Source organism: Cannabis sativa, chromosome 6 (assembly GCF_029168945.1).
Source record: "Cannabis sativa cultivar Pink pepper isolate KNU-18-1 chromosome 6, ASM2916894v1, whole genome shotgun sequence".
NCBI lineage: Eukaryota > Viridiplantae > Streptophyta > Magnoliopsida > Rosales > Cannabaceae > Cannabis > Cannabis sativa.
Window position 1 is genome coordinate 30446759 of NC_083606.1, and position 72089 is coordinate 30518847.

Genomic DNA, 72089 nt, shown 5'->3' on the forward strand with positions numbered 1-72089 from the left:
CATAACTTTTGCATAGAAAAGCTATAGCATGCTCAACCTAATAATCATGCATCAAAACAACTTAAATAACCCTAATCTAACAAGTTTAAACTCAGAAACAACAACAAGATTTCAGCAGCAACAATAACAAATAATCAAGCATGCATTTCATCAATTTTCATAAAATCTCAAGAAAACAAAGTAGAGAAAACTAGACAAGAATTACCTTAATTAAAAACACTCTAACTTGCTGAAAATTGCTTGAAAAAGAAGAGGAAAACCCAAGCTTCTTGCTGCCCCAAATGGCCGAAAATGAGAGGAAAAGAGAGAGAGCTTTTTGGAAAAATTCTATTTTCTACACTTAGTAATTTTTTGTAAAAGGAATAAGTGAAATCAAAGCCACCTCTAATAAATCATTTCAGCCATTAATTAAATAAATAAACATTTCTTTTTCAATAATAATTCCACTAGAAGACAAAACACTAAGGGGGCAAAAAGACCATTTTGCCCCTCCACCATAAAATCACATAAATCATACTAAAGGGGTATTTTTGGGAAATTCTAAATTCCCGGCCATTCCCGACATTCCCAATGTCTAAAAACCCGTCCCAAACTAAAACATGCTAAGTTGTGATTTCTACTGAGCCAAACGCCGAGTTCCAAAATACCGGGCACCGGAAATGCAAAATGTGAAAACTACTGAATAACATAACCATGCATTTCTGAATTCCATAAATAACAGTAATAAATTATTTAAATAGCTATAAATAATGTCATAATTAATCATAATTAACTGATAATTTCCAAATTAACTAAGCGGGCTTTACACACGTATACTAAATTTATGCTAGTTTTTTTCTATATTATTTGAAAGTGATACAATTAAAAATTAAAGAAAAAATATTATTAATTATTAGGTGAGATTATTATTATGTGTATCTAAATATTATATTTTATAATGTTGTCAATTAAAAGTGAATACTGAATGCAATACATTAGTGTTTAAGAAAGTTTGATGATTTAAATATGTTCTTAAGTTAATCTAAAAATAAATTAAAAATTGATGTTCCAATACTTAAAGAAACATTACTTAAATGGGTATAAGATAAAAAGAAAATTAAAAATCAATCTCTAAATTATTGATAAATGAAGATAACATTTGTCTAAAAATTGTAGATAAGAAAACTAATGATAGTCAGGTGGATTTCAATCTTCATTTGCTTCGATAGAGACAATAGTGTAATTTTTGTATTTTGCACTTTTCATTCTAGCCGGGTCCGCATATATCTGGATTGTCCATTTTTTCGTTGATAAATTGAATATGGTAGTATCGACAAAAAGTGAAAACCATGTTTAACAAAAAGTGATAGTATTCTATAACAAAACACTATTAAATTATTTTAAAATACTATATTTTATTAAAATAAAACTCTATGCGATTAAAATTTCATATTTATCTTTACTCAAAAAGATAAAAAAAAAAATAGATAAAAAAAAGAAAAAAAATGAAAAGTTTCTATTATTATCTCCACTGCCTTTCTAGATGTGAATAATGGTCTCTTCTTTCTTCCATATTCTTCTTTATTTTTTGTATATTGTATTTGCAACATATATGTAAATTATTACGTAACTTTAAAAAACTTTGCTCCTGGAAACTAATGCATATGCCGAGCACTTAGAATCATTTATTAGCTGTAAACTTTGTTGGGTTTCTTTCGCCATTGATGCTTGATTTTGTGAACTTTGATAAAAGTCACGCTTCTTTTTTATTATTATTACTTATATATTTTGTTATTAAGCTGTGAAGAAGAAAAAAGAGAAGTGCGGATTGAAATATTATGTGTGATCCCATGTGAATGTCCAAATTGTAATAGGAAAAGGAATACAATAAATAATTAAAGAAAACCTAATCGTAGATGTACAACAGCAAAAACCCAATCGTATTTTTTTTTTTTTTGGATTTAATATGATTTATTTTATTTATTTTATTATATATAAATGAAAAGTGACCCATGAATTTCTCATAAACCATTTTATTTTTAATAATAAACCATTTTATTTTTAATATAAATAAAAAGTAAATATCGAATGCAGTATATTAGTGTTTAAAAAAGCTTGATAATTTAAATATGTTCTTAAGTTAATCCAAAAATAAACTAAAAATTGATGTTCAAATACTTAAGGAAACACAATGTGTGTAAGATAAAAAGAAAAAATTGAAAATTAATCTTTAAATTGTTGATAATTGAAGATAACATTTGCTTCGACAGAGACAATAGTATAATTTTTTATTTTACACTTTTCATTCTAACCGAGTCTACATATAACTGGATTGTCCATTTTTTTGTGTATAAATCGAATATGATAGTGTCGACAAAGCGACGGTGTTCCTGCAAATAGTTATTTATTTTCATTTAAGATGATTAGATATGGTGTGCATAATTAATTTACTTAAAAAAATTTACTTATGAAAGACAAGTAAAGTTATTTTATTTCCTTAAAACTACACCTCTGCAGTATAATCCATTAATTAGGCACCAGTACACGAAAATATTTTTTCCTGTGAAAAAAAAAATAATTAGAAAATTAATTTTCTTTTTTCTTAAGATAAAACGAAATTAGGGTAAGTAATTTTTTTTGTTTTGATATTATTTTTATAATATTTTTTAAGATCATCAAAATTTTTTTTTAAAAATATCAGTGTATATTTTTGTAAAGGATAATTTTATGATTTTTTTGACTCATGTGGACCCAACGCGCATGGATAATTCAATTTTTTTTTGTTATTTCATATTAGAGAGTGAAAAAAAAGCTATATATTATTTTTTTTTTTTTAAAAAAAGCTATATATTATATTTATTAACTATCCTTTCGAAGATAGAAAAGAAAAAGAAGGACTGTATATGAATATACTGCATAGTAAAACACATTAAGCTAATTAACGTATTCTTCATAAGATCAAATTTTTAACATAATCCAAATATAGAATATAACAACATGTTTTTTGATGTGAAGGTTAAACATAACAAATGGCATAATTTAGTCACCGTATAACACAACAACGATGTGAGCTCATTAATTTTGATAGAAACAATGCAGATTTGAAAAGATTCAATAAGGATACAAAAATCCCAAAATGTTAGAAAATGAAAAATTAATCTTAAAAATTGGGGGATGATTTACGAATGAAAAGAAGACCCAATTGGATCAGAACCTGAAATTGGGGGACGATTATTTTGAATTTCTCACAGCGAATTTGCCTCAGATCCTCCATTTTTCGCAGATTCACTCATCCATTTAGACGACAATAAGAATTTGCTTGCTCTGTTCATTGAATAGTGGGAGTGGACTGCGATTGAAAAAAAATATATAAATGAAGATAAATAGAGGAAACCTAAACGATTTGGTAAAAAAAAAAAATTCCATATATAATTCGTTCTTTTCCTGATCTATCAACAAACTAATTGTATATGCGGTTTAAGGTTCAATTTATTTTATATATTATTTTAATTTCTAGAGTTATAGTTGTGACTATATATAGAGTTGAAATATGCTAAATATCAGTTCAAATATTAATAGGATTTATTTTATTATTATTTTATTATATATAAATAATATTTTATTATTTTATTAAATAAAAATAAAAAGTCACACCCATGAATTTCTTATAAACCAAGAATTTCAGTTATATAGGCACACTTTATATAGAATAGATGTGTGAATATTTTTAATTTGCAGAATATAAGAAAAGTGTTTTTTATAGACAAAATTTATTATGAATTGAAAAAAAAAAGCAGATGTGAGATTATGTAGAATCTATCTATATATCTATCTATCTATATATACTAGGTGATTGTTACGTGCCAAGCCACGTAGTGTTAGTTTTATTTAATATTTTAGTTTTTTATTTTAATTAATAATTAAAATAGTATAATTATTTGAACGATTTGTTTTATAAAAATAAAATATGTGTCAGTATATTTAGTAAGTAAAACATAATTGTGTTATAATAATGTATGTTATTAATAGTAAAATGTACATTAATCTTCTAATTGAAAAAAGTTCTATTATCTCATTTCATATCTAATAATAGCTACACAACTATATATTTATAGACTTTCACATTCTTTGCAAATTACTAATAAGCACCAATAATATTTTCATATTCTAATATTTTTCAACCTTCTCATCTTGGTGGTAAAATTAAAAATAAAACTAAAAATAAGATATGTTAAACCAACACAATCAATCTTCTTTTATATTATCTTTTCTAGACATTTTATCTATATTTTTCTTTTTTAAAAAATAAATAAAAAAATTATTAATATTCTCCCAAGATAGGTTTGTTAGAGAGATATGTGGCTAACATGATTTTTTTAATTTAAAAAGAGATTATTAATATTTAAAAAATTGTTTATTTAAAAGATTGTTTAATTTTTTGGGTTTAATTATTGGGTTTATTTTTTAACGGGAGATCAAACCTAATCGTTAAATTTAACAGAATATTCTTTTATTTTTAAGTATATTCTGTTAAACCAAGAATGTTAAACCAAGAAATGTCGTTAGATAGGCACTTTTAATATATAAAGATATATAAAGGAGAAATATGAGGCGGTAATGTGGCACTCTAAAATTACTTTAAAACTATTGTTCTCTACTCTCCTTCATTCTCTCATTTTTTAAATTTTTTATTAAGTTTATAATTATTAATTAAATAAAATATTCGTATAATATTTGAAAAACCCAAATTACTTTAAAAAAATATGATCATATACATTTAAAAAAATAAAATCACTTTTTTTTAATACCACACGTTTTTACTTTTTTTTTTTTTTTTAAGTTTTATAAATTAAAATTTAAAAAAAAAACCGATTTCTATATCTATACATTTATCCAAAATAAATAAATAAATAAATATACCAAAAAAAAATTAAAAACTTACGAGCAAATCTTAACTATTTATAATTATTAATAATCTTAAAATAAAAATATTAATAATTTCAAACCTATTTTTCCTATTTATCTATTTTCTAATTTTTCTCTAATTATTTAAAACCTAATTATCTATTTTTTTTTTAAAAAAAAAACTTTATAAATATCTAACAAGTAAGTTTCAAAAGAATATTTAATTCTCTATACAATTAAAAATTACTCAACATAGTCTTATCTAATTCTCTCAATTAAAATTAATAAAAAAATATTTACATACAATTTTAAATCAAAAGTTAAAACTAACACTAAATTTAATTGTATCTCAAATCAATTTAAAAAAATTAAAAAAAAAAACTTTAAATATCTATATAAAATCATTCACTTATGTATAATTAAAAAAGTTAGTAGTTAATTAACTCAAGTATATGATTTATTTTATGTATAGAGCAAACTTATTTTGATCAATAGTGATAACTACAAATAAGATATGATAATGATAGCGACTTTGAATGTAGTGGCGACTACGAGGTACGGTGGTAACATCGGCTTTGAATGGCAACAGTTTTAAAATCATATGATGAGTTTTCCATAGATTTATCAATTGATTTTTTTAGATCTCTATTTTGTGTGAGAATTTTCCAACCTCTCTTTTTTTTTATTTTATTTTACTATAACGTATGAAAATATGTCTTTGTTGCTTTATTTTTTAGATAAGAAATTGTATGATTATTTTTTTTTACTATATTAATTTAATTTCTGTATAAAAATTATGAAAAAATTTAGTAGAATAATCAAAATATCAACTTTAATATATTTTTATAATTTAATTATCAATAAATAAAATATAACCGCATGTGAAGCGCGGTTTGTTTCCTAGTATATATATAAAGGAGAAGTATGAGGCGGTAACGTGGCGATCTAAAATCTCTCTAAAACTATTTTTCTTTTTTCTCCTTAATTCTCTCAATTTTTAATATTTTATTAAATCATAAATTTACAAATTAATATTTTACTATTATTTTAATAAACTTTTTATAAAAATATCTATCTTAAATTAATTATTTTTTAAAAAATACATAATAATAAATATAAATTAAATAATTATTTATATATATGTATTCATAACTATATATATGTGTGAACTTTTTTTACTTTGCACAATATAAGAAAAGTGTTTTTTTATAGAAAAAATTTATTATGAGTTGAACAAAAAAAAAAAACAGGTGTGAGATTATGTAGAAGAAGAAACAGGTGAGATTATGAATCAAATTTTTTCATAATGCATTATTTTTATATTCTAATCATATAAAGTTGATGTCATCATTGTAGTTCCTATTGATATCCTCAAATTTCTAAACTTAACACCCAATTTATCGTTCTGTTAGTTGATCAATAAAGTGCCACATGTAAATATAGTATTGGTCAAACTAATAGTTCTTTTAGAAAAAATAATTAAAATAAATTCATATGATTCAAAAAAAAAACATTATATGCATATTAAATGAAATAAAAATTAATTTTTCCATCTTTTTCTAGCCATATTATCTTTACGGATTAACAATAAACTTTTTTTTAGGGAGATTAACAATAATTTTTTTTTCTCCATTCAAATGCTATTTTTCAGTTCTATTTACAAATATTCAAAATTCTCATTGCATAAACTTTCTACTAATTTTTTTTAATCAGTGAAACGAAAAGACAAACTTTAATTCCCGTATGAAAAATCAAACTTTCAATCCTAATAATCAATAGAAACAACATCAAATTTCAAGTTCTCAAAATCTATAAAAATAAATAAATAAATAAATAAAATAAAATCTCATAAACACAAACTCAAACACTAGAACTTCACTAAAACACTAAAACTCAAACATTAAAAAATACACACAATAAAATTCAAACCTAGAACTTAACACACATCAGAATAAAACTTAAACCATAATAAGGATTTATGTTACTATTTTTCAAATTTTGGTATTTATTAGCAACAAATTTATTATTTAAGTATTTATGTCACTAATTTTTTAATAGTAAAGTTAAAATTTTAATATAATTTTTTAAAGTAATTATTATTAATTAAAATACACAATTTATTTTTTATATATAATTTAAAATATTTTATATATTCGCCGCGAAATGCGGGATGTTTAGTAGTTTCCTTATATATAAGGAAAGGGAAATTTCAATTTTTGACCCTAATAATACAACCTATATCAAAATTTATACCCCTTTATAATTTGTACAAATTTAGTCCATTAATTACATGAACTTCCCATTTTACCCTTTTTTTTTTAAAAAAAAAAAAAAAGCTAAAATCTGAAAGTGTATTTCTCTCTCTCTCTCTTCCCTCTTCCCTCTCTCTCTCGTGCACCACTCTCTCTCTCTAGGAAAAAATTGAAAAATTTATGAAAAACCGAAGCTGAAATCCGTCCCACACGTAATTATTTGCTGTTGCATGGTTGTTTTCTCGGTGGGTGTTGGTGGAAAACCGAAGCACAATACAACATCACTCAAGAATCTTACACCATTATAATGGGTAAGTTGCATTTTAAGCATTTTGTTTGACTTTATGTAGTTTAAAATTGTTATACGTGTGTTTATTGTTGGAGCTATTTGTTTTTTGGTCCGAAATTGTTGAGATGCGGCGGATCCGGTTTTCGATTGATTTGCAGGTTTTCCAGTGTTATCGATGATATGTCGATGATATGTCGATGGTTTGTCGATGATTATAAAGGAAAGGTCAGTGACGACCATTATCGACGTTATGTCGACGTTATGTCGACATGTTGTCGACATCATGCAACCAACTTTGGGATTAACTATTTGTCGACATTTTGTCGACATGTTTGTCGACAGAATGTCGACAACAAGCATTTTTGTTGTTTTTGAGAAGTTGTCGACAAAATATCGATGCAATAGAAAAATACCGTGGATAAAACATAAACATAATTGACAGAAAAGAAAGTTCATTAAAAATAACAAAAAAAAAACATAAAAAAAAAACAGAAAATTAAAGTTCATAAAAATTAAAAAAAAAACATTAAATAAAACCCACAAACCATAACATAAGAAATTATTTTTTTTTAAATTCTTTGGCTTGTGGGTGAGCCTTGCAATACTTGCATAATGTTCCAGGCTTCACCGGTTTACCGTTGAAGATGCCCAGTTTGCAACGACGGCATCCTTCGGGGAACCCAGGTGGTGGAGCCGGCCATACACCAGTTTTTGCAAATTCTCTTTCAAGTTGCATGAACCTGAACTCGTTACCGTTTCGCTCTCTTTCGAAAGCTCGAGCGGCGTCCAAAACTTTCTGCATTGCAGGAGTAACTATGCCAACATCAGGCTCCTGCTTCAGCTCCTCAGGAGTTAGGATGGGGAATTTGCCGTTCTTTCTTGGGGCCATATTTCAAACTTAAGAGAATAAGAGAAAATTTTTAAGAGTAAGAGATAGGTAGAATACAAGAGCACTTATGAATAAGATTTCCCTTTGCTTTTATAGAGCAGTAAAAATGTTGGGAATGTATGAAAATTTAATGGTCATTAAATGCGTAACTGTACAGGGAAAAACGCATGAAATGGCGTATTTATCGACAGAATGTCGATACTATGTCGACATCTTATCGACCACATGCCAATTTAGTGTCACTGCTAACACATTTGTCGACGACATGTCGACTTCATGTCGATATGTTGTCGATAGGACACGTGTCTGACATGCAACGTTTCAGTTGGGAAGGGTCGTTGGGAACGTATGTAAAATTTATTAACATTTAATGTGCAACCGTTTTTAATTGTCGATTGAATGTCGATGGTATGTCGATAGTATGTCGATGACGAGCATGGTTGTTGTTGTTGTCGATTGGATGTCGATAATATGTCGACGCAATGTCGACAATCAGTGCCCTAATTTCTGGTGTTGTGCTTCTCGACATTATGTCTATAGATATCGATGGGATGTCGATTTTTATTTTTTTTTGGTGTTTTTTCCTTTACTCACCTTGTTTTTTTGGTTTGCAATTGCAGGAGACAAAGTGTTCCTTGTTGTATCGTACGATGGTGTTTGGTTATGTGAGAATTATAATTGGATCTACAAAGCAAATAGCGGCTTGACGTTGACGATTACAACCGAGACAACCCTACAAGAACTGCGACAAATTTTATATGAAGAGTTGGAAGTTGATCCGGTAGCGTATGATTTAAAGTTGGAGATTTGTTCCTTGTACATGAAGGGAAAAATGGTTGCGCCAGAGGTTATTAAGAGAGAACGCCAGGCGAGAACGTTTTTAGAGATGAGGGCAACAATGTCAAATACGAGTTTATGCCATTATTCGTGACCAAGGTGAGAAAAGTTGGGAATTCGGAGCCTACGCCGCCTACTAATCCTCTCCCTCGGAGTGTGGTAGGGTCTTGCGTTCCCGAAACGAGATGTTGGGATTGGTGTGAATGAGGAGGTTCCGCCAATTTAGAGGTTCCGACCAATTTTGATGTTCCGACCAATGTAGGGCAAGAACAAGAAGCGACGAGGATTTCATCGGTTTGAAGAGTTCGATACACCCTTCTACAATAATGATCCTATTGTAGATTTGAATATGGACGATGACCATGATTTAGCCGTCGATGAACCCGTAGCGGGACCATTGTTGAGGTTAGAGTGTGTACCGAGTAACCAAGGTACACAGCGAGAACGACAACCTCGTAGTGAAAATCGCACTACACCTGGAACTAGCAGTAGTCGACCGGGCGGGCGAAGAACATGCTCGTCATGCAACGTTCTCAACGTTCTCCTCTTTCTAAGTTTGTACCAAGTTCAAAGCTCCCATGTGGACAAAGGAAGATATAATGGAAAATCATGAGCTAACTACTTGTTTACAAAGTAAGGAAGCGGGGGTGATAGAGCTTGGTAATTTTTATGAAAACAAGGAAGAACCGAGACAAGTTGTGGGTAGGTTTGCCCTTAATAACAATTTCGAGTGGATGGTGAAGAAGTCATCCCCGATGTGTTGTACGTTACATGCAAGGCTCGATTGTAAATGGAGATTGAGGGGGAGGAAGAAGATGCATTCGACAACTTTGAGGTCACCGTATTTCACAATGAACACACATGTAACTTGAATGCGAGACGTTCGGATCACCGTCAAGCGGCACCATGGGTAGTTGGCCACCTTATTAAGGGGAAGTACACCCAAGACGGAACTAAGTACAAGGCTAAAGACATACGAGAGGGACATGTTTGACAACTACGGTATCGGTATGAGTTATGTGAAGGCGTGGAGGTGCGGGGAGATGGGACTTACGTATGCTAGGGGTACGCACGAGTTTTCATACATGAAGCTTCCTGGGTACTTGTACATGCGGAACGAAGAATCCGTGTACCATTGCGACTTGTACTTAGAGGATGAGCGGTTCAAGTGCTTGTTTTATATCACTCGGTGCATGTAGAAGGGGCTTTTCTTTTTGTCGTCTGTTTTGAGTATCGATGGCACCTTCTTGAAGACGAAGTACGGCGGTATAATGTTAGTTCTTTGTGGCATACGATGCGAACAACCAATTGTTGCGGTTGCTTATGGTATCGTTGACAGTGAGAATAACGACTCTTGGACGTATTTCTTACAGAAGTTGAGGGTAGCAATTGGCGTGGTTGAGAACTTAGTGTTTGTGTCAGATAGGCATCAAAGCATTGATCATGCTGTTGAACTCGTTTTTCCGAAGCGATCCCTTGTGCATGCTATCACCACATTGTTATGAACGTGAACGCCAAATTCAAGACGATGCTTTTCACAACCAAATATATAATGTTGCTTACGCATGGTCGAAGGCGGAATGCGATAGAGAGTTCGAGAAGCTTAGAAAGATGAATCCCGCCATCGCCGCATATGTGGAGAGTATAGGGTTTTAGAAGTGGGCTCACCCTTATTGTTTGGGTGATATATACAACATCATGACCAGCAACGCTGCCGAAAGCTTCAACAGTGTTACAGAAGAGTTCAAGAAATATCCAATAACTACTTTAGTTGAATTTATCAGGTTCACACTGCAATCGTGGTTCGGCCGATCGCCTCGAAAATGCCTTGACAAATGTGCTACCCCTTTGGCCACGCTCTTCGAAAAAAACTTGGCAAAAATTCATGAAAATGCAAGGTACAGGCGCGTCCAACGAAATGGAGCCAATTTGTATAACGTTGGTAGGGGACCTAACGGTGAAAGAGGTGGTGATGTGAATCTAGTTGAAAAAACATGCACCTGCGGCGTGTTCACGTTATTGAAACTCCCTTGCCTTCATGCATGTGCGCGGCATTGAAAACGAACACAAGTGTGTACACGCTTTGCTCACCTTATTATTCGAAAGAAATGTGGAGGAAGATTTACGATGATACCATCAATCTCGGCCGGTGACGAGGATGATTGGGTTCTCCCAGAACACATCAAGAATATGAAAGTTGGGGTACTGTGGAAAAGAAGCACATGGAGTCGTCCAAGAAAAAGCAACGGCGGAAGAAGACGGGAGAACCGTTTCCGTCCGGTGATAAAAAAGGTTACGTACCACGAAGCTGCGGCCATTGTGGTGCTTCAGGCCACAACAGAGCAACATGCAAAGCCCGCATCTGAGGCGTCTTGTACGTATTCGTTGGGAAATTTGATATATTGTAATGATGCATATTTTGTCATAGTTATTTTTGTTGAGGTTGAATATTTTTCAAATATTTTAATTATTTTTAGGTTTAATAGTTATTTTTGTTGAATAATGTTGATATTTTATATTTGAAACCACGTATAATTATCAAAATTTGAACGAAAAGAAAATCTATATATACATAATCGTAATGTTAATTACACAAAATATACAATGTCCCAATAATTACACATATAATCGGCCGACATTTTGGTAAAATAAATCGACACACCACCGTTGACGAAACATGGCTATCCGTGCGGCGTCACATCGGTCAATCCACGCCGCATCATGAGATGCTCCACATACTCAATGCAATACACGCCACAATCACCACTAAATGCAAAATAAAATGTAAAGTCGGATCTAACGTAAAACATATTTTAATACTATAGTACTTTTTTATCGCTATGTACACAGTTTGCTGACTTCGGAACTAAGTCGTGAGTGGCTCGAGTCGCGTGCATTTTTGGAAGCACCGTGATGTCACCGTTAGCTAACGCCATGATCTGGTTGTTATGTGGAAATTCCCCGGTTGCAAGGATTAGCGAGGGCAGCAGTTCTGACCAAACCTTCAAGATGGGTTCCATGGCGGTCCAATGACGGACGGCGGAATCACGGTCGTAGACATTAATTTTCCACGGCTCTATGTCCACTTCAAGCGTGACCCGGTGTCTTGCCGTGGGAAGGTGCGAACGAAGTAAATAAACTCGTTACCCCTCCATCTCTCAAAGACTTGGGACGTAATTACGAGAGAACAACGAAATAATTAACAAACCATAATAATCTTCCCAAACAATTAACATTTAAAATCTTACTAAAACAATACCTTATGAAACCACGTGCGGTAGTCCGGGATATATTCCTCCCATTTAAAGTTTTTCCTCGGACCCTTGTGGCTCGTCCATGCACCGCCGATCATGGCGGTCACGAATGTGGAGAGAATGATACCCTTACGAGGAAATGTCGGTGGATAGCTCGGTGCGTCGCCTCCTCGGCATATGCATTGCTGCATCTATATGCTGCATATAAACGGAAATGTCAGTTACACAAAAAAATATATTAATTGCACATAAAGTTGTAAAGTGAAGTAATATTATAAAATACTTTACTTACGTCATCTGTAAGCCATTCCTTTGGTGTGAGCATTATCCAAAAGAATCCTGGACCGTAATCACCACTTCTCAAATCCCGAAGTCGGTGGTTCGGAATGAGTCCAACACACCACTTTCGGAAAGTGGTTAACAATTTCTCATCCGGTGGCTCCAGGGGATCAAAAGTCGAAGATGGCCTATGTCTCCTCTTCATCTCCGTATAGTCACCGAACCATACAGGAGGCTTTCTCTTCCTCTTCCGACTCTTAACCACTGCAGGTTGTGCCTCTATGGACAGAATCTCACCCTGCGACTCGGTGTCATGTACATGGATAAGAGGTTGTGCCTCGATCGGAGTCGCTGGAGCTCCCTCATAAGGATCGTAATCGTCGGGGAAGACCTCATCCTCTTCTACTGGGGGTGAAGCGGTGGTGGTGGGGTAGATGGATCTGCTGGGGCCTCCGGTCTTGAAGGCATCGTTGGCGGACGATTCAACATGGCCAATATGTCTACGAGTGCTCCATAATTACGTTCTGACCACCCTTCAGCTCTACATGGCTGGTCTCGTATGCCTTCTTCAGCTCGACATGAGCAGCATACAGACCCTGAGTGTCACCCTCGATCCTATCCAACCGAGCCACTAAATCAGTGTACTCGGCACCCCGAACGCCTGATGCAGATGGTGCACTGGGCTGAGGTTCTGAAGCAGTGGCCTGAAAAAATATATATCAAAAAAATACGGTAAGCATACGATATACCCTCCACTATATAAAAAAAATCAAAAAAAATAAAGACATAAAAAAAAGTTCCAGAAATTGGTACCTGAGTGTCTCTTTCCTGAGTGTCTGGGACCTGAGTCTCTGGTACCTGACTACCTGCCTCAGCCTCTGTGTCATCCACAGCATCATCAACCAGGTTCTCCACACCATCGTAAGATATTGTCCTCACAAATGCCTCCTCCTCTGTCCGTGGAAGTAGCCCCTTCACCACTTCCAGATTCTGTTTATGGTTTAACAAATATCAAAATAAAACCATTTAGCATTTATTACAAGCATTTATGTTAAATAATTATTCAGAACATAAGTGAAAATCATACCCGTCTAGAAAATAATGCGCTGACGTCTTTCTTCCCAATATCGCCTTTGCTCGTCCGGCTAAGCATCTGAACCGAATCCCGTGGTTCGTGCCATACCTCTTGCCAACCTCCAAAATGGCCTCGTACGCCCAATATTGAATTGCGGGTGCGAAGCCATATGCTTGTGTATTTGCACTCGTCTTTGAACATCCGAACTCGGCTTCTTCTCGTAGTTGGCCTTCGTTTCAACATGTCTTTCTGAAGCGAGTGCATGAGTCTGGCGAATGAGTGCTTCCCCCAAGGAATCCGGAAGAAGAACTCGAGGTCTTCCACATATCTAATGATGTGAGGCGTGATCAGCGCGTTGGCCTCGCGGCCCAGAAGCACTGACTCCACAAACAAGCACAAGCCGAGCTTGTACAAGTCTTCGGGTTACGGCGGTTGTGAGCGAAGTTGGAGTGCTTCGTCTTCACACTATCGAATAGGTTGAAATATTTGTTGATCAATCGGTCGACCCGAGCGCGCGACTGCGCGGCCTTCTCCTCTTCGTTGGCCCAGGAGAAGTCCAAACCCGTAATGAGTGCAAACTCCGGCACTCGAATCGGACCTCCTTCCGACCAACATAAAACCTCATCCTCAACTCCTCCTGAGCATCCACTTTCATTTTGTGGAGCATCAGCTGGTGAAATAACACCGAGGAGAATGTCAGTGGTACGGCATTCCAGAAGCTCCCGAAACGGCTTTCCTTCGCCATGTTATTAAGGTTGAACTCCTCAAACCGAGCTTTAATTTTTGCAAAAATTCCAGTGCCCCTATATGTGACGCGGCCAGTGAAATGCTCGGGTCTTTGGAATAATGAGTCTGGGAGCCATCTGAAAAAACAAAAAAACAAATAAATAAAGCTGCTAAAAAAATTTAAAATTGTCGACATAACATCGACATCATGTCGATATTCAGTCGACATTATCTAACAGTAAGCACACAAAAATTTCAACACAAACATGTCGACATTATGTCGACATACCCTCGACATTATGTCGACATTATCAAAAGCAGAGAAAACACTTTCATGTCGACAAAATGTCGACATCCTGTCGACATTCAGTCGACAATTCAAACAAATAACAATTACACAATATATCGACATACTGTCGACATACAGTCGACATTCAGTCGACAATACAACCTAACAATCAACATGTTCATTTAATCGACATACCATCGACATACTGTCGATAAGTAGTCGACAATATAGGGTAGAAATACTCTTAAAATGCCAGTCGACATCCTATCAACATACAAGCGATATCCTATCGACATACAAATTACAGTAACATTCAAACAGACACTCAATCTATCGACATCCTATCGATAACCTATTGACATGTCATCGATAACCCTGTAATTTACACAGATTTCATTCAAACACTACACCTAAAGATCACAAATGCTACACAAAATCCACTAATCTCAACAACATGCAATAATTGGCATCCAAATATATGAAAAATGTATTTTTTTCTCAAAACATAAACATTACCTTTTAATGATCACGGGTGGTGGTGGCGACGGGTACTGCTCGTGCTGCTCGTGGTGGCGAAGGCCTCTGTTCGGTGTCGACGATCACGGGTGGTGGTGGTGGCGACGTTTTGTGGTCCGTGGTGGTTCGTGGTGGTCACTGGGTCGTGGTGGTGGTCCGTGGTGGTTCGTGGTTGGGTCGGGGTCGTGGGTGGATGGCCGGAGTGGGTCGGGGACGTGGGTGGATGGCCGGAGTGGGTCGTGATGTTGGGTCGATGTCGAAGAGGGATAGGGAACGACAGAGAGAGAGATGGAACGACAGAGAGAGAGAGAGAGAGAGAGAGAGAGAGAGAGAGTGAAAGAGAGGGAAAGACGGAAAGAGAGTGTGAATAGGAAAATTAAATTTGAGGGGTATTTTGGGTACAAATGAGTAATAGTGGAATTAATTTGTATAAATTAGTGGAGGGTATATATTTTGAAATGGGGTATTTTATTAGGGTCAAAAATTGAAATTTTCCTAAGGAAATGTGATTAATCTCTAGAAAAATGATGTGATACTTGTGAAAGATGTTTTCTTTATTTATTTAATTTTTTTTTTGAATACTTTGACATATTTTTTGGGTACCCTATTTTTGGTGATGCATTTAATATAATTTAATACAATTAAGATACAAGTATAAAAAATTGATAGTTCGTGTCAGTAGTATCAAAATATTCATAATTAGTATTCACACTTTCTTTGGTAATTTATACTATTCAATATCTTATTTAATAATTTAATATTATATAGTTAAATTATAAGGGAATTATATTATACTTCTATTCGAGTTTGAGGTTATTTTATTTTTTTTTAGAGAGCTTGACTATATTTTGTTGATTTTGGTTTAGTTTTTTTAAGTAAATGATTTCTTATCAAAAAAAAAAAAAAATAAAAATAAAAAATGAAGGAGTTCAATCATTTTTTTTTTTGAAAAATACATTCAACTTATTTCACTTCTTAAATATTTAAATAAAAAAACTAAATAATTAAGTGTAATATTTTTAAATTAAAAGTGTTTAGAGAATATTTAGAGTATTTATTTAAATGTGGTATATTAAAAGAATAGTCTAAATTTTTAAATCTGTTTTAACAAATTTCTCCCATTAAAATCTCCTCCATAATATAAAATAATAATTTCTCTACAAATTGTAATTTAAGGATGCGTTTGGTAACCTTTTTTAATCAATTTTTTTTGTTTTTAAAATTAAAAAAGTGAAATATTTTCCAAAATTATGTTCTATAAAACAGTTTTTACTTTTTGATTTTTTTAATTAAGAATATAATTTTATTTTTTTTAAAAAAATTACTTTTAAATTTTTTTTAAACATTGTTTTTCTTAATCAATATTTTAGACTCCGACCCCAACCTAGATCTTAGGACCCGGACTGCAGCCCTGCCCCAGTCCCATACTCGGACCACGGCCCCAGTCCCACATCCGAATATGGACCTGACTTAAATAAAATTAAAAAATAAAAGATGAAATTAAAAGTTATAAAACACACTTTTATTTTTTATTTTTAAATTAAAATAAAAATAATTATAGATCATATTTTTATTTTTTAAAAATAAATTTTAAAAACACAAATTTATTTTATTTTTATTTTCTGTTTTTAAAATTAAAATACAAAAATCTTATCAGCTATAATTTCCCAATCAGAATTTTCGGAGAAAGCTCACATGTCTGTACGAAAATCCTAACCCTAAAATCAGAATAATCTTGGTTGAAATTTGTAGGGTTTTCATTTAATCTCGTTGTGGCTTTCCTGCACACAAGCTCTCAGACCCAGACCAGACTGTTCTGAAATCGATGGATCTGGAGGTTGTGGGCCGCCACGCCTTGTTCTTCGACGATGATGCGAACGCCGCTTTCGTCAACTCTAGGGATGCTCTTGTCGAGTGGAACTCTCTTTTTATAGATCGATACGACGTCCGCCACTTCCTCTCTGCTCCCCCGCCACCGCGCAACCACCGCCGCCAAGTACTTGAACCGGACCTCGATCACGAACGATACCTTGATTTGCCTTCACTTTCTGATGAACAAGAACAAGGTATTAAATTTTAGTTTATAATACTATAGAGATATTTGATGTGATCATTATGTTTTCGTTTATGATTGAGGAAGAAGAAACGACAAGCAGAGAATGGTTTTTTAGTTGTGATTTGTGTTTGATTTGATTTTTGTGTTTAGTTATCTTAATTTAGATAAAACCGGTTGCTGTATTTAATTCTCCATGGTAGACTATTATTAAGTCTTTCACTATAGTAAAAGGGGTTTAATGGGTACACACTGGTGGTAAATCAATGCTGGTCTGGCCAATTGTGGTTCACTTACTTTCTACATAAAATCAATGGAGTAGGCGTTACTCTTTTCGTATAAGGGGAGTCCTTAAGAAGTTTAGTTTTCTGTTTGTATCATTCTTGGATTTGTCCCAACATCTTTTCAGTTTGCAGGAAGGAATATAAATTTACAGGAATTCATCTGTCAGAGATGCGAGTAAGAATGCTCTTGTTGTTAGCAGATTGATGTTTACGTTTAGTTCCTTCCTTCCCTGTTTTAAGTTAGTCTTTTTTTTTTTCTTCTGTAACTGATATCTGATAGGATTTCCATGAAGAAGTGTTTATGTTAGAGTTATTATTTTAATTTGACTACCTTATGTTCAGGTGTATCTAAAGATGAAGAAGCAGTCGTTGACAGTGGCTATCGTGCTGTTGCCTTCAGTTACGGAAATTTTGATGGAGCAGCTGAGCAGAAAGACACTGAAGTTGAATCTATATTTCACCCACCATTTCCTGTGCCAGAAAGCTTGATTCGAAACCTAGTGAGTCTCAATTTTCACCTCTGTCGTTCATGGAATACAAATGTTCATGTGTGTTTGATACTTCAATGTGGCCTGACAAGATGATAATCCACTAAGATGCATATGTTATTCTAAGGATTACCATGTCTTAAGTTTCAGATGCTCGGAGCAAAGATGGAGTTCTTGTGCCACAAGGGGCTGTGCAGGTGGGATTAGGATGGTAGAAATTCGATGAATCTTATTGATTGTGAGCATATTGGTTGAGACATAACGTCATAGGATACTCTTTCTTGGTTTTTATTGTTATCCAGAATATGGGAGGTTCTATGGGTTTGTGTTAGGATTAAGTATAAAAGTTTATTGATCTTTTTCCTTGCATAAGTGATATTTCTTAGTTTTGAAATAAAAATTTGCTTGCCTGTTTTTTCAGCCTCCATCAGAAAAGGTACATCAAATCATTGCAAGAACTGCTACATTTGTCAGCCAGCATGGTGGGCAATCAGAAATTGTTTTGAGAGTAAAACAAGGAGACAACCCAACATTTGGGTTCTTGATGCCTGATCATTCTCTTCATGCGTACTTTAGATTCCTTGTCGATCATCAAGAACTACTAAAGTCTGATGTTGATGGAAAGCAACTAGAAGAAGAGAAGAAGGGTGATACAAGACGTGATCAGACTGGTGGTGCACTATCTTTGCTTGGTTCAATTTATGGGTCTGGAGAGGAAGAGGATGACACAACTGAGGATGCACCTGAAGCAAATACAAATAGGTCTAATGAAATGGTTGATGGTGTTAGTACTAGTGTTTCACACAGATCGGAACACACTGAATCTACAGTAAATGTAATGGTGAAAAGTGATGTTTCCAACAATAAATCTTCTTTAAAAGAAAAGGTCCATGTAATAAAACGAAATCAAAGCATTAATAATAATGTCAAAAGTCGAACTACGTCATTGCTAAAAAAGGATGGAGTTGGCTTGGGGTCAATTTGTGCTGCTACCAGTAAGTCACAGGCATTTGCAGGGCCTAGCATACCAAAAGTTGAAAGACCTATATTGGAGCCTCCATCTGATTTAAAAAGAACAGTTGACAAGATAGTTGAGTTTATCTTAAAAAATGGCAAGAAATTTGAAGCTATACTTGCTGAACAGGATCAACCATATAGAAGATTCGAATTTCTTCTGCCTACTAATCAGTATCATCCTTACTATTTAAAGGTTCTTCAAAAGAATCAGGAGGTAAATCTTACAAAACATTATTTCATGTTATTTCCACAACATTTATAGTAATAGAGATTTCCTTTTCATTCTTTTGCTGAATATTAAAGACTTGGTGTAGTAGTTATCTATGTATGCCTCTTTGATACAAAACTGATTATTGAACCCCTTTCATGCTCCCTTTTACTAGTTATGATGTCTGAACTTCTCCATTCAATTAGTTCTCATTGCCAGTCAGTTGGGTACCTTGAATTTTCTTTTGACGTTCTGTATATGTGCTTTGTGCTTGCTTTATAGATCTCCCTCCGATATGTTGCATACCAAGCATCGACTAACATATAACCATTCCAATGCTTTGATTTGGGCCTTTTCATATTATACTATTGTGTTTCGGGGTAGTAGTTCACTTGTTTTTTACAAGTAGTATTTTACAAAAGTAGTCACTTATTGATCAGCAAAAAGTAGCAATTATTTCACCCTTATTCTCGTCATTTCTAATAAACGAGGCACATGTCCAGTAACTGGTATCCTCCAATGATCACTTTAAAGTTTATTATTTTGGCGAGACCATTTTACTGTATCTATTGATAAGAATAAATTTATTGTCGTCTCCATTTCTTTGCTACTTTTTAGTTGATAATGCAATTTTCATATTCGAGTTTATTTATTTTTTCTTCCTTGTCACTAATGTGCTTGACTTCCTCAACAGTCTGGCATACCTGGCAAAGGCTGTGTCTCTGAAAAGCATGGATCCATGGCGCATGGAATGGAGAAAAGAAGTGCTAAATGTGGAGAAGGTAATGCAAATTCTTCGGGATTTGCTGATAATGACATACCTTGTGACTACGATAAGGAGAAATTCCGAATGATAATTGGAAAATCCAAGAAGGATGTACTAGATCCACCTCCTAATGTGAACCAGCCCCAAGGTGAAGTCACTATAGATGCAGATGTTACTGCAGCTATACTTAGGGCTGCCACCAGGGGCATCAAGAATCCAAATCTTGAGCTGTTCCCAAAGCTTTCATGGGGCAGTATTGGTGAAGACCCCAGTGATGAGTCTGGACAGTCCTTAAGCTTTGGGAGTCTCCACACATCTCAACCTCAAAGTTCAGTCCAAAAGCAAAATGCAGTTGGGCAGCCTAGCGTTGCTTCCCCTGTAGCAACGGTTAGAGCAGAGACGGCTGCTCGTGCAGCTGCTAGTGAGGCTGATTCCTCTGAAGCATCCTTGACTAAAGAAGAAAAGCTGAAGGCTGAGAGATTGAAACGTGCTAAAACGTTTGCTGCCATGATAAAAAGTGGAGCTGCACCTTTGAAACCGAAGCCATTGCATAGTTCATCATTTGAACCACCTGGTTCTGGGATTTCCTCCTCTGGCAATGAGGTTCCAATTTCATTAGGGAAAGAAAGGGAGGGTAGTTCGGTTCCAATGGATGTTGATGCCTTGGGCTATATTGATAAATCTGAGAAGAAAATTATTGTTGACGAACGCAACGAACAAAGATCAAAGAGGAGCTACCGGTCGAAATCTAAAAGACATGAAGGAGATGAAGAAGAGAGTGTTGAGGAGGAGGAAGAAGATGATAAAATAGATCATAAGCATTCAAGGAAGAAGCACCGTTCTTATAAATCATCACGCCACAGTGAAGACAAGCATAGGCACAGGAAACGACATTCCTCGTCCAAAGACAGAGAATCTCAACACAGTCGTAAGTGTGGCATAGACGATGATCGGTGTTCTCGGTATCGACGAAAACACAATAGCCCCTCAGATAGTGGGGAACATAGATCCTCAAGAAGGCAGCATAAACATCATATCTCATCTGACGATGAACATCGACTTACTAGACACAGACACAAGTGTGGTGGTTCATCTGAAGATGAGTATGAGCAGAGGACTGAACATGGACACAAAAATGGTGGTTCCCCTGACAACAAGGGTCGTCACAGGAGCAAAACCACTAAACATAGGAAACATAGGTCTGAAAGAGAACCCGAGTTGGAAGAAGGGGAGATCTGTGCTAAGTCAGATCAATCAAAAGCAAATGAAAGTGACCGAGTGAGTAGGGAAACTTCTATAGATTTGTTAAAATCATACCAACAAGAGAGTGCCCCATCACAGCCCTCTGAATCCACGGAGGTCTCTGATGAGTTTAGAGCCAAAATCCGTGCCATGTTGATGGCAACCATGTAGTGGGTGGAATTTGTTTTCTATATATTATTGTATTTTAACAAGTTTATAACTGTCATTACTATTCATTTTTATCTTTTTTCTTGTTCTGAAGAAAGATTTATTTCTTTTATTAGTAATGAGCTCAAGTGATGTTTCCTTTTCTGTTCCTACAATGATTTAATTTATCTTTTCTAAGCGCAACATTGATATTATATTTACTATATCTTGGGATCCGGGGGAGAGTGCTTATTAATTGTACATAGGAGCAAAAGATTGCCAAATTTTACTGTACATTTCTAGTGAGCTGATTCATGGATTGGATAAGATTCACGTGTGCTTATATCGAGTTGTTTTTTCCTTTTAATGTGGCAATGAAGTATAATGGGAATTCCGCTTTCTTATTCTAAGGGTGGCTGGGAACATTCTAACAAATCATGGGACTTTTAATAATAAGCTATGCTCAGTAAAAAGATGGATAAATTTTAATGGTATGGCAAACAAATTACAAATCCTAAGGTCATTTCTGTTTAGTTGATTTTGAAGTAATAGTTCTTTTAAGGGAAAAAAAATATAAATATGGAAGTTTTTGTTGCCATTTACTTTTTTATGGAGAAAAAAATAAATGAAAAAGATATGGCAAAAAAAAAAAAAAAAAAAGAAAAATAATCAAATGGAAAAATATGGGAATCCAAAAAACATATAAATATGCTCAAAATGGAAAATCCCATACTTTCCAAAACTGAAAAACATAACAGAATTGCTCAAAACCCAACCACGATTCGATCTCTCTCTCTCTCTCTCCCTACTCTCTCCGATTTTGTCTCCGATCATCACGTTCGGAATCGCACCAGTCACGATCAGACGACTGCAAACCGAACTCAATTGATCACTGCAATTCGATCTGCAAAACCGAACTCAAACGCAAAACCAGCAACGATTGTGTCTCCAAAACCAGCAACGATCGCCGCCTCCGATCGTCTTCTCCAGCTGCGGACAGTTCTTCAACACATTCTACTCATCTCAAACGCAATCAACATGCACAGAAAGTCGATCGTCTGAAGACAGAGCTTCAGCAACGATCATCGACCTCCGATCGTCTTCTACAGCTCCGATCCTCTTCAGGTAATTTCTTCAATTGCTTCTGATCGAATTCTTAACCTTCATAATCTGAAAAATCAATGGTAATTAAAATTGAAAACGAAAAACTGAAAAAAAAAATAAAACAAATTATACAAAGACATTACAAGTATATACGGATTAATAATATATAAACATTAAACGACATTTTAATGAACAAATATAAAAAATAAATAACCGGTTAAAACAATGTACAAAATCAAGATCAACCATATGAAACGCATACATAACACGCAAAACAAATATATACCATAACCAAAATAACCAGTTAAAAACAGTAAAAAAAATAATGACAGTCACATTTAACAAAACATAACAGCAAAAAAAAAAAAAACCGGTTAAAAAAAATAATGTTTAACCAATAGAAACAAAACAACAACACCTAAAACCAAAAAAACAAACAAAAAAAATCGGTTAAAAACCTAACATACACAATAAAACATAAAAATTAAATGAAGCCACTTACATTACATTAAAATAGAATTAACAATGCTAGAGGAAAATAAAATTAAAACAGATACAACAATATATAACATAAAAAAAAACCAGTTAAAACATAAAAACCGGTTAAAAAACTCACCTATAACATTGATTCTTTAAAAACAATTAAAAAATAACCGGTTCCAAATACAAAAATATAACAATATAATATTACTTTTGCATAAAAGAGTTAAAGAAAGTCACAAATAACAAAACATAACAGAAAAAAACTGGTTAAAAAAACAATCAAAAACGTGAAAACTAGTTAAAAATATATAACAACACATACAATAAAAAAAATAGAAAGAAAACCAGTTAAAAAAAATAATTTTAACCAAAACAAACAAAACAACAACACCTAAAACCAGAAAACAAACAAAAAAAACCAGTTAAAAAACTAACTTACACAATAAAACATAAAAATTAAATGAAACCAGTTACATTACATTACATTTAACAATGCTACAAAAAAACAAAATTAAAACAGATACAACAATAAATATAACATAAAAAAAAACCAGTTAAAACTTAAAAACCAGTTAAAAAACTCACCTATATCATTGATTCTCTAAATACAATTTAAAAATAACCGGTTAAAAAATAAAGAAAATTACAAATAACAAAACATAACAAAAAAAAAACCAGTTAAAAAACAATAAAAAACTTGAAAAATATTAAAAAATATAGCAAAACATACAATTAGAAAATTAAAAGAAAAAAAAAACCAGTTAAAAAAAAAATTAAACTTAAATTTTAAAAAGAATTTCCTTTCAAAATGCAAAATAGTTATCAAAAATATAAATGACAAATAAAAACCAAAACCCAGTAAACAAAAATTAGAAAAAAAAAAACCAGTTAAAAACCTAAAACAAAAACAATAACACATATAGTTTTTTAAAAAATAACCGGTTCCAAACAAAACATTACAATAATATTTTGATATTACTTTTTCCCTAAAATTGCAGGTATGGAACAAATCATGTGTGTCATCAAATATGGGAGTCAGTGGAGGGAAAAATACAAATTATGATGACTACACAATGACGGGGATTCTAATTCCAACCAATTCATCACTAGCAAACTTGATGGAGCTGATAAAAACAGAGATCAACTGCACCAGAAGCAACATAGACATATCGTACCAGATATCGCCCGGGACAACACCAATGAAGCTACTGAGTGACAATTCTCTCAAGTTCTACACCGATGCTCCGGTTTCATCTTTAAGTAAACATCCTGAAAAAAAAACCAGTTATAAAATAAGATTTAGCCTGTAACAACAACAACAAAGCACATCATAAATAAAAATAACTGGTTCCATAAACAAAAATTAAATCACATTAAAAATAAAAACTGAACATATATGTAAAATGAAAAACTTAAAGCACTAACCACATCTGAAAAACTAGTGGATTTTATCACGGGCTCTTCAGCTATCGAAGGACTAGGGCCTTTCGATGCAACAGATTTAACACCATAACGTCTTGTACGACGTACCGGAGGATTGGGAAGATCAGAATCACCCGCTGCAGCCTGAAAAAAAACAGGAAAAAAAAAGTTAAAAAAAGAAAAGAAAAACAACATTCACAAACATTAACAAAAAACAATAATGTAAACATATAAAGACATTTTTTTTTCCGGCCACGTGTTTCCCTGATAGAGGGCTGAGCCTCTTTTTCAACTGGAACTTTAGAACTAGTTCCAGATTCAACATGTACGACAAAATCTTGGTCAGAAGGATCAACGTTAACCTTGAAACACAAAACAGAAACCGGTTAAAAAAACATAAAAAAACAACATTTTAAAAAACTCATAAAGAAATTTAGAAACCGGTTATAATAATAAAACAACAAATGAAACACAACAAATGTTGAAAAACAAACAAAAGAAACCGGTTAAAAAAGGGTATAAAAACTCAATTACATAAAATCAACATTTGAAAACCCATTTCTTAAACAAAAAAAAAAAAACCCCGTTATAAATAATATAAGAACTAAATAACATCAATTAAACATTTATAAACACATTTTTCATAGAAAAAAAACCAGTTATAAAAAGTATAAAAACTAAATTACATAAAATTAAACAATTACAAACACAATTCTATACTAAAAAAAACCAGTTAAAATACACCAACAATAACATAACCACTTGAGAAACTCACCTTCTTCTTCTTGGCTCGAGATTTCTTAACCTCGTGTTTCTTTGGGGCATCAACCGGAACTTCAGAGCCAGTTCCAGATGCAGCGCCAACAAACGCCACATTACCAGGCTCAACCTGTTAACAAAATGAAAAATACAATATTAAAACCGGTTATAAACCAGTTATAAAAACAACAAGAATAAAAACAAAAAGAATAAAAAACAGAACAAACAAAAGAAATCAGTTATATACCTGGTCCTTCACATGTTCGGAAATAGCTTCCGATTGATGAGAATCTTTTTGTTGAACTCCATGATCAACATATGGAATAATATCTTGAAAACATTGAGTAACATATAATAAATAACATAAAAACATTAAAACACAATAAAAAATACAGACAAGAACAAACAAAATAAACACATGAAAATTTAAAAACATACCTTAGTTACATCACCCCTTTTTCTTTTCTTAATAATGACTCTTATCCATTGAATAAATCCTAAAACCAAACAAAGAATACAGAGAAAACAAAATAAGTTAATAAGTGCACATTACAAAACCAACACCAAATATATATAACAAATAAATTGTAACTGCCAACCCACATAAAACACACACAAAAAAAAAAAAAAAAAAAACAAAACTGCCACATCGTGGCTAAAAAAGTGGTAAAACAGTTACCACACCCACTAAAATACTCTAACCAATGAAAAAAACTATTAAAAAATCAATTTAAAAAAACAGAACAAAAAATAAGAAAACAAAAATTCAAAATACAAAAAAAAAAAAACATAAAAATTAAAAACAAATAACACTATTAACCTAAAAATTCAAATATGTTGCACAAAAAATAACCGGTTATATTTTATAAGCAACCTCCAATACTAAAATGCATGAAAATGAAAAAATCCAAAACGAACACAAAAAATAACAACAAATACTCTATCTCTAAAACAGATTCAACACAAAAACAAACATAAAAAAACCTTAGAAATTCATGAAGATTTAAGAAAAATTAACAGAGAAATCAACAAAATCAACACAAACTCAAACTTAAAACAAAAATTAACTAAATAGAACAATGATAAAAAACACCAAAACACCAAACACACCCTAAAAACCCAACCGATCATCCCAAAAACAACAATAAACCCGAAAAAATCCAACCGATCATGCAAAATCATCAAGAAAAAAAAAAATAAAATCCACAAACATCTCAATACCGAACTTAATCACTAAAACTAAACATATTACAACAAAATTTATTAAAGAATTTATCACATACCTCACTTAACTTTGAAGATGATCTCGAAAATGACTAAAAACAGAGCACACTTCACTCACGACAACTGAAAATCGAAGCTAAAAACAGAGCACACCAACGACAATGGCTTCGACACCCACTGGAGAAGAAGAAAAAGAAGAAGATGAAGAAAATGCAAACCCTAAAATGCTGCTCAAACTGAATGGAGAAATGAGAATGAGAGAGAAAAAAGCTTGAAAAACAAATGAGTATGATGTAGAAACTGAAATGGCGGTAGTAGTATGCAATGAGTAGTAAGCTACTCCATGCAAAAGGAAGCTATAATAGCTATAGTTTCAAAAAAAAAAAAATATGGGAATTGGGCCTTGAATAACAAATATATGGCTTTTAAAAAACCCATAAAAGGGTAAACAAAACCTAAATCCCATATACACAAAGGTTTATTTAAAAATGCCATAAAAAAAGTAAATGGTAAAAAAAATCCCATAATTTGGGTAATTTTTACTATTTAATTTTTAGTATTTTTTTTTTAATCTCTATCAATAAACTTTGTATTTAGTATTTCAATCATTGAAGTCAACTTTTTTATTTTCATTTTTTTTTACTTAAACTATATTTAATACTATAAAAATACAAATTTGTATCAATTTTTAATATGTTATATCATGTAGAAAAAATGGTAAACCGTCCCTCACTTAAAAAAAAAGTCTGCCCCCGCTCAACTTAAATCCTGGGTCCGCCACATTATCTTTGCCCTCTCTTCCGCTCAGCAACAAAGACACTACAAAAAATCTTACTTTTAGTCACAACAAAATTGGTCACTAAAAATAAAAAATTTGTGACTAACTATAAATTGTCATTCCTATACTAACTGTCTCATAAACAAGTTACAAGAAAAATAAATAAGACCTTTTACAAGAGCCTAAACAGACCATTATAACTCTTGGAGTAGTCAGTTTTGTTTTCATAGGCTTAGATCTTTAAGCTCTTTACATTAAAGAAGTAAATAACAATATTCCAAGACTCTAACAAACTTTCAGCAAAACAAGGAAAATAATCATAACAGTTTTCTAACTGTTTTCTCAGCTAAAAAACACAATAAAATCACAATCAACAACAATATAAATAGAGGAGCAACCTGCCCATTTTTGAAGTGTGTTTTTCGGCTCAGCAAAATGAGAAAATAGCAGCTGCCATTTCTTGGATGAACAACCTCAGAAATAAGAGAGAAAAATAGAGAGAGTTAGAGAGTTCTATTTTAATACAAACCAAAAAAAATAGAGTGAAGAAAAGAGAGAAAACTTGAGATTACCTACTGAACTTTGTGGCTAGGAATCTCCAACTCCTTGTAATCGGTTTTGACATGGATAGTGAAGAATCAAGCGTCTTTGAGGGAAGCTTGACGGAGATGTACCCTTGATTTTGAGGGGAACTCCGAAATCAATTATTGTCTTCTTTTTATTTTTTTGCTGGTTTTTCTTTTAGTCTTTCTCTGGTTTTGGGTTGTTTGTTGTGTGTGTTGCAGGTGCGAAGGAGCTGCTGTAGGCTCGGGTTAGAAAGCTCTCATAGAGCTTGAAGAAGAAGATTAGAAGGGCTGAAGGAGGAAGAAAAATGCAGCAGTGGTTGAGTATTGTTCTGCTGCAAAGTTTTGCACCAAGAAGGAAGGAGAAGAAGAGAAGAGGGCTGATGCTAGGTTCAGATGAAGAGAAGAGGGCTGCTGCTAGGAAGTGGCTGCTAAGGTTAGAGAGGAGAAGAGAAAGACAAGGGCTGCTAGGGTTTGTGGCTGAAAAGAAAGGCTTTATACTGCCATTAAAAGGCTAGGATTTTGAGGGAATATACTCTTGATCCGCACAAGAGGGGGAAGGTCTATTTTGACCTTGGTTTTTTGTACTTTGTGGTGTTGGAGTAGGGGGCAATCTGGGTATTGCTTTATTTCTTACAATATATATAGTATTTTAAAATAAATACTAAAAATAAGGTTTCTATTTTTCTTAACAAAATGTGAGTTAATATTAATGTTAATTAATTTTTGTAGTAAATATTATATGAAATTTTTGTAGAAGACCGTTCTGGTAGATTTTTTATCTGCTTCGGTAACTAGAAAAATATTTTAGTTCAATTTTTTTTCATAATTACATATGTTGTAGCTATATAGGACCATTTGTAAATTTTTTAGAAGATTCTGAATAATTTATTGTGTCAAAAATAAGGTTTAAATAGTTACTTACCACGCGTATAAGAAAAAATAGTCGCGCATGTAAATTTTATTTTCGACATTGTAAGCTACTTGAAACTTTTTGAAAAATTACAAGTGATCCTAAATAACTATAACATACATGATCATAAAAGAAAATTAGATTAAAAAGCTCTTCTGTATGCCGAAACAGATAGAGAGTCTACTAAAACAGTACTCCTTAAGAAAAGTGTACTGTAGTCATGTACTTATTTTATATTGTATATTCATTAAAAAAGAAAATAAATATAATTGTGGGTCTATCATACTAAATAAATAAAATATTTATATTTCACTTTTTCAATTGAAACCCCATTTATTATTTGTTTAAAGGAACAAAATATTTAAGTAAAAATTGGTCTTGTCTTTTGACATGGTGAGAAAGTGAGTTGTGTGTGTGTGATTTGTGTGTTGTGTTCTACGGCAGGTTGGAGATTATGGCTTCGTCGAGTGTGGCCATTCGTGATCTTGAAGACGGTTATGCAGATATCAGTATTGAGGGTGAAGACGATGGGGATTTAGGTGTTGATTTCCTTGTGCCGGATGATCAAGCTGGCCACGATCATCTCTGTATTGTTGGCCGGTTCCTTATTGCTCGGCCGATTGATTTTGAAGCCATGAGACATGTTATGGCGTCTTTATGGCAGCCAGAAAAATGAGTCTACGTCTAATAAATTGATTCTAATCGGTATTTAGTTCAGTTTTATCACGAGATTGATTTGGAAAGGGTCGTTGGGGGTAGCCCGTGGACTTTCAATCGCCAACAGTTTGTTTTTCGAAGGCTACAAAGGGGTGACGATCCTAAGAAGGTGGTTATCAATCATCTTGATATGTGGGTTCAGATTCATGGCCTACAAACCAGTTTTAAATCGGCCTCTGTTGTGGAACGTTTGGGAGGTTTTGTTGGAACGTTTATCAAGTTGGACCCGAAGAATTTTCAGCATGTTTGGCGTGAGTACATGCGTGTCCGAGTTACTATCGACATTACTGTACCATTAAAATGAAGGAAGAAGCTTCGGAGAAGCGTGGATGATCCATGTTTTCGGGCTGAATTTAAATATGAGTTTGTTCCTACTTTTTGTTTTATTTGTGGTGTTATTGAACATTCTGAAAAATTTTTCTCCAAGCTTTTTGATATGCCGATTGAAGAAATTGTAAAACCTTATGGATTTTGGATGAGGGCTTAACCCCGGAGGAGGTATAATTTGGTTGGGTCGCAGTGGTTACGTGATGGTACTGAATCGGACGTGGCGTTTGCTGGCCGGAGTCACAGTCCGACAGCGGCAGTGGGGGCGATTTTTGGCTAGGCCGAATTCTATGGAGTTTGTTGGAGAGGATAGTGGGTTTGGGTGCACGGCTAGGAGGGAATCTGCAGATATTTTTTCAGCTCCTAAAAATAAGGAGCAAACCGTGGGGATTGATGGTAAGGCTGATTTTGTGTTAAATGATGATAATTCAAATATTATGGATGAGTTGGAAGATGGGGTTGATAGTTTCATTGTGTTGGATTCAAAACGACGACGTATGGTGAAAGCCCATGTAGGCCAAACCCAATTGAATGGGTCTAGTATGGGCCGAGCCTAAGTGGATAGGGCCAATGTATTGGCTATTGATAGTGGGATGGAGATTGGTGATGAGGTTGTTGTGAATGATTTTTTGGGCTCAAAAAATGGCCTTTCGGTGGGTCCTGGTTCCCAGGCCCACCGGTCATTATGAGTATCATAAGCTGGAATTGCCGTGGGCTTGGGAACCCGTGGGTTTATCAATTCCTTGTGGACCTTGTGGTCCAAAAGAAATCCAAACTTCTTTTTCTTTGTGAAACTTTTTCGAATAAAGAGAAACTTGAACGACTTCGGGTAATGTTGGGATTTGATGGTTTGTTTTCGGTTGATGCTCGAGGGCATAGTGGGGGTTTGGCTATGCTCTGGCATAATGACATTGAAGCTCAGTTACTTGGCTATTCTTTCAATCATATTGACATAGAAATATCAGACGCTGCTTCTTCTCCCTGGAGGTTGACTGGTCTTTATGGTGAGCCTAATAGAAGTATGCAGTATAAGACTTGGGATTTGTTGCGAGCTCTCAAGTCAGAATCTACTCTCCCGTGGTGTGTTATTGGAGACTTGAATAATGTTACTAGTCATCTTGATAAGAGGGGAGGTAATGATTATCCTCTGTTACGAAAATTGTAAAACCATACGCAAGTGCACACAATCAAGTAGTAAACTCACGCAAGTGAGGTCGAACCACAGGGAATTGGATTAATTACCATTAAATTATACTTATGATTCTATTTTGCAAATCAATACTTTGTACGATTTCAAAAGAATAAAATAATTCAAGAAACTTAAAATAAACAAGTGAATATAAATCAAGATGAGAGAATAGGGAGGAGAATCCTGTTGTTAGTTTACCAAATCGTTAATGTCTAATTGCTATCCTTTTCTTGAAGTGAATGACAGATTATAAATCAACCTAACTCTTTTCAGATCTTTTAGGTTCTAAATCACATGTTCTCTAATTAATCTCTTAATTAAAATAACATGAAATCAACATTAAGCAATAATCTAATTATAACAAAGGCTATGCAAATAATTTTGTTTCACATCAAAACCTAGATTATCCAATTTTAGCATTCTCAATTCTCACTTTTCAGATTTTAAATTGAGATCATAGAACATGTAGAAGGTGATCAAGCTTACACATGAAATTAAACACAAATATAGATAATTTTACAAATCAAGATTGAAGGAATGTCAATTATTCATTAACTAGGCAAAATTTAAAACAACATTCATCATCCTCCCTAAATAGGAGTTTAGTTCATAACATCCATAATCAAAACCATAATTAAAATTGAAACAGAAAATAGCATAGAAAAATTAAAGAGAAGAGAAAGAACTAGTTGAAGCAATTGATCCAGGTCGCCACAAGCCGCTCTTCAAGCCTCCTCCTTTGTTTCTAGGGCTCCAAATCTGAATGAATCTCAATATACACGAACTCCCTCTATTTAAACCAAGTCTCATCTTTAAAATTCGTGAAATTACGAAACTGCCCAAAAATCCCGTCACTGGAGCTCCGTCGCGACGGGATATTTGCTTGTCGCGACGAAGACTTAAGCAAGAATTTTCCAAAACTCTCTGCCAATCCCTGTCGCGACGGGGATATTGTCCCGTCGTGACAGGATTAGGCAGCAAATTTCTTGTTTGATTTTCTTCTCAATTCTTTCACCACTTGTCCTCAATTCTTGTAAATACTTTCTTTAAACACTCGGGGACCTGAAACAAAAGAATCAAGCGTAAAATAGCCCTAAAACTAGAAACAAAGACTGAAAACTAACCAAAAATACGACCCAAAACTTAGACTAATTTTAGCCTAACAAATTCCCCCAAACTAGATTCTTACTCGCCCTCGAGTAAGATAAATACTACTAACTACTAATCTACTAACTACGCTATGAGATAATCACAATACTACTGCCTCATGTTTTGTTTTCTTCCATTACAAAAACTAGAATTTCAATTCCACTAACTCTAACAATTAATTTAGATGCTCAGTTTGTCACATACTGCATAAACCCAAGATGACTTAACAATCGAAACAATGTTATAATGGTTTTACTCTTTCCAACCATTCCACTACCCGATAACTAATATGCTTGCATGCTTACCTCTCTCCACTAATGTTGACAACATCCTTTCGGAATCAATAGGGCTTTTTAAGGTTTAAAAAGTATGGCTTAGATATTTGGAAAATGAAAAACAATTTTTGGCTAAAGATATCATAAGTACAAAAATAACCCATAAGCTTCTTCTAATTTCAAATTTCCCAAAGTGTTCCCACAACTAACCATGATTGAGAAAATTGTTTTCTTTCTTTTCCCAACATCACTGAATTTTTATTATTTTTTTCCTTGAATCATGTTTTTTTTCTCTTTTTTTTTTCCAGTGATATTGATCTTACCAAATATTTCTTTTTTTTCTTTCTCAATCTTGCAAGTTTTCCTTTTTTTTTTCTATCTTCTCTCACACCATGTATTTTGCTCCCCCAAACTAATTGTATAGCTTATGATATCATTGATAAAATGGTGAGGACAAAATTAACAGTGTGGATACATATTTCGGTTGAACAGGTGAAGAACAAAACAAATTTAGGCTCAAGAGGGTTAACTAAGGATAATCATTTCATGGTAGGCTTGAAAGGCTCAAACTATCCAACAAATGCCTAAATCCTATTCCTATTGAATGTTGTCAAGGATTTCGCCTCAAAATAATAAGACATGCAAGTTCTAAGCTATCCAGTCAATCTTACCACAAACCATAGTAAAACAATTGTAAAATATTTCACAGATCATCAAATTGCATTCTTACACATGTTATACAAGCATCCAAACTAATCCAAAGAGTTAACAGAATTAAGCACACAGTTATTTTGCAATTTCAGAGCAGATTACAATAAACAGCAGCACACAATTATCCTTTAGCTTATTGCCAATTCCTAACTAAAAACAGAAAATTAAAACAGAAAATTAAAAGAGCAGAAAATAAAATTTTTTTAAATCCCTCCCCCCAAACTAAAGATTCACATTGTCCCCAATGTGATATAAAATTCAAGGTGAGAAGGACTTACCTGAACCCCCATCAGAAGGGGTTTGGCCTCAATACTGCTTCAAATTGGATCAAGTCCACCTCTTGCATCCAATAGGGTCCTTGTACCAAATGAAGAAAATTGACCTCCAATGTTGCTAATTTTAGAGTTTTGCACAAGAGTAAGTTCACTTTCAGAATTACCACACATCAATCTTTTCCAACGACACTGAATCGTTCGAAGTCGTTCTTTAGGCTTTTCTCTCTTCTTATCAGCTTTAAGAAAAGAAACCTTCACCATCTCAATCTTGCAATAGGTAGGAATGTCGGTTGGGGTAAAAACATTAAAATTGACATCTTCATCTTGCACTCGCAACTTTAACTCCCCCTTTTGAACATCTATTAATGCTCGGCCCGTGGCTAAGAATGGTCTTCCCAAAATAATGGGAATAGTTGAATCTTCCTCCATATCAAGAATTAGGAAATCCGCAGGGAAGATAAACTTACCAACCTTCACCAGTACATCTTCAATTATCCCTGGAGGATGAGTCAAAGAATGATCCGCTAGTTGTAAAGTCACTGTTGTGGGCTTTGCTTTTCCCAATCCTAGCCTTTTGAAGACAGACAATGGCATTAGATTAATGCTTGCTCCTAGATCACATAGAGCTTTAGTTTCCACCGAACCCTCTATAGAGCATGAAATATTGAAACTCCCCAAATCTTTAAGCTTGGGCGGTAGTTTCTTCTGCAAAATTGCACTGCACTCCTCAGTGAGTGCCACTGTCTCGAATTCTTCCAACTTCCTTTTCTTAGCTAAAATTTCTTTCATGAACTTCAGGTAAGTTGGCATTTGCTCCAAGGCCTCCGCAAATGGAATGTTAATGTGCAGCTTCCTAAATATTTCAAGAAATTTTGAAAACTTCTTGTCAAGGTTGTTCTTGCGGAGTCTTTGAGGGTAAGGAATTTTAATATGGTGATCTATGCTGATCGGAGGCGAAGCTTCTTTCGGTGCAAGACCTTCAGTAGTCTTCGTTTCCTTTGGTGCCTGTGTGTGTGCCTGTTGATCCTGAACCCCATCTTCAACTTGTTGCTTGCCACTAGGTCCCTCATAACTCTTTCCACTCCTCAAGGAAATTGCTTGACATTGCTCTTTTTCCTTTGCCTCACTAGTGCTAGGTGAATTTCCTTGAACTTGTTTTGCCACTTGAGGAGCCAATTGTTCCATCTGAGTTTCTAGAGTTTTAATAGAGGCTCTAGTCTCCATCATGAATAGGAGGAATAAGTCAGCTTGGATATTTAAGCCTCCACTAGGATTTTGTTGTTGTGGCTGTTGTTGGTTTTGTTGGGGTTGATTTCTCTGCTGGTAGAACCCCTGTTGCTTGTGCCCATAATTATTATTTTGAGAATAGTTCCCAATGGATTTTGCTTGATCCATTGGCAAACTATTCAAATCCACCAGGCATTGGTCATAGGTGTGAGGACCCCCACAGAGCTCACAAGCAACTTGAGCCTGTTTCACCTGAGCAGTCATCAACTTCGTCAAGGCCTCCACTTGGGCTGTCAACTTGGTGATGGCGTCTACCTCGTGCATACCAGCAACCTTCTTTGTTTGACTTTTTTCAGTTGGCCATTGTTGGTTATTCATAGCCATTTCTTCGAGCAGATCATACGCCTCGTTTGCACTTTTCCTCATAAATGCTCCACCAGCTGCTGCATCTATAAGGGTTCTAGTGTTACCCACCAGCCCGTTGTAAAAATTGTGAACCAGCATCCACTTCTCAATACCATGATGAGGGCACTTTCTGATGAGATCCTTGAACCTCTCCCAAGACTCATGGAGAGATTCATTATCCAGCTGACAAAAATTGTTGATTTTTCCTCGCAGCTTAGCAGACTTTGCTGGAGGAAAGAACTTAGATAGAAATTTTGTTGCCAAGTCAGTCCATGTGGCTATAGAATTGGTGGCAAAGAGATCAACTAACTCTTGGCTCATTTTCTCAGCGAGAATGGAAACAGTCTCAAACGGATGGCATCATCACTAACACCATTGACTTTAAAGTCTCACACAACTCCATAAAGTTTGACAAGTGCAGATTGGGGTCTTCGGAAGGGAGTCCACCAAACTGGACTGAAGATTGCACCATTTGAAGTATGACAGGCTTAATTTCAAAGTTATTAGCATCCACTGCTGGTTGCCTGATGCATGGCTGAACCCCCGTAAGAGTCGGGAGGATATAATCTCTCAAGCTGCTACCATTAGCTTGATCTTCAACGGCACCTCCATTATTACTGTTGTTTCCTCCATTATTCGCAACATTAGCGTTATCAGCCATGATTACTGGTGTTTCAGCAAGTGCTGAAACTCTCTCTTGCCTTTTGTTCTTTTTGTTTCTCCTACAAGTCTTCTCAATTTCAGGATCAACGGGCAATGTTACTGCTTGCCCTTGACGGTGCATACACTCACTATACCTGAAATAGATAAAAGCAGTATTGCAAGAGACAGGTTAGAAATTCAGCAAGAGAAATAAACCAAAGTAGAAGTTAGTATCATTTTGTGTAATATTAATCTTTATACAATTCCCTGGCAATGACACCAAAAACTTGTTACGAAAATTGTAAAACCATACGCAAGTGCACGCAACCAAGTAGTAAACTCAAGCAAGTGAGGTCGAACCACAGGGAATTGGATTAATTACCACTAAATTATACTTATGATTCTATTTTCCAAATCAATACTTTGTACGATTTCAAAAGAATAAAATAATTCAAGAAACTTAAAATAAACAAGTGAATATTAATCAAGATGTGAGAATAGGGAGGAGAATCTTGTTGTTAGTTTACCAAATCGTTAATGTCTAATTGCTATCCTTTTCTTGAAGTGAATGATAGATTATAAATCAACCTAACTCTTTTCAGATCTTTTAGGTTCTAAATCACATGTTCTCTAATTAATCTCTTAATTAAACTAACATGAAATCAGCATTAAGCAATAATCTAATTATCACAAAGGCTATGCAAATACTTTCGTTTCACATCAAAACCTTGATTATCCAATTTTAGCATTCTCAATTCTCACTTTTCAGATTTTGAATTGAGATCATAGAACATGTAGAAGGTGATCAAGCTTACACATGAAATTAAACACAAATATAGATAATTTCACAAATCAAGATTGAAAGAATGACAATTATTCATTAACTAGGCAAAATTTAAAACAACATTCATCATCCTCCCTAAATAGGAGTTTAGTTCATAACATCCATAATCAAATCCGTAATTAAAATTGAAACAGAAAATAGCATAGAAAAATTAAAGAGAAGAGAAAGAACTAGTTGAAGCAATTGATCTGAGTCCCCACAAGCCGCTCTTCAAGCCTCCTCCTTTGTTTCTAGGGCTCCAAATCTAAATGAATCTCAATTTCATGAACTCCCTCTATTTAAACCAAGTCTCATCTTTAAAATTCGTGAAATTACGAAACTGCCCAAAAATCCCGTCACTGGAGCTCCGTCGCGACAGGATATTTGCCCGTCACGACGAAGACTTAAGCAAGAATTTTCCAAAACTCGCTGCCAATCCCCGTCGCGACGGGGATATTGTCCCGTCACGACGGGATTAGGCAGCAAAATTTCTTGTTTGATTTTCTTCTCAATTCTTTCAGCACTTGTCCTCAATTCTTGTAAATACTTTCTTTAAACACCCGGGGACTTGAAACAAAAGAATCAAGCGTAAAATAGCCCTAAAACTAGAAACAAAGAGTGAAAACTAACCGAAAATACGACCCGAAACTTAGACTAATTTTAGCCTAACATCCTCCATGGTTACTGGATGGGTTTAATGATGTTGTAGCTGAGTGTGATCTTATTGATCTTGACTTGTTGGGGTATCCATTTACTTGGGAGCGTGGGAGAGGTACTGATGCTTGGATAGAAGTCCGCCTGGATCGTGCTTTGATAAGTTCTCAATAATATCAACGGTTTAATGTTGCCAAGCTCACTAATCTTAAAATCACAGCTTCAGATCATTGCCCGTTATTACTTGAGCCTATCATGAGCACCTTTGTAGTTCCTTTTCGGTAATTCTGTTTTGATAATGCGTGGTTGCGTGAACCCATCTACTTACAAGCTGTGTCTGATTGTTGGGAGCATTATAGTGGTGAGCCGATTATTGAGAAGTTGAAGTATTGTGGAGAGATGCTTGCTGTTTGGGGCAATGAGTATACGGGTAATTTCAAGCAAAAAATCTCACAGTGCAAAAGAGAGATTCGGCGATGGAAGCAAGGGAGAGACTCTATTTCTATTCAGCGATTTTGTGAGGCTGAACTAAAGCTAAGTGAGACCCTAAACCAGCAAGAGATTTTCTGGCGCCAAAGGTCCAAACAATTATGGCTTTGTGAAGGTGATAGCAATAGCAAGTTCTTCCATGTTAAGGCTACATCTAGGAAAAAGCATAATACGATTTCTCGCCTTCAAGATGATTCGGGTAGTTAGGTAACGTGGGATGATAGGCTTCCTGATGTTATGTTGGGTTATTTCAAGAATTTGTTCACGTCATCAGCTTCACAGTTTTCCCCGGTCATTGATGTTATTCCCAGTACGGTTACTTTGACTCATAATCAGTAACTCCTTGATCTGGTCACCGAGGAGGAAGTGAGGCGTGCTCTATTTCATATGCACCCGGAATAATCACCGGGTCCTGATGGGATGACGCTTGGATTCTTTCAGAAATATTGGAATGTTGTGAAGAACGATGTGGTTATGCAGGTTAGAGCTGTCTTTGATACTGCTATTTTAACTGATGCTCTTAATGATACAAATATTATCCTTATACCGAAGAAAAAATAGCCTGTTTCCATGAGTGATCTGCAGCCTATATCTTTGTGTAATGTCCTTTACAAAATTATTTCTAAGGTGATTGCGAATCGCCTTAAAGTAGTTTTGCCAAATGTAATTTCTCCAACTCAATCTGCATTTATCCATGGACGTTTAATCTCGGATAACATTATGATAGCTTTTGAAGTCATGCATTATCTGAAGAGGAAACATAAGGGTAAGGAGGGATATATGGCTTTGAAACTGGATCTAAGCAAAGCTTATGACAGAGTTGAATGGGGTTTTCTTAGAGCAATGATGGAAAAAATGGCCTTCGCCACTCGTTTTGTGGACCTTGTTTTGGCTACGGTTAACTCAGTGAAGTACAAAATTGTTCATGGTGGTCATGTGTCAGATTCTTTTGTGCCAGGAAGGGGTATTCGTCAAGGGGATCCTTTATCTCCTTATCTTTTTCTCATCTGTGCTGAGGGTTTTACTTCTCTCATCAAGAAGTTTGAAGTTGATGGTCTCTTGAAGGGATGTAAGGTTGCGAATGGAGCACTTGTAATATCACACATGCTATTTGCTGATGATAGCTATGTCTATTGTCGTGCTAATGAGAGGGAAGCTTCTAATGTTCTGCGTCTCCTTCAATTGTTTAAACGGATACTGGGCAGCAGGTGAATTTTACCAAGTCTTCAATCTTCTTCAACTCTAATACTCCTCTTGTTATCCATGAAAGAATGTGCTCGATGATGAGAATGCCCATGGCAGATGAACAAAGTACTTACTTGGGCCTCCCTTGTACTATGGGGAGAAATAAAGATGCAATATTGGGTTTTCTCAAGGATAAGATGCTCAAGCGAATACAGAGTTGGGAGGGTCGTTTGTTATCAAAGGCTGGCCGTGAGGTTTTGCTCAAAACGGTTGCTCAAGCTTTGCCAACCTATGTGATGTTGGTGTTTCTTCTACCGATTAAGACGGTTTCACACCTTGAGAGCTTAATGTCAAAGTATTGGTGGGGGTCCTCTAATAATAGAACAAAAGGTGTCAGTTGGTTTAGTTGGCGGCGGCTTTGTAGAAGCAAGAATTCAGGTGGGCTTGGCTTTCGTAATTTGCGAGATTACAATCTTTCCTTATTAGGAAAGCAGGGGTGGCGTCTTCTTTTGTATGAAGACTCTCTTGTGGGATGCGTTTACAAGGCCCGTTACTTTCCAAATGGTAATTTCCTTACGGCAGAGATAGGTCCTAACCCAAGTTTTATTTGGTGGAGTGTGTTTGAATCCCAACAACTGGTTCGTCAGGGTGCTAGAAGGAGAATCAGGTCTGGTGTGTCTACCCTTGTGCTTAATGACCCTTGGCTGATTTTTGATGTGAATCCTTGTGTCATTTATGATCATCCGGTGTTGACTCATAGCAAGGTTTCGCAGTTGATGCACATCGATTGTAAGCAATGGGATCTTGAGGTCTTACATGATTTGTTTGACGCAAGAGATATTGATTTGATAATGTAGGTTCCTCTAAGTGATAGTGTTACTGTTGATTCTTGGTTTTGGGGTAAAGAGCCGAATGGGTTTTACTCGGTAGAGAGTTCCTACTGCTATCTCCAAGAGTTGAAAGGAGTATGGGGTCTTCAGTTGGAGTCTGAACTGTGGAGGGTTCTCTGGAATGTTAAAGTTCCCCCCAAGGTTCTTCACTTTGCTTGGAAAGCTATCTCGGGGTGTCTCCCAACTCGTACCCAATTACGTACAAAACATGTTCCTGTTGATCCTCGCTGTGTGTTTTGTAATTTTGATGAAGAAACCATTATTCATGTTTTGGTTGGTTTCCATTTTGCGCAATCATGTTGGCATAGGTCGGGTGTGGGGTTGCATTTTTCAACAGAAACTACCTTTGCCGATTGGTTTAAGGCGTTTCTGACAGGGGGTAGAGTGGCTTTGGTGGATGAGCTCTTGATGGTAGCTTGGGGTATTTGGAAAGCTCGAAATGAGCTTCTTTGGTTGGGTCGTTCTTCTCAGGCTGCGGATGTGGTTCGGGTGGCAAGATCGTGTCATTCTAGTTGGCTGTCGGCTCAAGAGAACAGGTTTGAACCGTTGTTGTTTGATGCTACGGTTGTTGGTAGTAGTGTTTGTTGGGTGAAGCCGCTTGCGGGGATGCTGAAAATCAACACTGATGGGGAAATTTTTTAAGCAACAAATCAATATGGTACATGCATGGTCATTAGAGATTGTCATGGGAAGTTAATCGAAGCTAGTTCCTCTTCGCATCCTGGGGTTTGTCGACCGGCTGTTGCTGAAGTTTTGAGCGTCAAGGAGGCCCTTAGTTGGTTGAAGTTGAAGAATTTGTCCAATGTGCTAGTTGAGACGGATTGTATTGCTGCTGTTCAAGCTCTTAGTAGCTCGGTTGCTCTTCCATCGGTCTTTGGTTTGTTTGTTCAGGAGTGTCAATTGGCTCTTTCTTCTTTAAATAATGTTTCTATTTGTCATTTTAAACGATCTGCTAACAAAGTCGCACATTGTGTTGCTCGCGGTGCTTGTTTTTGGTCTGATCGTCTTTTTACTGAGAGCGATGTTCCTTCGGCTCTTCAGTTTATTGTAATAGCGGATATTGCTGTTTAATGAATTACCTCAATATGGAAAACTTTTTTTTTTTTCCTTTTTTAATTTTTGGTACAACAACTCTAATGATTCACACTAATGTGTATTTAGTACATTTTTTTAATCAGTTTTTTTAATCGTTTTTAAATTTAAAAAGTGAAAATATTTTCTAAAATCATGTTCTATAAAACTGTTTTTACTTTTTAATTTTTCAATTAAGAATCTAAAAAAAATTACTTTCAATTTTTTTAATCAATATTTTGGGCTCTAACCCCAACTTAAACCTTAAAAACCAAACCTAGACTCGGTCTCGGACTTGGACCCGCTCCCGATCACGACCTCAAATACAACCTCAGACCTAACTTAATAAAATCAACAAATGAAATGAAAATAAAATTTACAAAATACACTTTTGTTTTTTGTTTTTCAAATTGAAATGCAAAATTAGTTATACAACACATTTTTGTTTTTCAAAAATAAAATTTTATTTTTTTTATTTTTATTTTTGTTATTAAAAAATTTAAAAATAAAAGTGTTACTAAATGCCATAAAATATTCTACAATGTAAATATATTTTACTTAAAAGATCTCGCATTTTATACTATTTACATTAATAATCCAAAATAATTAATTTATTAAATAATTAGTAAGAATTATATCAATTCAAAACTATTAGTAAAAATTTAAAATCTTAAAATAATTTAATAAAATATAACATTTATTAAATCAATTAAACACTATATTTTTATTAAAGAAAACTTTAAAGTTTTATAATGATCCTATTGTATTATATGCGACCATTTTAAAAATAAGCAAAAAATAATTATGTAAAAAAGAATTCTCCAACAATATCAAACATCTCAAGAATGTAAATATTTTCAAAATACTTAAAGTCTATATAGTCAATATTTTAATATTTGTCGTGGTTAAGATTCATCAATAATCAATTTGACTTTAAATTATTAATTTAATTAATATTATTTTTTTTATATCTAATAACATAGGTCTAGTAACCAAGTACACTAGAGCAAAACTCTACCATATTCTATTATGTAATAATATGTATATCTTACTAAAAAACATTTATACTTATCCATTTTTAATCAACCAAACACTTGTAATATTATTTATAATAATATAATATATAGATTAAATATATGTAATAAACTAATAAAATGTAACATATGACAATGTATATTAGTTGTCATTTTTTTATAATATTTGGAGAGTTACTTGTTACTATGAGTAACCTCCACCATTATCACCAACATTAAGAGTGTAAAAAGATGTTACACATCTTACTTTGAAATTCTTAACTCTTTAGTTGTTATGGTGTGCATGAGTTACATATCTTTATTGAGTCCATAACATGTGTATTATATATATGATGGAGATATAATATAATATACATATATATATTGTGAGATTAAATATATAGAAATACTTATTTTCTATGTATTTATATGAGACTAATACATACGTAATATATATTAGTAAGATTAAATATGTAGAAATAATTATTTCTATTTATTTATATGAGACATGTATATATAATATATATATTATAAGTATATAATATATATCATGCATGTATATTAAAGTATATATGTTATATGTATATGATATATACAACATATATATTTATATAATTAATATTCTGTATGTTACACATGAGATATTATTGATAATAACATACATAATATATTAATTAGCATAAAATTATTATTTGGGAGTTATAATTTTATGTATGGGAGTTATATATTAATAGTTATATATTAATTTATATTAATATATGAGTTATATAGCATGATAATAATATTGATAGTAGTATAATATTATTTATTACTATTGATGTGAAGATTATTATTATATATTGTGAATAAAGAGAATTTAGAATATCTTTTCCAATATTGATTTTGAGAAAAGAAATCGTGACTTGTAAGAAGTTACATTCTTTGATAATTGAAAGTGATAATTATCTCATTTTATGAGATTAAAAAAAGAGTGAACTATGAGAGTTACACTTATGAGAATTGTCTTGTCATAGGAAGAACAAATAGATTAAAAGTGAATCCAAACTTGTGAAATGAGCCATAAATTGGAAGAGCAATTTTAGATTCAAAGTAAATGAATCAATATTGATTCAAAAATTGTGAAAGGATAATAAAATTGAAGAAGCAATTTTGAATCTTAAATAATCAAAGTTGTTGAAAAACCGTGTTTTTGCAAATGTCAATTATATATATATGAAAGGGATATTGGCGGCTAAACTACCTGAACTTTACAGTTTGTAACACTTAGCCACAAAAATTGAATTTTTGGCGGCTAAACTACCTAAACCCTGGTTCCGTTTTGCTCTGCACACCTTCGTCCGAAAATCACAGTTAAGTGCCACGGTGGACTGTCACGTGTACACACTTGTACACGTGGCAAATTTTTAGTGGTCCACGTAATATTAAGTTTTAAAAATTAATTATAAATATTTTAAAAAAATTAAAAAATCAGATTAAAAAATTAAATTTTTTTTTTACTTTTTTTTTTCCTTTTTTTTTTCCTTTTTTTTTTTCTCTATTTCTTTCTATTTCTTCTGACAGAACCCCTCTTCCCTTACCTTTCTTCTTCTTCTTCTTCTGCCATTCTTCTTCTTCTTCCTCCGTCTTATTTTCTCCGGCGAGCTGAGATTCAGATTCAGATTTAGGATCAGGATTTTCATGGCCGTGTTTAGGAGGTCCCATTCCCATCTTTTGAATTACTTGTGGATTTTTCCATGATCACGTATGTCTTTTTTTCTTTTCATTGATTAATGAATCTCAACCTCAATCTCAATCTCTTACTGTAATCTTCAAAATAAGGAAAATGAATTTGGATTTTGAGGAAAAGGAACGATGATGGATCGAGAGAACAGTCATGGACCGAAAATGAAGGAGAACTATTCTCCAATTCTTACTAACCTTCAGTTTTTTTTTGTTATAATTTTTTTAAAATTAAAATATTTTTTTGGTACTATAATTTTATATTATTTGATTGGAGGGAGTTTATCCGTGGACCGTTGACCCTTTTGAGAAGGTCCGCCTGGCGTTACTGCGTAGCTCCAACACTTCCTTTGCCGACCAATGGTTCACCACTCGCCTCGCTCCTTGCATCCTCGCCACCTCCGTAGTCGCCATTGTAGTTGGAAACAAATACCTAACCACCACCGATGACGGCGTACGCGATCCAGCCTCCCTCCTCCGTGCGATCAAGAATCTCCACTCCGTTCTCCGTTCTCTGTCGAGAAGAAATAGAGAAAAAAAAAGGAAAAAAAAAGTAATTTTTTTAATCTGGTTTTTTATTTTTTTTAAATATTTATAATTATTTTTAAAATTAATATTACGTGGATCACTAAAAATTTGCCACGTGTACAAGTGTGTACACGTGGACAGTCCACTATGGCACTTAACTGTGATTTTTGGACGGAGGTGTGCAGAGCAAAACGAAACTAGGGTTTAGGTAGTTTAGTCGCCAAAAATTCAGTTTTTGTGGTTAAATGTTACAAACCGTAAAGTTCAGGTAGTTTAGCCGCCAATATCCCTATATGAAAATATAAAACTGTATATGTCTGCAGAAGCAGAAAGTAATTCTGTTACTGCAGAAACCAGTTTTGCAGTGACAAAACAGAACAACAAAATATAAAATATTTGCAGAAAAATAAATAACTTGACACAAGAGATTTATACGTGGTATCAGTGTTCTCCCGAACACTCCTAATCCACGGGGCCACGCCCAGAGAATGAAATCAATTAATAAAGTATCAAAATTACAAAGACAATTGACTTAAACAAGTTTAGACTCCCTCTAAAGTATTGCCACAATCTTTTGTAATCCACTTTATGAATCTGAATTCTGAAACACCTTCAAGCCCGAAATTGCTTCGTCTTTGAAGTGTGAGTGCTTACTTCCTCCCGAAGTAAGGCTTCAACAAGTCTTCTCGCGAAGACCAAAGTGCTTACTTCCTCCCGAAGTAAGGCTTCATCAAGTCTTCTCCCAAAGACCACTATCTTGTTCAATCAAGTTGTTCTTCACAAACTCTAGGACAGAGTAAGAACAGAAATAAACAACTAGAACCTAGATGAACAACTAGGCTCTCACAAAACAAAGAAACTCTCTTCTCTCAAATAAGATAAGTGTAAAAAATGAATATTGGAAGAGCTAATTCGAATGGCTGCTCTCTAGGCTCTATTTATAGAACATAGAAACCTTAGAGACAGTCACAAGATTGAATCTACAGCTGTACAAAAACTTTCCTAAGAAAACACGATCTGCAGCATCAGATTTGGATGCTGACGCAGCAGATCAGACCAGAAACTGGAAACTTGCTATAATCGGGTCCGATCCTCTATTAATACTTGATTCCTGCCAAAAATAGATTAGATATTCTGATTGTATCAAGATACAATTGAAATCAATAAGGAAAAGGCAATAATCAAAGTTTCCTTAAAAAGGACCACTTTCCATAAGAGAATTGATTCTCTTACAAGAAGTTTCCAAACAAAGGAAAGTCCAGCTTAAAAGTGCAACTTTCCTAAGAAAGAAAAGAGCAACTAAAACCGAAAACACAAGGTAAGAAATCGGGTATGTATGCAAAACAATCTTACCATAAATGAAAAAATATTTTGTCAACTAACTTGCCAAAAAAGGACTTTACAATCTCCCCCTTTGGCACTTTAGATGAACAAAATATTTTTTAACACTAAGTACCTGCAAATTAAAGTTACCCATAACAATAACTACTCTCCCTGAGTAACACAATCGAAAACCAAAAATAACAAAATAAACATGCTAACTTTTAAACTAAAAGGTTCACAAGTACCACACACAACTCCCCCTGGAAAAAGGGTCCAGAGTTGGTCCAAACAAACAGTTAAAAATCAAAATACTACTCCCCCTTTTTGTTTATCTAAGGGCCAAAGATAACAAACAAGAAAATATAGTAATATGTCCAACAAAAGCAAAGAAAGAAAAAAAAACTTAGTCTCTGTAAAGCTTGACCAAGGTGGACAGCTGCTTTGACATCTCTTGCTGAACTTCCTCCATGGCACCAAGACGATTGTTCACCAGCTGAACCTCATTCTTGACCTCCTGGATTTCTGCAGAAGCAGAATTCAAGCTTGCAGCAGCAGCAGCACCAGCTTTAGGCCTCTTTTGAAAAACTCCATCAAAATACTCCGAGGGTTGGAATGGTGTTCCAGTCAATGAAGGCTCAAGAGTTTCATGAGATTGGGCCACATTTTTCTAAGAGGACAAAACCTTAAAGATTAAATTTGGAAGCACAAGCTTAAAAGTTGGCTTTTTACCTCTTCGAAATGAGACAATTTGGTTCAAAATGTGGGAGGCCAAGTCAATAGATGCTCCTGAGGTGATACGGTAGAGGAATGAGGCCACATCTTGAGACACCACAGTCTTGTTTGAGTTTGGAACACAATTGCTAAGAGCAAATCGCATGAGAGATGCATGAGCAAATGTGAGATGTGTGATGCGAAGACTCTCCCCAGATTTCCGTTCTGCCCGTGCACCAGTGAGTTCAGTGAGCATCAATTGGCGATCCATAGACATTATGGCATTTGGGACATTCTCTGGCAGTTGCAAGGCTTGAGATATGTCTTTTTTAGAAAAGGAAAACCAATGTCCTCTAACATACACTTTTCGATAAAGTCGAGAATTCTCATCAAGAAAATCATCAGATAAATTAGCATTGAAATCTTTAACAATATTTGCAATGTACCCTTTGAAACCAGATAGAGTGTTCTCCCATTGATGGCATTGAATGAATTTAACAATTCCATACACACTATGAGCATGCAAATCATAATTCCTTTCACTCTCAAACTTTCGAGTTGCATACAAATTCCAATCACGCTCATTATCACGATAATAGAAACGAGGACAATAGGAAAGAGATGTAGGAATGTTACCAGGAGAGGATTCCTTCATTGGCTGCTTGCCTTTGGCAGCAGCAGAAGCCTTTGCTGCTGAAGAGGATAGAGCAGGAGTGGAAGCAGATTTGGTCAAGGGAGGCTCTGGCTCGAGTTCAGTTTCCTCACTGTCTGAGGAAACTCCAATGTCCTTTGGAATCTCCTTCTCATAATGGAGAGAAATGAATTTATCAGAGGAGACTTCCATTGGTTCTTCTTCTTCTGAACTCGAAGAAACCGAAGGTGGACTCGTCTTAAGCTTCTTGGCTGGAGGTGCTGGCTTGTCACGACTTCGAGAAGATCGAAGTTCCTTCTCAACAGAAGCTTGCTGTGTTGGGTTTTATGCCCTAAATAAAACTCCATTTCAATGTAATCTATTTTATTCAACATCAATAAAGAAACAGAAGTATTTTTCATTCATTTGTGTATGTTTTGGTTCACCTTATCAATTTCTTGTCTATTTGATTTATAAATTCATCTGAAACCCTTTTCACATACTTGATCCTGTTTACTGTGTTGTCAACACTTTGGAAAGTAAACATGACTATGTGAATAAACTTTCCTAGATTTATCACACACAGGGTTTTACTGATATGATAATCTACCACAAGAGTTTACTTGCATTTGGAGAAATGCTAAGTTCTTTCCAGAACATTGGTTAAAGTAAAGCTCAGGTTGGATGCATGGAGTATGCATCGGAAGGGACCGATATTGAACTTTGACTTAGATTTATTAAACTTACCGTAAAATCTATTCAAGTCAATATCGCCTAGTTGATGCTAGATCAAATGATCTGAATCCTGTTATGATTAGGCTCAATCTCAGGAGGCTATTCGTGTTCTTTGATTTGTTAGTTAAGCCTACTTTTAGATCACGGTGATACGTACATTTTGGGAACACGGTAGTGCAATTGAGTGGGAGCGCTAACATAAACATGGAATCTATAGCTTCTATCTGGCGAATAGTAAGTAAAGGATGATCCCCTTCGAGCTTGACCAAACGAAAATAAATGGTGGAGTACTCATTTCACATAAGCTGAAATATCATTTATACGGGGTTAAGTGTTTTAAGGATAAAATACATAGCAGGGTGTAACGGTAATCTAATCCCTTTATAGTGTAGATCATTCATATAGAGGATCATTGATCAAATTAGGATTATAACAATGGATAACTAATGATGTGTCTATATGGTGGAACATATAGAGCATTCTATATACTGAGAGTGCAATTCTAAGTTCTATGCGTGGATTCAACGAAGAATTAATAAGTCAGTGAATTTAGGTAATAAATTCTTTATCTGCTTATTGAAAGCTCGATTATATAGACCCATGGTCCCCCCACTAGTTGAGATAATATTGCTTGTAAGACTCATATAATTGGTTTTGATTAATCAATTACAATTCTCAAATTAGACTATGTCTATTTGTGATTTTTTCACTAAGTAAGGGCAAAATTGTAAAGAAATAGTTTTAGGGGCATATTTGTTAATTATGATACTTTGTATGGTTCAATGAATAAATATAATAAATGACAATATTATTTAATAATTATTTATAGTTATTAAATAGTTAGAATTGGCATTTAAATGGTTGAATTAGAAAATTGACGTTTTTGAGAAAATCAGATGCAAAAGTGATAAAATTGCAAAATTGCAAAAAGTGAGGCTCAAATCCATACTGCCATGGCCGGCCACTTTTATAGGAATTATCCTGTGATATTTTCATTATTTTAATGCCAAATAATTCAAACCTAACCCTAGTGGAATGCTATAAATAGATAGTGAAGGCTTCAAGAAAATTACACTTTTCATTCTAGAAAAACCCGAGCCTCTCTCTCTCTCTACCTTGGCCACCCACTCCCTCTCTCTCTTCTTCCTTAAGATTTCGAAACACTTAGTGATTAGAGTAGTGCCCACACACAGCAAGTGATACCTCAATCATAGTGAGGAAGATCGTGAAGAAAGACTTTCAGCAAGAAGGAGTTTCAGCACTAAAGAATCAGAGAAAGAGATCCAAGTTCAGATCTTGATAATACTTTGCGACAGAAAGGATACAAGGGTTAGAGATCTGAACGGAAGGAGTCATATTATTCCGGTGCACCCAATGTAAGGTTTACTAAACTTTATATGTGTTTATTTCATAGTTTTAGAAAGTTCATATTTAGGGTGTTAATCAACATACTTGTGAGTAGATCTAAGATCCTGGTAAAATAATTTCCAACATGCTGGGCACGAGTGCGAGTTGAAGGACCAGTTGGAGTAGAAGCAGGAACTGATGCAGCAGGAGGAGAAACTGCAGCAGGTGGAGGAGATTCCTTTGAAGATGAAGACGATGAAGTCCAGGTTTTGTATGGGCGCACAGATTTTCGAGCCACTTGCTTAGGAAATCGTTTTGGCTTCTCGGGCTGAGATTCACGCTGAGGAAGTGATGAGTCTCCTTTTTTTGCAGCAGCAGGAGGCACGGTTGAGGCAGCAGGAGGAGGATTCGAGGGGGTTGCATCGGTTTCAACCACCTTTTTGCGATGCCCTAGGTTCTTTGTTCTAACCATAGTGATTTGAGAGACACAATGAACAGCAAACAAACAAGAAAAACAAAGAGATAGAATCAGGTAGGTGGTGAGAATGATTGACAAAAATTGGTTTAAATAAACATGGGTGAGTTGAGCAAGAAGGAAACCAATTTCAAAATTTTGAGTAGCCACCAGCCCATGACTACAAAAGGAAACCGCCCACTCTTGCATAAATATTCCCCTTTCCCCCGTTTTTTTTAAAAAAAAAATAAATAAAAGGAAACTAGAATAACCAACATTATTTCCAAAAATAAGACAATCTTTCAAGATTAAAAACATATTACCATATAAAAGATCAATCTTTAAATGGAAACATATCAAAATAAATCAATGAAGAATAAATATTGATACTTACCAATTAAGCACAAAATTTCCTTAGCCCATGAATCAAGTCACCAACGCCTCCCTCTCTTTATTTTCTATTTTTTTTTATTATTTTTAAAGAACCGAAAATAAAATAAAAAATGTACAATAAATATAAGGAATTCTAAACAAAGCAATTTAATCAAAAATCATTACAAGTGACAAAAATACATGTTATGCTTTCAAAAGAGAATAACTAATTAGTATCTCAAGAACAAATCATACTTAATTGATGTTGAGGAAAAAGATATGCATGTTACTATAAATTGTGAAGCAGGATTTTTAATTTATTTTAGTAGAGGAGACTTACAGAATTGAACACACTTGTCAGACATAAGTGTGTGCAGTAAAAATAGGATAATTGTCCTTGGCAAGATTTTTTATTTTCGCCTTTTTCAATTTGATCCCGCAACTGGATGCTATCACACCATAATGAAGGTAGCCCTTTTCTATGGTAGTGCATCCTCATCATAGTTGCTAATTACAATGTTCCAGCTTACTCAAAAGATGGCTTTCACACCTCAGTATGGGTAGCTCTATTCCAGTAAGGGGCCTGACAAGTAACTGAAAAAAAAATCGCTCAACTTTGTATAAGAACATTATTTAATCCCAGACACAAATAAAACGTAACATGAACCTTTTAGCTCAACTTCATAAAGTATGATAAGCAAGAGATCCTAACTAATTATAATCCAAAAGCATAAACATAATTTGTCAAACTAGAATGAAGGAAGATTAAATGCTAGTAAAGAAAAACTTAACAATATTGTACAAAAATATGAACAAGAGAGATTTAGACAATGCAAACTCCCAAAGACTTTCTAAGGAAGTCAAAGCGACTTGAGTCTAGGGCCTTGGTAAAAATATCAGCTAATTGTTTTTCAGTATCAACATATTCTAATTGCAAAGATTTATTTTCAAAAAGTTCCCTGATAAAGTGATGCCTTATATCAATGTATTTTGTTTTAGAATGTTGAACATGATTTTTGGAAATATTTATGGCACTAGTGTTATCACAAAAGATAGTTAAAACACCCAATTCGAATCCATAATCAATCAACATTTGTTTTAACCATAACAATTGAGTACAACAACTGCCAGCAACAATGTACTCAGCTTCGGCTGTGGACAATGAAAAGGATTTTGTTTCTTGCTATGCCAAGAAACTAAGTTATTTCCAAGAAAGAAACAACCTCCACTTGTACTCTTTCGATCATCAGCATTGCCTGCCCAATCTGCATCACTAAAACAAGCAAGATTAGAATTAGTATCTTTAGAATACCAAATTCCATAATCAAGAGTACTATTAACATATCAAATAATCCTTTTTACAGCAGAGACATGAGATTCCATAGGATTACTTTGATATCTAGCACAAACACCAACACTGTAACAAATATCTGGACGACTAGCAGTTAAATACAATAGACTTCCAATCATACTTCGATAAAGAGTAGTGTCTACCTTTACTCCATTCTCATCTTTTGTCAATTTCAAAGCGGTGCTCATTGGAGTACTTACCTGCTTAGACGACTTAGACCAAATTTCTTGACAAGGTTCTTAGCATACTTACTTTGAGATACAAATGTACCTCCTTCCATTTGTCTAACTTGAAGACCCAAAAAGAAAGTAAGCTCGCCAACCATGCTCATTTCAAATTCACTCTTCATTTGGTCAACAAAAACCTGCACTTCATGGTTAGATGTAGAACTAAAAACTATATCATCAACATAAATTTGAGCAATGATAAAATCAGATTTTATATGCTTGATGAAAAGAGTTTTATCCACACTACCTCTTTGATAATCATGAGAAAGTAAAAATTGAGTTAACATTTTATACCAAGCACGAGGAGCTTGTTTCAGACCATACAAAGCTTTTTCAAGCTTGTACACATGGTCTGGAAATTGAGGATCTTCGAATCCTTTTGGTTGCTCAACATAAACTTCCTCACTCAAAATACCATTTAAGAAGGCAGATTTTACATCCATTGAAACAATTTAATATCCAAAATACAAGCAATACACAAAAGTAAATGAATTGATTCTAATCTTGCAACAGGAGCAAAAGTTTCATCAAAATCAATACCTTCTACCTGTGTGTATCCTTGTGCCACCAATCGGGCCTTATTTCTCACAATTGTACCGAACTCATCACTTTTATTTTAAAGATCCACTTTGTTCCAATTATATTGATACCTTTTGGTCTTCGAACAGAAATCCATACCTTGTTGCGAACAAATTGATTGAGTTCCTCTTGCATTGCATTGAGCCATTCTTCAAAAGTCATGGCCTCCTTCACATTTTTCGGTTCATATTGAGAAACAAAATAAAGAAAGCTAATCAAATTAACATACCTTATTCGGGTTACCATGCTTTCTTCAGGATTTCCAAGAATGAGATCTTTTGGATGATTCAGTTTAACTCTGGTGCTTGGTTCCTTCTGGATAGAATCAGTGATGATGTTTGAATGAGTCGAGATAGACGATTCTGGTTCTCCAGTCTCAGTTGCAGCAGTAGATTCATCATTTGCATTATCAGAATTGGGTTCTGCTACATCAGAATCTACTTTTGCTGCTTCTAGAGGAGTATCCATAAAACTATCTATCTTGGCTTCTGTGGAAAACTCTGAAAAATCTTTAAAATCATCAACAACCACATTAGCTGATTCCAAAACAGTTTGAGTTCTCATGTTGTAAACATGATAAGCTCTACTGTTTAAGGAATATCCAATAAAAATACCAACATCACTTTTTGTTGAATAAAATGGATTACATTGAAATGAAGTTTTATTTAGGGCATAAAAGAATTAATAAGTCAGTGAATTTAGGTTATAAATTCTTGATCTGCTTATTGGAAGCTCGGTTATATAGACCCATGGTCCCCCCACTAGTTGAGACAATATTACTTTAAGACTCATTTAATTGGTTTTGATTAATCAATTATAATTCTCAAATTAGACTATGTCTATTTGTGAATTTTTCACTAAGTAAGGGTGAAATTGTAAAGAAAGAGTTTTTAGGGCATATTTGTTAATTATGATACTTTGTATGGTTCAATTAATAAATATGATAAATGACAATATTATTTAATAATTATTTATAGTAATTAAATACTTAGAATTGGCATTTAAATGGTTGAATTTGAAAATTGGCGTTTTTGGGAAAATGAGATGCAAAAATGATAAAACTGTAAAATTGCAAAAGTGAGGCCCAAATCCATATAGCCATGGCCGGCCACTTTTATAGGCATTATCATATGATATTTTCATTATTTTAATGCCAAATAATTCAAACCTAACCCTATGTGGAATGCTATAAATAGATAGTGAAGGCTTCAGGAAATTTACACTTAACTTTCACTTCTAGTTTCCTTCAGAGAAAAACCTGAGCCTTCTGTTTCTAAACCCTAGCCGCCACCTATACCCTCTTCTTCTTCCTTGAATAATTTCGAACCTCTTAGTGATAGAGTAGTGCCCACACACAGCAAGTGATACCTCAATCATAGTGAGGAAGATCGTGAAGAAAGACATTCAACAAGAAGAAGATTCAACACTGAAGAAAGAAGAGAAAGAGATCCAAGTTCAGATCTATGATAATACTCTGCGACAGAAAGGATACAAGGGTTAGAGATCTGAACGACAGGAGATATTTTATTTCGCTGCACCCAATGTAAGGTTTCTCATACTTTATATGTGTTTAATTTATAATCGTTTTAGAAGTTCATAGTTAGGGTGTTAATCAACATACTTGTGAGTAGATATAAGATCCTGCTAAAATAATTTCTAACAACTGGTATCAGAGCCATGGGAATTGATTTTCTTGCAAGAAATTTGGACTTAAAATGATTTGTTTGTGTTTTGGATGGTATCATATTGTTTTGTGTGTTGTATGATGATTGATTGATGTTTATGAATTTTCGTGAAAAATAATTGAATATCTGTTTTTGGAATTATTTTTATTGGATATTTTGGAAAAAATTAAGCAATTTACTTTTTACAGAACTCAATTTCGATTTAATTTGAATTAGTTATGATTTTTTGAAGTTTCGAAAAATATCAGGGAGGTGTCACTCACCTATGCGCGCGCATGAGGGGTTTCCCTGAGACAACACGCGAGCGAACATCATTTCTGTCGGAAGAAATGCCCCTACGCGCGCGGAATAGGCTTCATGCAGCCTCCTGCGCCTGCGTTTCTCGGTCCATTCCCTTGATGAGCGCGAGCGGACAGTATGCAATGCATACTGTCCGTATAGCTCGCAATTTTTTTTTCGTTTTTCTTCGTTTTTTCATGCTATTTCATGGAATTAACTTTCGATTTTTTGTGTAGTTTTGTATTTTTATTTTGACTTTTCAATTTTCAAATCTAATATCAGAAATAAATTAATTTGAATTTTTTAAATTTAATTTTAGATATTAGTGTAATTTGAATTTGAAAACAAGTAAAAATCTATCTTTTTGCTTGATTTTATATCTTATTTTTAAATTTGATTATTTTATCTTATTTTTAAATTTAAAGGTCAGATATTAAATATTTTTTAAATTATTTGACCTTATTTAAATTTAAAATAAGATTACTATAATCATGTAATTTTAAATAGAAGTAAGATATTTTGCTACCTTTTAAATTTGGTTATTTTTTATTTAAATTAAATTATAATATCTGAAAAAATATTTTTTTTTTATTTTATATTTAATTTATAAAATAACTTTCAAAATTTAAAAGGTAGTTAGCAATTATTTTTTGAAATGATAGTTAGGTTAGTTGAAACCTATTTTTTCAAAAATTGTAGGTTTCATTTTAATTTTTTTTTATTTTATTCTTAAAAAAAGAAAAACCGAAATATATTTTTTTTAATATTTAATTATTTTCGAAATTTTATTTAAAATTAAATAATTCCTACATCCAACTATCCAAATTCATCTTATTACAGGAGTATGTGTTTTAGCTTGTATGTAAGTTTTATAAAACCTATTATTGCTTGATCTAAATTGCCATGGTTAACTTGTTGACAAATCCAATGATCTGATTTTAACCCATGGTTCAATTGTCAATAGGTCAAGTAAATAATTTGTAACAGGTAAATTTTACAATCTTCTTTCATCTGTGTATGACCTAGCAACATGATAGGATCCATCCAAATGTGTGCCTGTGTGAGCCTATATGTTTAATTTTGTTATAGATGCATATAGGTTTTTGTTGCTAAATAAAATATCATAGTTTTTGATAGATTTTGTTTAGGCCCATTTAGTTTTTAGGCCTATTCAATTAATAACAGTTGTTCATTTTAAGGTTAAATTCCTCTCTTTTGGGCCTTGTGTGAGAGTTGGGGGCCAATAGAAGTGGGTACGACATACTGAACCCAGCTCCCCCTCACATGAACTACCCCAATTGTGAAGGCCCATTTGCCTGATTTGGATAACTGTACTAGGTTAATTAAATTAGTTTAACCTAATAAAATTGATTAGCAACATAATTAATTTTATTTATTTTGAAATTAATTTAAGAAAAAACATAGTTTAATGAATTATATTCTAAGCTAAACTATATGTATTTTCTTATATTTAATTAAATATAGAATTATAACCAACTAGATTCTTTCTGAAGCTTAATTTAATTTTTCATTAAATATTCTTATTTAAGTTGAAAATTAGTTATCTCTAACTAATCAACTTAAATCTGAATATCTTTTGAATTTCAAATTTCAAAATTAAGTTGACGAATTTTAGGAATTGGTTATTAAGATTCTTTAGATATTTTTTAAGTTGATATTTTTTCAAATATTAACTTAAAATGGAATATTTTCAAATTAAGTGGTTACAACTTAATTTTATATTTAATTAAATCTAATTTGAAAGATATTTAAGTTGATTTTTTAGATTCTTCTAAACAACTTAAACAAGATATTTTCAAATATGTTCCATTATTTTCGAATTTACTTTCGAATTTAAATAATAATTGAAATTTAATTAAAGTTGAATTTTTTTTAAACCAACTTTAATTTGTAATTTTTCATTATTATAATACGGAATAAATGATTAAATAAAATACATATTTTAAAATAATGAGCTTTAATCAAGAGACATTCGATCTCCATTGTTAGTTTTACATAGCTTTTGTTTTAGTGAGTAATCCTCCCTAATGGAGGAACGTTCATTAGCAAGTTAACCGTTTAATCTCGAAAGATAAGTAGCTTTGTAAGTGTTTTATATGGTATGGATCACCCTAATGGTGGCGACTATATTTGACTTACAAAATATGAAACAATGGTGGAAGCTCATAAGATAGAATTGCCTTGACTCTCACCTAAACGGGACAACGCTGAATTCCAATCTTGATCGAATAAAAGGTTGCTAGAATGATTATCATTTTAGATGAGTTGACAACTCTATTCAATGGATGATGCTTTGACTCTTGCCTAAACATAACACTGTATCAGTTTGTTGAAAACCTTGGAAAATAAACTATGTTAAATTTAGTATTTTTATAACATATGTGATTATTTGATTTTCTGAACATGTGTATGAATTTATGACCAAAACCTTACTTCTATTTTATTGATGTGTTGTAGTGCCAATATGAATAACCATCACCCCGATCCACTCCTAGTTAATATCTTAGCAAAAGAACTCTATAGTGTGAAAATGCATCCTGATAGTTGCATAAACTCGCACGTGTTGATGATGAATCTGAAGTTCCAAAAGGCAAATCTACTAGGAATTGATTTATCAAGAGAACAATGGGTACAATTCATTCTTAATAGTCTTCCTATGGAGTATAATGAATTTGTCGTTTCTTACATGATCAACAATTTCAACTCCTCCGACATGGACAAGCTCGAAGCAGAATTACGAGCCCACGAACAGAATCTGATTGCAATGGGACCTCCTGGGTTTGCAAATCTTAATCAGAGGAAAAGGATCAAGCATGAAAGCTCTAGCAAAGCTGCTTCTTCAAGTACAATTATCAGACATAATCTTCTATGTTCGAATTGTAATGAAAAGGGACATCAAGAAGAACGATGTCCCCGACTTCTAAACAATTCAAACGAAGGTAATGCTTTTGTCTTTGAATCATGTGTTTTAGAGAACGACAAATCCACTTGGATTGTTGATTCTGGGTCTACTAACCATGTATGCTCTTCATTGCAGCTGCTTGAAACTTGGGAAAATCTGCTTCCATAAGAGTTAAAGCATAAAGTTGGTAATGGCGAGTTAGTGTCGGTCCAAGCTAGAGGAAAAGCCCGCATCAAGTTTCAACAAAGATTTTTAATTTTAGAAAATGTTTTATTTATTCCAAACTTTAGTAGAAACTTGATTAGTGTCTCATGTTTGCAAACACAATCTTATATATTGAATTTTTCGAGTTCTTATTGTTCAATTTCTCGTAATGGATTTCAAATATGTGTTGCTTCCATGGAACAAGGGCTTTATGTTTTACTACCAAATACACAAATCTCACTAAATAGTGAACTTTTCAACTCTGTCTACGTCCTTCTGGGGATATGCTATACAGATGGAATGGTCGTACACCTAGTTTACGCCACTATAGAATTTGGGGGTGCCCTGCTCATGTCTTAAGAAAGAAAGAAGGCAAACTTGAATCACGAACTGAAGTTTGCATGTTTGTCGGAAATTCTAAAGAGACTAGGGGTGGACTGTTTTATAGTCATAAGGATAACAAAGTGTTTGTTTCTACAAATGCTACTTTTCTTGAAGAAAACTATATTAAAGACAACAAACCAAAAAGTAAAGTTGTTTTAGAGGAAATGCTTTCAGATATAACTCCTTCCAATGTTCCGTCCTCTTCCACTCAAGAAGAGGATAATCCCACTCCCTCAGTCGAACCAACTGAGAAAACTACTACCAAAGTTCCTGTTCAGAAGATCACCGCTCCTTGTTGTAGTGGGAGGGTTTTCACAAAACCAGCTCATTATGGCTTGGATGGTGAAATCAATATGGTCGTTAGTGATGGTATTGATGACGACCCATTAACCTATAAACAGGCAATGGCTAGTCCGCAACGGAAACGATGGTCAGCCGGCATGGATTCAGAAATGGATTCCATGAAAAAGAACAAAGTCTGGGAATATGTAGACGCACCTGATGACTATCCTCCAATCAGATGTAAGTGGGTTTACAAGAAGAAAAGAGGCGCTGGAGGCGAAGTCGAAACTTTTAAAGCTAGACTTGTAGCCAAGGGTTATACCCAAAGAGAAGGTGTGGACTATGAGGAAACTTTTAGTCCTGTTGCCATGCTCAAATCCATCCAAATTCTTCTCTCCATAGCTGCTGCTTTCGATTATGAAATCTGGCAAATGGATGTCAAGACTGCCTTCCTTAATGGGGTACTTGAAGAAACCATCTATATGGAGCAACCAGAAGGCTATGTTCTTCCAGGGCAAGAAAAGAAAGTTTGCAAATTAAATAAGTCTATCTATGGACTTAAGCAAGCTTCTCGCTCATGGAATAAAAGGTTTTATGAAATCATCAAGACCTACGACTTTCTTCAGAATGAAGATGAACCTTGTGTTTACCAACTCAAGGAAGACCAAGTAGTAGTATTCCTGGTCCTTTATGTTGACGACATTTTGATTATTGGAAACAATATCAAGAAAATGACTAACATCAAGGAATGGCTTAACACTCAATTCGATATGAAAGATTTGGGTGAGGCAGCCTATGTTCTTGTTATTCAGATTATCAGAAACCGGAAGAACAGATCTCTTGCTCTCTCTCAAACAACCTATATTGAAAAAGTTTTAGAGAGATTCTCCATGAACAACACCAATGGGGCGAATATGCCTTCTAGATACGGTATTCGTCTATCTAAGGAACAGTCTCCTGCTGATCGTCAAGAGATAGAGGACATGGCGAAAATTCCTTATGCTTCTGCAGTTGGAAGTCTAATGTATGGAATGTTATGCACTAGACCTGACATCTGCTATGCAGTTGGAATTGTGAGCAGGTATCAGTCTAATCCAGGACAGGAACATTGGAATGCAGTTAAGTATATTCTGAAATACTTAAAGAGTACAAGAAATCTTGTATTAGTCTATAAGGGTGGTGCTTTAAATCTCATAGGCTATACTGATTTAGATTTCCAGGCATGTCTTGAAGACAGGAAATCTACATCTGGGATGGTGTTTACTCTTGGGGGTGGCGCAGTGGTTTGGAGAAGTGCAAAACAAACCGCGATATCAGACTCGACGATGGAAGCAGAATACATAGCTGCTGCAGAACCTGCTAAAGAGCTTGTCTGGCTAAGAAAGTTCTTCACCAGTATTGGTGTCGTGCCTGGAATGGAAAAGCCTCTGGTCCTACTTTGTGATAATAATGGAGCAATAGCCAATAGTAAGGAACCTCGAGGTCACAAGAGAAGCAAACACATAGGAAGAAAGTATCACATCATCAGAGAATGTGTGGCAAGAGGGGATGTACTGGTTGAGAAAGTGGACACAGCAGACAACTTAGCTGATCCATTCACCAAAGTCTTGGCAGTAACTCCATTTGAAAAGCACCGTCGGAATTTAGGATTAATTGATATGTACTGATTAGTTTTATATTAGTGCAAGTGGGAGTTTGTTTGGTTTTATGCCCTAAATAAAACTCCATTTCAATGTAATCCATTTTATTCAACATCAATAAAGAAACATAAGTATTTTTCATTCATTTGTGTATGTTTTGGTTCAACATATCAATTGCTTGTCTATTTGATTTATAAATTCATCTGAAACCTTTTCACATACTTGATCCTATTTATTGTATTGTCAACACATTGGAAAGTAAACATGACTATGTGAATAAAGATTCCGAGATTTATCAGACACAGGGTTTTACTGATATCATAATCTACAACGGAGTTTACTTGCATTTGGTATAATGCTATGTTCTTTCCAGAGCATTGGTTAAAGTAAAGCTCAGGTTGGGTGCATGGAGTATGCATCGGAAGGGACCGATATTGAACTTTGACTTAGATTTATTAAACTTACCGTAATATCTATTCAAGTCAATATCACCTAGTTGATCCTAGATTAAATGATCTAAATCCTGATATGATTAGGCTAATTCTCAAGAGTGTTATTCGTGTTCTTTGATTTGTTAGTTAAGCCTACTTTTGGGTCAGGGTGATACGTACATTTTGGGAACACGGTAGTGCAATTGAGTGGGAGCGCTAACATAAATATGGAATCTATAGCTTCTATCTGGCCAATAGTAAGTAAAGGATGATCTCCTTCGAGCTTGACCAAATGAAAATAAATGGTGGAGTACTCATTTCACATAGCTGAAATATCATTTATACAGGGTTAAGTGTTTTAAGGATAAAATACATTGTAGGGTGTCACGGTAATATAATCCCTTTACAGTGTAGATCATTCATATAGAGGATCATTGATCAAATTAGGATTATAACAATGGATAACTAATGACGTGTCTATATGGTGGAACATATAGAGCGTTCTATATACTGAGAGTGCAATTCTAAGTTCTATGCATGGATTCAACGAAGAATTAATAAGTCAGTGAATTTAGGTTATAAATTCTTGATCTGCTTATTGGAAGCTCGGTTATATAGACCCATGGTCCCCCCACTAGTTGAGACAATATTACTTGTAAGACTCATTTAATTGGTTTTGATTAATGAATTATAATTCTCAAATTAGACTGTCTATTTGTGAATTTTTCACTAAGTAAGGGCGAAATGGTAAAGAAAGAGTTGTTAGGGCATATTTGTTAATTATGATACTTTGTATGGTTCAATTAATAAATATGATAAATAACAATATTATTTAATAATTATTTATAGTTATTAAATACTTAGAATTGGTATTTAAATGGTTGAATTTGAAAATTGGCGTTTTTGGGAAAATGAGATGCAGAAATGATAAAACTGCAAAATTGCAAAAGTGAGGCCCAAATCCATATAGCCATGGCCGGCCACTTTTATAGGCATTATCATTTGATATTTTCATTATTTTAATGCCAAATAATTCAAACCTAACCCTATGTTGAATGCTATAAATAGATAGTGAAGGCTTCAGGAAATTTACACTTAACTTTCACTTCTGGTTTCCTTCGGAGAAAAACCTGAGCCTTCTCTTTCTAAACCCTAGCCGCCACCTATACCCTCTTCTTCTTCCTTGAATAATTTCGAACCTCTTAGTGATAGAGTAGTGCCCACACACAGCAAGTGATACCTCAATCATAGTGAGGAAGATCGTGAAGAAAGACATTCAACAAGAAAGAGATTCAACACTGAAGAAAGAAGAGAAAGAGATCCAGGTTTAGATCTTGATAATACTCTGCGACAGAAAGGATACAAGGGTTAGAGATCTGAACGGAAGGAGACATTTTATTCCGCTGCACCCAATGTAAGGTTTCTCATACTTTATATGTGTTTAATTTATAATCGTTTTAGAAGTTCATATTTAGGGTGTTAATCAACATATTTGTGAGTAGATCTAAGATCCTGGTAAAATAATTTCCAACACTTTTAGCATCAAATTTACCAATTTGCTCACGATCTCTAGAAACATAACAGACACATCCAAAAACATGAAAATGACTTACATTGGGACGTTTACCTTTCCAGATTTCATAAGATGTTTTTGAGGTACCTGGACGAATAAACACTCTGTTTATTATATAGCAAGCTGTGTTAATAGCTTCAGCCCATAATCGCTTTGTCAACTTCTTGCTATTTAACATCACTCTTGCCATTTCCTGCAATGTTCGATTCTTCCTCTCAACAACTCCATTTTGTTGAGGAGTTTTGGGAGCTGAAAATTCATGAGTTATACCTGTAGACTTACAAAAATCATCATACACAGAATTTTCAAACTCCTTACCATGATCACTCCGAATTCGAACAATTTTTCCAATATTACAACATTTTTCAACTCTTAATCTTAAACAAAGAGTTTTAAAGGCATCAAAAGTGTCAGACTTTTCTCTTAAAAAATCTACCCAAGTATAACGAGAGAAATCATCAACACAAACAAAAATATATCGTTTACCATTTAAACTCTCAACTTGAATTGGACCCATAAGATCAATGTGAAGCAATTCCAATACTTTTGAGGTATTGATATCAGACACAGGTTTGTGAGTGATTTTTAATTGCTTACCAAGTTGATATGGTTCACACTCACCAGCACTTTCTTTACCAAGCTTAGGTAGTCCACGAACAATACCTACATTTGACAATGTTTTCAGATTTTTATAATTAATATGTCCAAGCTTGGCATGCCACAAATCTGTGGTGTTGTTGATGGCCGAATGACAAGTAAACACAGGTGTTAGGGTATAACAATTATCATTGGATCGAAATCCTTGCAAAATACATTGATTATCATCATTAAGAACATAACAATGATCACTGTCAAATGAGACAGTTGTTGGGAATTATTTTACCAGGATCTTAGATCTACTCACAAGTATGTTGTTTAAACACCCTAAATATGAATTTTCTAAAACGATAAAATAAACACATATAAAGTTAAGAAAACCTTACATTGATGCAGCGGAATTAATGTCTCCTTCCACTCAGATCTCTAACCCTTAATTCCTTTCTGTAGCAGAGTATAATCAAGATCTGAGCCCGAATGTCCTTCTTCTTCAAGTTTTGATCCTTCACAGTCTTCCAATCTATGATTGAGTTACTGCTTGCTGTGTGTGGGAACTTACTCTTTCACTAAGGTCGAAAAAGATAAAGGAGAAAAGAGGAGAGAGGGTTTCGGCCAAGGAATAGAAAGTGGGGAAGGCTCAGTTTTCTGAAGAGAGAAATTTCTGTCAGAAAGATGATCTGAAAACTTGTGTTTTGACTGAGCCATCACTTTCTATTTATAGGCAACTACTAGGTCTAGGTTTAGAATTATTTGGCATTAAAATAATGAAAATATTAATTTGAAAAATCAACTTAAGTGGCCGGCCATGGTGTTGTAATGGGCCTCACTTAATTTTGCAATTTTATCAAATTTTATCTCTATTTTCTCAAAAACGCCAATTTTCCAATTCTAACCTTTTAAATGCCAAAACTAATTATTTAATAACTAAAATAGATTATTAAATAATATTGTCATTTAATTTAATTATTAATTAGACATATAAAGTCCATTAATAAATAAATAAACCTAGAAACTCTTTTCTTTACAATTTCACCCCTAAATAGTGAAAATTCATAAAATTAGACATAGTCTAACTTTAGAATTATAATTGATCAATCACGAATCAATTAATGAGTCTTACAAGCAGAATGTTCTCAACTAGAATGGGGACCATGGATCTATATGCTGAGCTTCCAATAAGTGAACCAAATTTACCAAGTAAATTCCTACTTATTAATTCTTCGTTGAATCCACTCTTAGAACTTAGAATTGCACTCTCAGACTTATATAGAGCATATTGTATGTTCCACGATATCAATATACTATCTCATTTAACCATTGTTAGAATCTTATTGTGATTTAAAGATCCTCTATATAGATGATCTACATCGAGATGGGATTTCTTTACCGTTCTCACCCCTCAATGTATTTTGCCCCTTAAAACACTTAGCTACCTGTAAATGGTGTTTAGTGATCTAATAATTAGTCAGTTAAATAAGAGCTCATCCATTTACTCCTATTTGCTAAGCTCGAAGGGAATCATCACTTGACTTCTATACACCAATAGAAGCTACAGATTCCATATTTATGTTCAGCACTCCCACTCAATCATACTATCATGTTCCCAAAATATACGTATCACCCTGACCCAAAAGTAGGCTTAACTAATAAATCAAAGAACATGAATAGCACTCCTGAGTTGAGCCTAAGCATATCAGGATTTAGATTCTTTTAATCTTAAGATCAACTACTGATATTGACTTGGAAAGATATGTATAACGGTAAGTTTGTAATATCTTAACTTAGTTGCAATATCGGTCCAGTCCAATGTATACTCCATACATTCGAAACTAGTATACTTTACTAATGTCCTGGAAAGAACATAACACTTACTTCAAGTGTAAGTACACATCATCGCTGATTATCACATTAGTGTAAATCCAATAACACTGATGAAACAGGGACGAAAACTTTTGATTCATATGATCACAATCACATTCCACTGTGTTGACGATACTGTAATTGTGAATAAACATATGATCTATATTTAACTGATTTGTGTGTATGAATTTAATAAACATATTAAACCATTAGCATGTAAAATTCATGCAAACATCAATCACTTAAAATTTCTTATATTGATAACTAATCAGAATGTAAAGAGTTTTATTTAGGGCATAAAACCCAACAACAGTATACCCTTGGTCACAAATTTGACTAATGCTAAGTAAATTAGCCCTTAGTCCTTCAACTAACATCTCATTTTTCAATCTAGGTAACCCTTCAAAATTGAGAGTTCCCATTCCAATGACTTTTCCAGCCAAGCCATTACCAAAAGTGACTTCTCCACATTGCATAGGCCGAATGTTAGTCAAAAAGTCCTTATCACCTGTCATATGTCTAGAGCAACCACTGTCAAAATACCACATTTGAGATGTAGCACTTTTATTAGAAAAACCAGCTAGGCAATTTTTCTTAACCCTTATTTGTTTCAAACCTTTATGTTTCTTTTGTGATTTTTCCAAATTATCAAAATAATTGGTTTTAAACATATTTTTCAACATGAAACATTTAGGTCTGATATGTCATTTTCTACCACAGAAATGACAAATAGGAACAAATCTTTTTACTTGAGATCTTACTCTTTTTGTAAATCCTGGAGATTTTGCGGCAGCAGAAATTGCTTCTGCTACGACAGGTTGTGAGACTGTTGCTGCAGACTTCACATTTGTAGCATCAGGAAAATTCGTTGGAACACTAGATTTTACAAACTTCGTGATTCCAGAACTTTCCATACCATTTGATCCAATGCCTGGAAAGCCTCTTTGACCTGCATTCTGAGCTTTTTCAAAAATAGAAGATCCAGGGTTAAGCATTTGAACATTTTTCTTAAAATTTTCAAGTTCCTTCTTTAAGAGAGTAATTTTTTCATCTTTAACACAAAAATCTGTCTCATAATCTTTTATTTTTAATTCACACATTTCAATTTGATGAGACAGTTTTTTATTCAATTTAATCAACTCTCTATTTTCAAAAGTAACCTGAATCTATTTGTCATACATGACTTTGTATGATTCAGCAAGAGACTCTTTACAGATCTCAGAATCATCAGAATCTGATTCTTCTTGATTAGTGGTATTATTCAAACATACCAATCTAGCTTTCACCTGTGAATCACACAACACATTAGTCATAACAGAAGTTAGGGCAACATTCTCAGAATTATCTTCATCACTCTCGGTTTCGTCATCACTCTAAGTGACATTGAAACTTTTCTTATTCTTTTTCAAAGTATTTGCACACTCAGATTGAATATGCCCAAAACCTTCACATTCCCTGCACTGAATTCCCTTTTTGTTAGAAACAGATGGTTTAATAGGAGTATTACCCTTTGAAAATTTTGAGATATTCAATTTATTTACCATCTTTTTCATATATTTATGAAAATTCTTTGTTAACAAAGCAATTTCACCATCACATTCACTATCAGAATTTTATTATTAGCAACTTTTAAAGCGATACTTTTACCTTTGCCAGCAATGGATTTGGGTTTGTCCTTTTGTTTAATTTGTTGATTTAATTCAAAAGTATGCAAGGAACCCATTAATTCTTCTACCTTCATTGTGTTAAAGTCTTTAGCTTCCTCCATTGCCAAAAGCTTAGTATCGAACCTCTCTGGGAGAACTCTAACAATTTTTCTCACAAGAACAGAATCATCAAGTTTTTCACCAAGAGCAAAATATTCATTAGCAATATCAGATAATATTTCATAGAATTCAGTTAAGGTTTCATTATCTGACATCCTAAGCTCATCAAATTTAGTTTAAAGCATAATAAATCTAGAGCGCTTAACATCAGAAGTTCCCTTAAACTGAGTTTGAAGGATCTCCCAAGCTTCCTTGGCAGAAACACAAGATGATATAAGTTTAATATAACCTTCACCTACACCATTAAATATAGCATGCAAAGCTTTGCTATTGTAGGCAGAAAGTTTATCATCTTCAATAGACCATTCCAGTTTAGATTTTATAGTAGTATTACCTGAGGAATTTGTCTCAACTGGAAGAGACCAACCTGATAGAACCATCCTCCAAGCTCTCTCATCTTGAGATTTGATGAAGGCCCTCATTCTAACTTTCGAGTAAGGATAGTTAGAATCATTAAGCAACGGTTGTCTAGAAATCGAACTTCCTTCTGCAAAAAATGACATTTTAACACAAAAACGTTATAGGACCACACTAAGAGTTTAGTGTCCCGCTCTGATACCAAATGAAAAACTGTGTTTTTGCAAATGTCAATTATATATATGAAAATATAAAACTGTACCCGTCTGCAGAAGCAGAAAGTAATTCTATTACTGCAGAAACCAGTTTTGCAGTGACAAAACAGAACAACAGAATATAAAATATTTGCAGAAAAATAAATAACTTGACACAAGAGATTTATACGTGGTATCAGTGTTCTCCCGAACACTCCTAGTCCACGGGGCCACGCCCAGAGAATGAAATCAATTAATAAAGTATCAAAATTACAAAGACAATTGACTTAAACAAGTTTAGACTCCCTCTAAAGTATTGCCGCAATCCTTTGTAATCCACTTTATGAATCTGAATTCTGAAACACCTTCAAGCCCGAACTCCCTTCGTCTTTGAAGTGTGAGTGCTTACTTCCTCCCGAAGTAAGGCTTCAACAAGTCTTCTCCCGAAGACCAAAGTGCTTACTTCCTCCCAAAGTAAGGCTTCATCAAGTCTTCTCCCAAAGACCACTCTCTTGTTCAGTCAAGTTGTTCTTAACAAATTCTAGGACAGAGTAAGAACAAAAATTAACAACTAGAACCTAGATGAACAACTAGGCTCTCACAAAACAAAGAAACTCTCTTCTCTCAAATAAGATAAGTGTAAAAAATAAATAATGGAAGAGCTGATTCGAATGGCTGCTCTCTAGGCTCTATTTATAGAACATAGAAACCTTAGAGACAGTCACAAGATCGAATCTACAGCTGTACAAAAACTTTCATAAGAAAACACGATGCGGCATCGGATCTCGGATGCGACGCGACGAATCGAGACTAGAAACTGGAAACTTACTATAATCGGGTCCGATCCTCTATTAATACTTGATTCCTGCCAAAAACAGATTAGATATTCTGATTGTATCAAGATACAATCGAAATCAATAAGGAAAAGGCAATAATCAAAGTTTCCTTAAAAAGGACAACTTTCCATAAGAGAATTGCTTCTCTTACAAGAAGTTTCCAAACAAAGGAAAGTTCAGCTGAAAAGTGCAACTTTCCTAAGAAAGAAAAGAGCAACTAAAACCGAAAACACAAGGTAAGAAATCGGGTATGTATGCAAAACAATCTTACCATAAATGAAAAAATATTTTGTCAACTAACTGGCCAAAAAATTACTTTACAATTGTGAACAAAATTGATGAGAATTTTGTTAACTTTGGTATAATTTTAGGCTAATCTCAATGAGGAGATAATCTTAAAATGACGGGTAAAAATAATCACATTATTTTGTGAGTAGTAATGTGAGTCTAGCATTTTAGAGTTGTTGAGAAAACAAAAAATGTCAAATGATATTTTTAAGGTGACATTAAAGAGACATTTCAAGAGGAAAATACACTAAAGTGATATTTTATATACACTTTATGGTAAAAATGTGGGGTGAGCCATAAATTTACTAAAAATGTGTTGAGACATTATTGATTAATTTATTTGATTTTGAATTCAAATTCAAATTCTAAATCAAATTTGGATATTATTGACATATTTGGTGTCAAATTTTGGTAAAAATAATTTCAAGAAGGAAATTAAATTTAAGAGAAATTATAGAGACAAAGTGGTCTTCTGTATTTTAAAATCAAGATATTATCTTGATAGTAAAATGTGAAAGTGTGGGGGTGCATACTCCAATATGAGAAAGTTTAGACATACTTGGTGTCTAAAATTAAAATATGAGAAGTTAGACATGTTTGGTGTCTAAATTAGTGTTTAATTTTGATATGCTTGTTATCAAAATTATTGAGAATTTGAGTTGTGTGAAAAATTAATCTTTTATGATTGAATTTTCAAAGCTTAAGTACTTAAGGAGAAAAGTGGTCACAAAGTGAACACTATATTTTGGCATGCATGATTCACATGGAATCAATAGTTATAACAAATCGCTTAATCTCCGTACAAGATTAAAGCATGAATTTTCGAGGGATGGGACCTAAACTCACTTAGTGTTTTGCTCATTGATAGTAACCTATCTTAACACTTGTAAAAATCTAGTCTTAAATTCAATAGGTAATAACACGTCAATAGAGTGAATGTGGTACTCAATTGTCCCATCTATGGATGAGTACATTTTCTGAAAATTGAGAGTTAAAATCGAAAAGTTTTTTAATGGAGCTTAAGCTTAAGAAAACTCACTTAAGCTTAAGAAGTGTCTAAAGAGTGGTGAGACACTAAAACTCCACCTATATGGACTAGAGGTGGTGCTGCCTCTTATGAGAATTGGGAGTTATTCTCTAGAGAGTCCATGAATTGGAATTTTGCACATGGCCATTAACGGTGCAAGAGCAAGACATGTGGTTTCAAGTGAGCATTAGCAAGGGTGTGTGTGTTATCACCGGTTTGAACTAAAGGAATAGTGGTTCAATGCTACGACAACCAAAATTTCATCAAACTTTGTGGTAACTACACTAAGTAAAATTCAAGTCGAAAGACATTTCACCTAATGCACCTAAGCAAGACTTCTTTGAAAGTGTGTATTTAGTCAATCAAAGTGGGGGAATGTTATATTTTGATATAATATTTTTGATTGATTAAATAAATGTTACAAAAAGTTACAAGTTTATTACTAAAGAGATAATATTTAATCTAGTGGGGGATTGTTATATTATTTATAATAATATAATATATAGATTAAATATATGTAATAAACTAATAAAATGTAACATATGGCAATGTATATTAGTTGTCATCTTTTTGTAACATTTGGGGAGTTACTTGTTACTATGAGTAACCTCCACCATTATCACCAACATTAAGAGTGTAAAAAGATGTTACACATCTTAATTTGAAATTCTTAACTCTATAGGAGTTATGGTGTGCATGAGTTACATATCTTTATCGAGTCCATAACATCCATGAAGGTTATGACTTATAAATTTTGAATTTCAAATGGTGATATCCTAAACACTATATAAGGAGGTCTATGGTGCTCATTTGAGAGGAAGAGGAGAAGTTTTCTATCAAGAAAGCACTTTGCCAGAAAATCCTAAGGCTTGATAATTCCCAAAGCTATTTCCATGAGAGTTCCCTTAGTGCTTAGAGATAGGGAAAAATAAGCTTTTGGACAAAGGTGTAATACCTTGTTCAAGTCATGGTGATCCCCATTAATCTACACTCAAGGTTGTGAGTGAGTATATATATTTCTTCATATTATATATATGTGTTATATAATATTACATAATCTTTTCATCTCTTCTACCTTTCTTATATATATAATATATATAATGTATGTATATATATATATTGTATATTATGTATTGTAACATTTATTTAATCTCTTTGTTGATCCTTATATTATATTGCAATAGAGTTGTAATGTCTTGATTTTCTTCCATTGTAATAAAATCTCTAACAACACTTTATTCTGCAATTCCCACTAATTATATTTATATAGTGCAAAGTGTCACCTTAGATTCATTATTATTTATTACAGCTTATTTCATTCATATCAGAGGCCGTTTATTTCTATTTTGAAAGCTTGAAAATATTTTTTTTATAAAAACCTCATTTCTTGTGCTTAAATTGTTTTCTCACATGGTTTAATTATGAAAAAGGAAAACTTCCCAATCATTTTGAGTTTTTTTTTTTTTTTTCATTTTTGATTGATGTAATTGCTCTTAAACATCTATTTGATTGCTGAAATTGTTTATGAACACTATTAAGGTGTTTGTTTGAAAAGTTCTATTTTGAAAATTTTGTTTCTATACAGAGTGAGATTGCTTCTCTTAACATATAGAATGTTAGTTAGTTAATTATGATGTAACAAACTCATTAATCAATGGACCTTATTATTCTCATTTTCATCAAAATCACATCACCTACCCACATTCATTAAGACCAATATTAATAAAAAAAACATAATAAAAAATAAAATACTTTATTTATTAAATAAAATATTGAACAGTATGCTACGTACATAATAATTTAATTTCAAAACAACCTACTTTTATTAATTAAGATGAGTTCTTAATATCTTGACAGTTTCTATTGGGTGGCCAGCCAAGTGACTTGCGATAGTTCTTCTTGTACACATCTACCCAATTTTTATTCTTATCACAACGATATCTCGTCAACTTTTTATATTCTTGTTCCAATTCTCTTAATATAAAAGGTGACGTACCAAGAGGATTCTTTCTCATCGCATCCACAATATCATCAACTCCAAGCTTGCTGTACAACTTTTCAATACATCTGAAATTCCGTATTTTAATATTCCCAGTTTGATTATTTAATTAAATGACTAATTAAATGCGGAATAATAAAACTGGTACTGAAAACAGTTTTCTGTAGTTACAGAATGCAACTCTGTAACTCCAGAGAAACCCAGAAAAACAAACAGTGCATAAAAGTAAAAACACACAAGATTTTTGTACGTGGTTTCAACAATCCTTGAAGAGTGCTTGAATCCTCCCGATTCAAGGCTTAAAGGCTATCTCCCGAAAGCCTATACAACCATCTCCCGAAGGTTGTGTGCTTGTATCCTCCCGATGCAAGACTTCAAAAGCAATCTCCCGAAAGCTTGTAAATCCCTTCTCCCGAAGGTGCACTGATGTTCTTCTTCGTTGTAGACTTGAATACAGACTCAAGACAATACAAACAACAAATAAACAGAGTAAGAGTAGAACAACTCTTCTCTACAAAACAAAGACACTCTTTTCTTATGATATGAAAGTGAATAAAAGAGTTAACATAATTCTCCCGAAGGTGCACTGATGTTCTTCTTCGTTGTAGACTTGAATACAGACTCAAGACAATACAAACAACAAATAAACAGAGTAAGAGTAGAACAAATATTCTCTACAAAACAAAGACACTCTTTTCTTATGATATGAAAGTGAATAAAAGAGTTAACATAACAAAGACACTCTTTCCTTAAGATATGAATATAATTCTAAGTGTGTGCAAGAGATACAAAACCTAGCAGCTATATGATGTATTTATAATGAATATACATCTCATAGACAGCTTACATTCGGTCTGAACAAGACCTCAACCCACTAGAAACTTCCCTAAAATAATTCTTCAATTAGTCCAGGAATTTCCGTTTCTGTACCTACAGAATCGTGGGCAGTAACTACAACTTTCCTTTTATAGAAAAGGAAAGTTTAGCTCCGGTTTTCTCTTCAAGAAACCTGATCTTAGAAATTGGGAAACTCAACACAAGATCAGAATAACAGCTGGTTAGCAAAGAATCAATGTGTAATCAAAACTTACCATATTTACCTCAATTTCCATAAATAGGAAAGCTAGTCAACTTTCCTTCCAAGTTTAGATATACACAAATATGGAAACCATATCAATATATGCCAGCCGAAATATACATTAAATAATAAAATATTTTTGTCAATTAAATATGCCAAAAATGGAATTAACAATCTCCCCCTTTGGCACTTTGATTGACAAAACATTTTATTATGAGAAAACCTGCATCAAGTGTTAGAAACCAAAGCAAATAGCTTTTTAAAGATACAAGAGTATAGAAAATACTCCCCCTGCATGAAAGCTCTCTAACACATAAAACATAGAACTTTTTTTTGGACGGAAAAGCTTGCAAACCGAAGAACACAACTTTTTAAAAGGAAAAGTGTTAAACCACAAACAACTTTTTTAAACGGAAAAGTGTTAAACCACAAACAAGCAACTCCCCCTAAAACCTAGGGTCCAGAGTTGTAACAAAGAGTTCAATGAATCCAAAAAATAATACTACTCCCCCTTTTTGTCTATCAAAGAGCCAAAGATAACAAAAACAAACATGGACATAGTCAGAAGTTCAAATAAACATTAATAAAAAGCAAAAGATAAAAGATTGAACCACTTATTCATCATCATTGGGTCGGAAGTATTTCATGATGCTGTCCATCTTCCTAAGAAGCAAGGCCTGACTTGTCTCCATTCTTCCCAAATGCAAGTTGAATTCTGCCATTTCTGTAGGAGCAGAAGTGGAAGCAGATCCAGCAGCAGGATCATTTGTAAGACCAGGGGAAGCAGACCGAGCCTTTCTTTGAGCAGCTTTTCCTTGAAGAGGCTTCTCAGGAATTTTGAAAGTGGTTCCCACAGCAGGCATCTC

General features: G+C 33.9%; 3 protein-coding genes and 1 non-coding gene across 15 annotated transcripts; 2 read left to right on the forward strand and 2 right to left on the reverse strand.

Annotated features, from left to right (window-relative positions):
- The first annotated feature begins 16956 nt into the window (after positions 1–16956).
- LOC115695834 (uncharacterized) lies at positions 16957–21664 on the forward strand. Of its 3 annotated transcripts, none has more exons than XM_061117204.1 (6): positions 17218–17356; positions 17753–17802; positions 17970–18127; positions 18260–18312; positions 18537–19346; positions 20035–21664. In XM_061117204.1, exons 5-6 carry the CDS (start codon positions 18660–18662, stop codon positions 21517–21519), a joined length of 2172 nt encoding a protein of 723 aa, XP_060973187.1. In that variant the 5' UTR covers positions 17218–17356; positions 17753–17802; positions 17970–18127; positions 18260–18312; positions 18537–18659; the 3' UTR covers positions 21520–21664. The 3 variants fall into 3 exon arrangements, with proteins under 3 accessions (XP_030478782.1, XP_060973187.1, XP_060973186.1); XM_061117203.1 differs by having other exon boundaries at positions 18266–18312; XM_030622922.2 differs by lacking the exons at positions 17753–17802; positions 18260–18312 and having other exon boundaries at positions 16957–17356.
- A 301-nt stretch (positions 21665–21965) lies between these two features.
- Positions 21966–29251, reverse strand: LOC115695835 (uncharacterized). 10 transcript variants are annotated; one of them, XM_061117208.1, is made up of 6 exons: positions 27664–29251; positions 25511–26664; positions 25280–25393; positions 24508–24648; positions 24258–24351; positions 21966–22665 (listed from the first exon to the last, which is right to left on the reverse strand). In XM_061117208.1, the coding sequence occupies exons 2-5, from the start codon at positions 25697–25699 to the stop codon at positions 24307–24309; spliced, it is 489 nt and encodes a 162-aa protein (XP_060973191.1). In that variant the 5' UTR covers positions 25700–26664; positions 27664–29251; the 3' UTR covers positions 21966–22665; positions 24258–24306. The 10 variants fall into 10 exon arrangements, 4 of the variants coding, with proteins under 4 accessions (XP_060973191.1, XP_060973190.1, XP_060973189.1 ...); XR_004007567.2 differs by having other exon boundaries at positions 21966–25393; positions 25511–25593; positions 25702–25760; positions 26547–26664; XM_061117207.1 differs by having other exon boundaries at positions 21966–24351.
- A 5874-nt stretch (positions 29252–35125) lies between these two features.
- LOC115696011 (small nucleolar RNA R71) lies at positions 35126–35232 on the forward strand. The gene has a single exon (XR_004007613.1). It is a non-coding gene; the product is annotated as a small nucleolar RNA R71 (small nucleolar RNA).
- A 10524-nt stretch (positions 35233–45756) lies between these two features.
- On the reverse strand, positions 45757–52228 carry LOC115695038 (myosin tail region-interacting protein MTI1-like). Its single transcript, XM_030622136.1, has 4 exons — positions 52119–52228; positions 48923–49241; positions 46099–47028; positions 45757–46020 (listed from the first exon to the last, which is right to left on the reverse strand). Exons 1-4 carry the CDS (start codon positions 52226–52228, stop codon positions 45757–45759), a joined length of 1623 nt encoding a protein of 540 aa, XP_030477996.1.
- Positions 52229–72089: the final 19861 nt, after the last annotated feature.

Bases quoted from the DNA above. Each gene is read 5' to 3' on its own strand.
- LOC115695834 (XM_030622922.2), top strand. From the start codon at position 17,116: ATGGATCTGGAGGTTGTGGGCCGCCACGCCTTGTTCTTCGACGATGAT. The intron at 18,128-18,536 runs GTGAGTCTCAAT...CTGTTTTTTCAG, and splicing joins AAAGCTTGATTCGAAACCTA to CCTCCATCAGAAAAGGTACA. The intron at 19,347-20,034 runs GTAAATCTTACA...CTTCCTCAACAG, and splicing joins TTCTTCAAAAGAATCAGGAG to TCTGGCATACCTGGCAAAGG.
- LOC115695835 (XM_061117205.1), bottom strand. From the start codon at position 25,699: ATGTTTTTAAATTTTCATGTGTTTATTTTGTTTGTTCTTGTCTGTATT. The intron at 25,394-25,510 runs GTATATAACTGA...TTTTGTTAACAG, and splicing joins CCGAACATGTGAAGGACCAG to GTTGAGCCTGGTAATGTGGC. The intron at 24,867-25,279 runs GTGAGTTTCTCA...TTGTGTTTCAAG, and splicing joins CTCGAGCCAAGAAGAAGAAG to GTTAACGTTGATCCTTCTGA.
- LOC115695038 (XM_030622136.1), bottom strand. From the start codon at position 52,228: ATGGATACTCCTCTAGAAGCAGCAAAAGTAGATTCTGATGTAGCAGAA. The intron at 47,029-48,922 runs GTTGGAAATTAT...AACCCAACACAG, and splicing joins CTCGCACTCGTGCCCAGCAT to CAAGCTTCTGTTGAGAAGGA. The intron at 46,021-46,098 runs GTCTCATTTCGA...TTGTCCTCTTAG, and splicing joins CCCACATTTTGAACCAAATT to AAAAATGTGGCCCAATCTCA.